This window comes from Silene latifolia, chromosome 1 (assembly GCF_048544455.1).
Source record: "Silene latifolia isolate original U9 population chromosome 1, ASM4854445v1, whole genome shotgun sequence".
In the NCBI taxonomy this organism is placed as follows: Eukaryota; Viridiplantae; Streptophyta; class Magnoliopsida; order Caryophyllales; family Caryophyllaceae; genus Silene; species Silene latifolia.
Window position 1 is genome coordinate 14,139,378 of NC_133526.1, and position 72,089 is coordinate 14,211,466.

General features: G+C 39.9%; 3 protein-coding genes across 3 annotated transcripts in view; 2 read left to right on the forward strand and 1 right to left on the reverse strand.

Moving 5' to 3' along the window:
* Positions 1 to 18,538: 18,538 nt before the first annotated feature.
* LOC141599465 (ras-related protein RAB1BV-like) lies at positions 18,539 to 25,623 on the forward strand. The gene is made up of 9 exons (XM_074419482.1): positions 18,539 to 18,668; positions 18,792 to 18,916; positions 21,631 to 21,703; positions 21,776 to 21,876; positions 22,436 to 22,501; positions 23,573 to 23,670; positions 23,755 to 23,817; positions 23,934 to 24,029; positions 25,231 to 25,623. The coding sequence occupies exons 2-9, from the start codon at positions 18,844 to 18,846 to the stop codon at positions 25,312 to 25,314; spliced, it is 654 nt and encodes a 217-aa protein (XP_074275583.1). The 5' UTR covers positions 18,539 to 18,668; positions 18,792 to 18,843; the 3' UTR covers positions 25,315 to 25,623.
* Positions 25,624 to 62,037: 36,414 nt separating this feature from the next.
* On the forward strand, positions 62,038 to 65,450 carry LOC141599442 (WAT1-related protein At2g37460). The gene is made up of 7 exons (XM_074419444.1): positions 62,038 to 62,346; positions 62,467 to 62,529; positions 62,626 to 62,742; positions 62,843 to 63,086; positions 64,052 to 64,213; positions 64,304 to 64,455; positions 65,051 to 65,450. The coding sequence occupies exons 1-7, from the start codon at positions 62,165 to 62,167 to the stop codon at positions 65,256 to 65,258; spliced, it is 1,128 nt and encodes a 375-aa protein (XP_074275545.1). The 5' UTR covers positions 62,038 to 62,164; the 3' UTR covers positions 65,259 to 65,450.
* Positions 65,451 to 66,954: 1,504 nt separating this feature from the next.
* Positions 66,955 to 72,089, reverse strand: part of LOC141599450 (NPL4-like protein 2) — a 5,756-nt gene continuing 621 nt past the window's right edge. Inside the window, exons 1-2 of the mRNA XM_074419457.1 lie at positions 71,499 to 72,089; positions 66,955 to 67,531 (exon numbers count right to left, since the gene is read on the reverse strand). The exon at positions 71,499 to 72,089 is cut by the window's right edge and continues 621 nt beyond it. Coding sequence (XP_074275558.1) covers positions 67,280 to 67,531; positions 71,499 to 72,089 — 843 coding nt within the window. The 3' untranslated portion in view covers positions 66,955 to 67,279. The remainder of the gene's footprint in view (positions 67,532 to 71,498) is intronic.

Here is a 72,089-nt window from a genome sequence, read left to right on the forward strand (position 1 = left end):
CGGGAGATGTTTTGTATCAAACTGCAAAAGTCTTTATATGGATTAAAACAGTTAGGGCGAATGTGGTATAATCGTCTGAAAGAATATCTTGTGAAAGAAGGTTACAAAAATGATCCTATTAGTCCAAGCGTTTTTATTAGGAAAACATGTAATGGATTCACAATCATTGCGGTGTATGTCGATGATTTAAATATCATTGGAACTCCAGCCGAGCTTGAAGTCACGGCAAAATATCTAATGAAAGAATTCGAGATGAAAGATCTCGGACGAACAAAATTCTGCCTTGGACTACAAATCGAGCATCTTAAGAATGGAGTTCTTATTCACCAAGAAAATTACACCCAAAGAGTCATACAAAGATTTGGAATGGCTAGATCACATCCACTTAGTTCTCCAATGGTTGTTCGCTCTCTTAGTGTTGAAAAGGATGAATTCCGGTCAAGAGAAGACAACGAAGATATCCTAGGGCCGTAAGTACCATATCTCAAAGGTGCAATAGGTGCATTAATGTATCCGCAAATAATACTCGACCAGATATAGCATTTTCGGTTAACTTACTAGCAAGGTTTAGTGCATCACCAACTAAAAGACATTGGAATGGAGTTAAACATTTGTTAAGGTACCTTCAAGGAACCCAAGATTTAGGATTATTTTATCCTTGAAAGAAAGATGCTACGTTGATTGGATATGCAGATCTTTGGATACTTGTCGACCCCACAAAAGGCAAAATCTCGCATGGATATGCATTTACATATGGCGGTACACCCATATCCTGGAAGTCAACAAAGCAAACTTTGACTGCCACATCATCAAATCATGCAGAATTAATTGCATTGTACGAAGCTTCAAGAGAATGTGCATGGTTGAGATCCATGATACGGTACATTGAAAAGGAATGCGATATCAAGACAAGTGATCATCCGACAATAATATACGAGGATAATACGGCGTGTATCGCTCAAGTAAAGGAAGGCTATATCAAACACTACAAAAAGAATTAAAACAGGCGACTGATTTTGGCGACTGAAATCAGTCGCCAAAATCAATTTGGCGATCAAATCGGCAAATATCGATCGCGACCTTAGTCGCCTTTTCTAGCTTTGGCGACTAAAGTCGGCCGCCAAATTTGGCGATCGAAAAATCGATCGCCAAATGCAAAAATGGCGACTGATAGGGTAGTCGCCAAATTGGCGACTGATTCAAGGTAGTCGCCAAATTGGCGACTGAATAGCAGTCGCCAAATGCCAATTCAGTCGCCTTTTTTGGGTGACGTAGCCAGTTTGGCTGAGCCAATTTGGCGACTGATTTGGCATTTGGCGACTGCAAGTCAGTCGCCATTTTGGCGACTACCTTGAATCAGTAGCCAAATTGGCGACTGAATTTCAGTCGCCAAATCCCAAATCAGTCGCCAAAGCCACTGTATGTTTTGGTGGTTTTTTTCGTTTTCATTGCTAGCCAAATATTCACAACCTGCATACAAACCGATGTTCCACAACACCATACATCCCAAATTTCAACACACACAACACCATACATTTCTGTTGGGAAATGTGTCCTCAACAATAGTGCGATCACATGATTTAAATATCATTATTAAATCTCATTTTAAGAATACATGTGGGATGTAATATATTACAAGTCAACTGGTCCACACATATCGGTAATGATTGGCTGACTAGAGTTTGACATTACTGTCGTGCGACGGTGGTGATCAGTTGATCCCCTTACGTCATACCTATAGGGAAATACTCTTAATTGATTATTTAATTAATCGTATACCGATACGAGTTAATTAAATTGCTTAAAATTGACGGATGATTTTGTGAGTATAATTTACGTATCAAATTGAAATGTAATTAAATGAGATACGGTCTGAGTAATCGAATTGTATCATTACTCGGATGAAATTATTGTTTAAAGAAACAATTAAATTTGAATGAATTATTATAAATACGATTTATAAATTGGTGAAATATTTTGGTACAAGTAATTACGAATTACTAGTCGATTTTGTAAATGACATATTTTATGAGTATGTTGATTTTTAATATGATAAAAATACATTGCATCGTAACATGTCATGTAACATGTTACATGTGACAAATTTGACAAATGACAAAATAAAATGGATTCTCCATTTTATACTTAAAACCGAAATATGGGTGTGTGTTTAGTAAATATTGTGTTATTTATTTTAAATAAAAAAAAAAAAAAAAAACACAATCATGACACTAGGTAGTAGGCTTGCATGCCTAGTCTCTTGTGAAGAGCAAAAACAAAAGGCATTGGGCATACTACCCAATGCCCCTTTTTCGGCCACCAACAAGAAAGAGAGGAAAGCTCTTCTCTTTCACATCATTCATTCCTCCCATCTTATTTTTCCTAGTGTAAGAAAATCCTTGAAAACTCTCTACAATTTATGATAATTCTAGAGAAATAAAATCTCACAAAAACACCACCTCTTGACCGAAATTTCAAGAGTGAAAATACAATTTATATTGTATCAATTTTATTGTAAAACCATTATTATTACTAGATCTAAATAGTATTGGTTTATTAAGGTGTATTCCTTGGGTATATGCTTTTGGGAGGGATTCTACACTTGAATCCTTGTTCTTCCATTTGGAAAGCTCAAGAACAAAAGAAAAGGGGATTTCTTTTGTGCCCATTTGAACCGAAATTTCAATGTAAGGATATGATTTCTTCTCTTTTATTATATTGTTTGCATGCATAAAATCCAACTTTAATTTTATGACAAATTAAATTTTGACATATAAGAGTATGTTAGTATGTATATGAATCTACATTTCCTTCAATCGGTATCATGAGCCACGGTTGTTTGCATGCAAATCGGTTAAAAGTTTTTCCGAGTTATAAGAATAACAAATAAAACTTGTAAAATTTGTGTTATTATGATATATCACGAAATTAATCCATGCATGTTAATATTTCTGGTCCTAAAATATTTTAGGATATTTTGGTTAATTTTACGGATTTTATTGTTCATATTTTACAATAATGGCATTTAAATATGATTTTATGAGTAAAAATGTCATTTTTGGTCTAAAATTAGCTACACTTAGAATTTTAAGTTGGTTTTTGGATATGTTGTTAAATATATTATTTTGAGATAACCTGTAAATTTTCATAATTTTTGGACTTGTTATGCTCGAAAAATGAATTTTTCATTATTAAATTCGGATTTAGGTGAAAAATAGGTTAATATGAGTTAAATTTCGAATCTGGTCATAGAAAATTAATATGTTGTCACATGCAATTTTACAAGATGTGTGTAAAATAATTGGCTATAAAGAAGTCTTTTTGCATGATTTATGGATTTTTGAAGAAAAATAGCATAAATAGTGACATTATTAGTGGAAAATTAATAAAACATAATCTATGACTTAGGAAAAACGTCTAATATTGCCTTTTATTATCTTTTTCAGATCTAAAATTGAAAAGTTAATGAAAATAATTTTTCCATGTTTTTATGATTATTTTATTAAAAATCGACAAACCGCAACATTGTTTTTCCGGTAAATTTTCGAAATTTTTAACCTAAGGTTTTTGAACATTATGAGTGTCATGGAATTTTTCCAGAATGTTCATGAGTTTAAATTTCAAATTTTGAATTTATTTGAAATTTTGTGATTTATTTGAAGTTTAATAGCTTATTTTTGTAATTTTGGTCCATTTATGAACAAATTTGTAAATAAAGGTTAATTATGGTCAAATTATTAGTGAAGACTATATTTTGAGTCCTAAGAGGTTAGGGTAATTAACTTATACATAAATATGAGTTTATGTATTTTTGTGATTATAAAATATTGAAATCACGCAAATCCGTAAAAACCGAGTAATATACGATATTGGCTAATTAAAGGCGATTTAGCATAAAATTGAGCATGTTCATACATATTATAATGCTGCATTTTCTTTATGATTGTCATAGTTTTAATTTATGTATTTTTGAATTATGTAATTTTACTTAGTATGGCCTTAGATTTTAATTGGTATTTCCCGAAATGTATGGGAATATCGATTCGGTTGTAATTTTATTGTGATCTCGTATCACCGTTTTGTAATTTAATAGATTTATTTTATTTTAGTTACAAATGTATAATAGGAAATTATGTAATTTATTATGTAATTTTATTCATTCCGGAGTTCCCAAAGACGGATTTCTTCAAGAATGGCGATACATAAAGACGGTGTTACCTCGAGATGCGTGCCACAACCGAAGTTCAAGGGACCAATGGAGTTGGTTTCCGATATGTAATAGTTAAAAAGGTTTTTCTATTTTAGGAGGGCCATACTAGGATTTATTTACTTTTATGCTTGCATTTTATTTTATGTCACATGCATCGCTAAATCGCCATAACTAAAACATGCATCTTCTTTCATCGAGTTTATCGACCGTGTCAATTAAAATTATCGTAGTTCACCGCTTTAGTTCACTTAAAACGTGATAGATAATAAATTGACATGACCTCTCGCTAAAATAAACAATTGAGACATAGCCTTACCAAATAGTAGAAACCATGAAAACCTATTTCGCGAGGGAGTGCACTCGGCTACCCCGGGGTACAAACCTTGTTACGTAGGGGAAGTGGGTGATGAATGTTAATCCACCGAGTTCATGTTAATAAGGGGTATTTCGGCACACCGTGCCCTAAGTTGACATGGGTTTGGATCACGGACACATTTATTCGAAATTTGGGTTGAACTCAACGAAAGTATTCACGACGTATTTCCGGATGTGTTTCGGGCTAGAGATAAAATATTAATGTAATTTTATCGACCAAGAGTTCTAAAAGTAGAATCGATTAAAGAGTTAATCCACCGAGTTATATTAATAAAGGGTATTTGACTGCAAGTACACCGTGCCCCAAGTTAATATGAATTTGGATCTTGGAATCATTTATCATAGTTGGGTAGAGGTCACTATATAAATGCTATACTTGTTTTTCAAGTATTAATAAAACGATAAATGTTAAGTTTTTCCACTATTCCGTTGTTATATTGTTCTATTTCTTTACCACAATTCATATACGATATCATTTCGATTCAAAACTCCATTAAAACATCGTATCTAAAGACAAAATTTGAATTTTCTTCTAAAGACCTCGAATGAACCATTGCTATGGATCTCTTGTAAAGAGTATAGATTAAAGTTATTCATTATCAAACAGGTTTTTGATTCTTGACTAACACTTCTACTTACAATGGATTATGTTTCATATACTTAATTGAATTAAGTACCTTGAAGCGATAAATTGTTTTGGTAATTAGTTTTGTCAGAATTCGTAATTGACCAAAATAACGCAACCACTTCAATGAAAGTTTTAAGACTAAAACGATTGAATTGAAGAGTAATCTTTATAAGATTCACCTTTGCTTCTCTAAGTAAAGACTCATTGAAATGAGTGGGAGCATTCTCTTAAACCGTTAAGATGAGGACGAGGTTAAAGAAGTAAAATTAGAATGGAATTGATACAAGGTTATGTTAAAGGTAAAGTTGTTGAGAATGACGATACTAAACCTATCAATCCCGACCGATAAAGTTTCCATTGTCTTAAATGTTAGACACGAGAAAGAAAACTACCCCAAATTATTGAAGAATCAACAAGTTAGTTGTGGGACATCTAATGGGACCTTCTTCGTTAAATGTTTATTTGATTAAACATAAATTTTGCTAGTATTACTTCGTCAATATTAGAAACCGGTGGTGGTTTTCATCATTATGTTTGATACATAGGATGATTAGAATATGACGACTAGCAACAATGAAGTCAAGAGATAGAGTCATTGTGTACCAAATCTAGTTTTCGGGTTTGGAGTTGTACTTAATTGTGACTATTAAGTACATAAACTCTAAATAAGAATACAATTTGTTAAAGATACAAAAGAGGTTTCACTTTTGTGACCCTATACACCATGATTTGATGTATGGCTAGCCCATCATCAAGGTGATAATATTCTAAACGGAAAATTCACGTGGTACCCTCGAATTTTGTCATTTTGCACGTGGTACCCAACTTTTTAAGTTTATGTACATGATACCCTCCATGTTTGATTTTCATGTACAACATGCCCTTTTTGTCGCTATAAAAAAACTCAATTGCGCATAACTCCTAGACCGGAATTCAGAATCGGACAATTTTTTTTTCCTAAAATGATTATCTCCTCATAATCTACGATTTGAGAAAAAAAATTGTCGACTGACATTTTATAGGGTTTTTTTTAAACGAAAATCTCAAATCAACCATATTTTCGATCTTAAATTTCTGAATGACCATTTTCGTTTGATCAATCTATAGATCGTGAAGAGATAATCAATTGAAAAAAAAATTAGTCAATTCCGATTTCTGGTCTATGAGTTATGCTCAATTGAAAATTTTAAAAACGATAAAAAGGATACGTTGTGCTTCAAAATCAAATCTCAAGGATAACATGTGCACAAACTTAAAAAGTTGGGTACCACGTGCAAAATGGCGAAGTTTGAGAGTACCGCGTGAATTTTTCGTATTCTAAACCAAACTAGAATGATATATCATGAAGATGATGCAAGACTCAAATTGGTAACCCAAGATTAAACCTTAAATTTTGGAATGATGAACGCAAAGAGTTATCGAGTACTCTTGAAACCATTAGATTGTTAATGGTATATGCGTATCTTGTATTCAAAGTAAGATGTCTCGTGCCTTTTGGTTGAAAAGGAGATCGAGGTTGTAAATCATTGATCCATAATAGGTTGATCATTTTCTTTTACCAACAATTTAAGTTGATGCTAATGTGTTCACTTAATAAGGTAAATAGAGAAATCTTTGAAGAAGTTTAAAGAGTTCAAGGAATCACGATTTAGTCGTGATGGGATTATCAAAGTCAAGACTTTGACATAAGCCAAAGGAAATGTGATATAGTATCACAAATTAATCTCTCTTAACACGCGTTATGGAATAATGTGTGGTTGGATATGAATTCAAACGCTAATTGATATGGTTTGGACTTCAATCAAGTTACTTTGAGTTACTTGATCCTTTTGGGGAATTTATCATTTTTGTCTAATTTATTTTCCACTAAATCATATGAGATATGAAATGGTAATGTGCCATATTTGTAAGTTATCACAAGAAACAAATGCTCATTTTTCCCTTTCAATTATCACGAGTACGACGGGTTTGCGGCTCATGAAGCTGTCTTTCTAAAATACAAGTTTATTTCTAGAAGACAGAGTGGGAGAAATTATTCAAAGAGCCACAAAGAATGTTATGTAGCAAGAAACTGGTCTTTCTTGGCTACATGAGACGTTTTGTGTAAGACGTTGTTTCTTCAAAACCTAGGAGGTTAAAATTCGTCACTTGTTAAAAATGATGAATTCATGCTACTTTGAAGAAAGTAAAGAGCTTATAACTTACAAAAGAAATTGTTTGATTCAAGTTGATTGCTTCTAGAAAGTAATGAACATATGACTTACATAAGAATGTTTAAGTCACAACTCAATACAAGGCTTAGAGCCATGAAAATCCGAAACAAAAGGGCTTGATTAGTGACAAAGGGTTTTGCACTAATAAAGAGAGATTTCAAAGCAAGATTGGTTGCAAAGGGTTTTGCACCAACTGAAATTCTTAAGTCTATTTGGATCTTCTTAGGGATTATGTTTCATTGTTATGAAATACGTAGCAAGTGAATCTAAAACCCACTTCTTCAAAAGAAGGAATGTATTCAATACATGTCATGAGTTTTGTAGATTCTTACAATCCTAAGATAATGTGAAACTTAAGAGAGGGTCTTAAGTAGGACATCAATGAGTTAGAATCAATATTTTTATCATGTGATAAAAACATTTCTCGATAAGTCGAGAAGTTGTGTTTATACATGAAGTATTAGTGGGAGTTACGGAAATTTTAATTAGTCCGATATGTGGATGACATATTGATCATTGAGAATGATTTAAGACTTTTGGAGTAATATAATACATCTTTAATATCTAGATTTATGAAGATAAATCCACGTGATATTAGCGTCAGTAAGAAATCTTATGTTGATAAGATTCATGACTAGTTCAATTAATTTGAACATACTTGATTGATTCCATTTGCTTCCGCTGTCGGATCAATTAAATGAATAATGATGTATAACACTTCATATACTTTGAGTATGATGAATTGTTTTCAAAATCGAATTTAAGTAATCTTTGCCACGTAAGCCATAAAGATTACCCTTAAGTGCATGCAGAAGCATTAAGGAAGTAAAGCAAAATGTTTATGATGCAATTTTGTGTAAGGGTGTTACACAAGTGACAATTGACAATTGAGATTGCGCATGGTTTCCGACAAAACCATAATCAAAACACATCAGGATGGTTAAGATACCATTGTGGCAATGTTAATTAAGAAGTAGATTTTCTAGAATCGTTCTAGGCCATAAAGAACAATAAGAAATGTTTACAACGGAAATTGAGTACACTTGCAATCATCAGATGTGCAAGAGGATGAGTCCCGCACACTGTGAAAACAGTGGGAGCTATTCTTAGGCTAAGAGGATCTATGTCTTGATTGGATCTCGACACGTACTCAGAAAGTTTTGTGATGCAAATGTATACATTACAAAGGAAAACGAGTATGTAGTAAGGTTGAGTAAGGTACAAGAAGTTGATAAAACCTACTAACCAAAGCCTTCTCAAAGGCTAAACATGATGAGTCATGTCATTTCAATTGAATTGAAATGAACAACTACGTATAAGATCAAATTAGATTATAGAATATGAAATAGTAATCAGGCATTGACTATTCATATGTGATAATCACATTTGTCGTTCGAGTTTTATTTTAAAACTCTTTTATTATACTTTGTTACATCCAAACGGGTTGTGGAGACAATTGAACCCCGTTAAAGTGAACACGGATTAACATTGTATTTGCCCATAGTTACTTGTATGAGGTGACGTCTCGAAGTGACTAGAGTGTGATGCGATTGATGGCAAGTTCAAGTGCCATAAAGTCATGTGAGATGACTAGTCGATCACATAGGCAGACTGTTAGGAACGTTTTGTCGGGCCTTATGACCGCTTATAGAGTTCTGGCAAATTTATATAGCCTGGTCGTGGCGAGAGCTGCTATAGTATTCAAATGAGTCGATTCTTTTGACTAAAGACTATTCACCTAAGATGGCACAGTTTCAGATTAACTTTGATTTGTGTTACTACGACCTTCGTAAATGGGGTCAAATGGGCATATTTTGGGTTATGATGGCTGTGGCTAGTCGAAGGGATTAAGTGCGATAGGAATTGTCCACCCCCTTGTCAGGGTTATAACAATATCTCAGGGCCACTCGAGGAGTAATGAACTGGAAATGCGTGGCCACGCTCGGAATGTATCTATGATAGATAAATCCGGTCAATCAGTTATTCTCCAGATCGAGGAAACCACTCTCGATATGATCACTTGCAAGTACGACCTGAAAGACACCTTGCATTGAGTGGGAGATAGTAATAGGACAAGAGAATTGGTGACGCACACTTGTCGAGGACAAGTGGGAGATTGTTGGGAAATGTGTCCTCAACAATAGTGCGATCACATGATTTAAATATCATTATTAAATCTCATTTTAAGAATACATGTGGGATGTAATATATTACAAGTCAACTGGTCCACACATATCGGTAATGATTGGCTGACTAGAGTTTGACATTACAGTCGTGCGACGGTGGTGATCAGTTGATCCCCTTACGTCATACCTATAGGGAAATACTCTTAATTGATTATTTAATTAATCGTATACCGATACGAGTTAATTAAATTGCTTAAAATTGACGGATGATTTTGTGAGTATAATTTACGTATCAAATTGAAATGTAATTAAATGAGATACTGATGCGAGTAATCGAATTGTATCATTACTCGGATGAAATTATTGTTTAAAGAAACAATTAAATTTGAATGAATTATTATAAATACGATTTATAAATTGGTGAAATATTTTGGTACAAGTAATTACGAATTACTAGTCGATTTTGTAAATGACATATTTTATGAGTATGTTGATTTTTAATATGATAAAAATACATTGCATCGTAACATGTCATGTAACATGTTACATGTGACAAATTTGACAAATGACAAAATAAAATGGATTCTCCATTTTATACTTAAAACCGAAATATGGGTGTGTGTTTAGTAAATATTGTGTTATTTATTTTAAATAAAAAAAAAAAAAAAAACACAATCATGACACTAGGTAGTAGGCTTGCATGCCTAGTCTCTTGTGAAGAGCAAAAACAAAAGGCATTGGGCATACTACCCAATGCCCCTTTTTCGGCCACCAACAAGAAAGAGAGGAAAGCTCTTCTCTTTCACATCATTCATTCCTCCCATCTTATTTTTCCTAGTGTAAGAAAATCCTTGAAAACTCTCTACAATTTATGATAATTCTAGAGAAATAAAATCTCACAAAAACACCACCTCTTGACCGAAATTTCAAGAGTGAAAATACAATTTATATTGTATCAATTTTATTGTAAAACCATTATTATTACTAGATCTAAATAGTATTGGTTTATTAAGGTGTATTCCTTGGGTATATGCTTTTGGGAGGGATTCTACACTTGAATCCTTGTTCTTCCATTTGGAAAGCTCAAGAACAAAAGAAAAGGAGATTTCTTTTGTGCCCATTTGAACCGAAATTTCAATGTAAGGATATGATTTCTTCTCTTTTATTATATTGTTTGCATGCATAAAATCCAACTTTAATTTTATGACAAATTAAATTTTGACATATAAGAGTATGTTAGTATGTATATGAATCTACATTTCCTTCAATTTCAACCCAACACCTACCAATTTCTCAAACTTCATTTCATATATTGAAAATGAAAGTTTTACAAGCTAAGCTATTCTAAATGTTCAAGTCTAAAGTGTTCAAGTTTTACAAGCTTACATGCTAAAATCATCTTACTTGGAAGCCAACACCGGCTCCACTCCCCCCATGTGGACCATGCGGATCATTTGGATCGTAGTTGGATCTAGGCCCGGGGTTACAACCTTGCCACCAATTCTCAAACATTTCCATTCTTTCCTTCATTTGCCGGAATTCTTCATCACGTTTGGCAAGTTCTTCATCACGTTTGGCAGCACGTTCATCACGCTCTCTTATTTGACTTTGAAGTTGACTAATAATTCCCGGTTGATACGTGTTGCTGGGAATTGTTGAAGTCGATCTTCTACGCGTTTTCTCATAGAAAGCCGGTGTTGAACTTCCGGTACCATACACGCGCCCTTTCTTGAAGCCATCCACCAACTCATACCATATGTCATTGTCCGGTCTTTCTGGATTGGCGGCTTTTTCTCGTTCAAATGATTCCTACAATATTAAACAAATGGTAGTAAGTTAATATGGTAACCACCTTATATACGACATTTTAAAAGAGAATAAATTAACAAAAATTAAGTGTTGCGGAAAACTTACATATAATTGCTTGTCTTTTGGCTTAGTCCAAGTTCTAACCCCTTTGTGGTCAACTCTGGAATGCGTGTCCGAAAACATTCGCACGTCACACAATCGGCTGTGACTTCTTCTTTCCTCTCTGAATGAAAAAAACCATATATGTTATAAAATCAACAAAAAATCTAACATAAAATAAACATGTTGCATAGAAAACAAAAAAAAAGTGTAAAATAATAGACAAAGTACTTACACCCAACATACGATTCCAGAACGATCGTGAACCCGCGTAATGAGTAGGCTCGTTCACGGCGTCTTCCTTTCCTCCTCTTTTGTTGAGGGATGCTTGCTTAGACTTCTTCTGAAAAGCTTCACTTTTGGTATGCTTTATTAAGCCTTCATACTTGTCACCTGCAATTACACATATGAAATCATAACTAATAAGTTACTGATATTATTTATAATATAAGAGAGTATAAGCTAATTAATACAAATAACAAAACAAGTTAATTAAATACCTTTCATGTGGTCTGGTTCCTTTGGGCGCCTAACTACCTTCCAAATCACGTCCCGATATCGTCGAGTACCGACGTCATTGTACCTGATACGGACATTATGTTCTTGAGACGGTGACCAATCAAATGATAACTATAAAAAAAAGCGACAAAATTTCATATTAGTATAAAATAAAAGTATAACCTTGGTTCTTAAAAAATTTATCAAAATTAATTATTTGGTTTCTAAAACAAAGAATTACGGAAAATATATACCCAAAAGTTATTGAACCACGCCTCTCTTTGTGCATGAGAAGCTTGTGTCCACGATGTAGGAATTGGACCCACGAAATTAGCCTTCGTGCTTTTCGTGACACCTCGTATCACGCAATCGTCCATAAACCTGCATTTATTTTGAACATGTAAAATTACAAAAAAAAAAAAAAAAAAAAAAATAGTAGACTAATAAAGAATAAAACTTACCATAATCCCGTCGGCTCAAGAATCATCCGATGATCCGAAGTGTACCGTATCGGCACCGTCTTTGGCTCGTCGTGCGTCGGTCTCCTCACCGTCACCGTCTCATCTCCGCATCGATCCTCCCGCACAAACTCCTCCTCCCGCTCCCGGACGCGTGATCTGTCCTCCTCCCGAGCCGCCTCCATGCTTCCTACCTCGACCTGCTCCAAATATCTCCGCATAATACAAATAAAAATTAACACAAATAATGATAAATGAAAATTATACAGACTTCTAAATTTTAATAATTTACTTTTGAGGAATACAAAATTATACCAATTTAATCATCATCCTCATCCTCTTCCTCATCCTCATCATCGTCATCATCATCATCATAATCATCTTCATCTCCAAACCCCTCGTCCTTCCTCCTTTTCTCCTCCTCCCTTCTCCTCCTCACCTCATCTTCCCCCCTCCTCTCCTCCTCTTCTTCCCTTATCTCCTCCTCCTCCTCCTCCGCTTCATCCTCCCCCGGCAGTCTCTCTTCCACATCATAATATTCTTCCTCTTCCATGTCTTCACCATCTTTATTCTCATGCTCATAGTTGATTTCATCGGGTGGAGACAAAAGCGTTTCATTTGAAACGTTTTCTTCTTGGAAAAAAGTTGTATCAACTTATGACCGTGCCTTTGTCTTAAAGATTGCACACCACACATTTTGATTTCTATCATTTGTTGTGCTTGGATAAGTAGCAAAATACACTTGATGAGCCTGATGTGCAAGTATAAATGGATCATACTTAGAGTATGTTCTAGTACGATTCACTTCTACAAGCTTGTATTGTTCATGTACTCTCATTCCAGCCACAGAATTATCCTTCCAGTCAACCTTGAATAAGACAGTTTTATAAGCTCGGTCACGTCCACTATAACTAATTTCAAAGATATCTTCAACTATACCTTTTGTGAAAGCTTTCTTGTTCTTCCTATGTGGATTTCCCTCTCGTAAGAAGCATCTATGACAATCAAACCAGCTTATTTTCTTGCTATTGGGAAGCCAAAATGCTTTACTTTCCTCCTTGCAACAAGGACATGCTTTTTGTCCTTGTGTAGACCACCCAGATAGCATACCATAGGCGGGAAAATCATTTATTGTCCACAAAAGGGAAGCTTTAAGTTGAAAATTTTGTTTTTTAGACACATCATAAGTTTCCACCCCAACTTCCCACAAATATTTCAACTCCTCCACCAATAGTTGTAAATAAACATCCAAATTACGTTTCGGGCTTTTTGGTCCGGGAACAATAAGTGACAAGAAGATAAATGGTCTTTTCATACATAACCAAGGTGGTAAATTGTATGGTGTGACCATAACGGGCCAACAAGAATACTTCCTCTCAAAATTACCGAAAGGATCAAATCCATCCGTACACAAGCCAAGTCGTACATTGCGGGGTTCCTTGGCAAAATCAGGATACATCTGATCAAATCGTTTCCATTCTTCCCCATCACTAGGATGACTCATCTTCCCCGGAGCACGTGTGTTTTCTTTGTGCCATCTCATTTGTTCGGCAATGTTTTTGGTGGCATAGATTCTTTGAAGTCTTGGTGCGAGAGGAAAGTAAAACAATTGGTTACATGCTATTGGTTTCTTACTCTTTTTGGCCCTCTTACTACCGTTGCCTTTTTTCAACACCAAAACTGTATCTCCTTCACTTGTCTCATATATATCCGCCCCACAATCTTTACATTTGTCAAGCAAAGCATCATCTTTCCAAAATAGCATACATCCTTCAGGACATGCATCAATCTTTTCATGCGGTAATCAAGACCTTTAACTACTTTTTTGGTAGTATAGAAACTTCGGGTCATGATATTATCATCGGGGAAAGATTCCTCAAGTAACGAGGCAATGCCATCAACAGCAACAAATGGCATATTGAACTCACATTTCAAGGTAATTAGCCTAGAAGCGGCTTGTAACAATGTCATTCTGCTTCCTTCATACAAGGGTTTTTCTGAGGCTTTTAACATGTCAAGAAAGGCTTTTGCTTGTGGGTGTGGCGGTTGTTCTTCTGAAATAGTTGTATGGTCATCACTATTAAAAATAGTGGAATCCATAGCATCAACAACCATCTCTCTATATGGGTTCTCATCATTTTGTATTTGTTGGGTGTGAGTTTGTTCATGAATTGGAGAATATGCTTCTCCATGTGAAATCCAATTGTAATAATTTGGCTTAAACCCGTTTATAATGAGATGTTCTTCTACTACAATGTCAAGTCGGTATTTCGGTTTTTGCATTTGGCACAAGGGCACCTACGTTTTTTGTCTACCAAGTCATATTCATCTTGTTGTTTAGCAAATTCAATAAACTCGCTAACACCCTTTATAAATCTAGCGGTAGGACGTCTTTTCTTATTGGAATGGTCTAATCTTCCTTCATACATCCATGAACGTTCCAATCTCTTCATTTTAATCTAAAGAAGACCCCAAAGTAATTTAAACATTTTTAAAAAATAACAATAATATTACATACAAAATTTAAACATTATACTCCACATTATACAATAAACATATGAAAACAATATATAAATATTGTCAATAAGTAATCCATCTTCGAATGGGGTCCTTATCACTCCAACCTAAACCCGTCAATGTACGTTTCAAGTCACTAGCAAACACACTTGTAATTTATTAATGAGGAAAAAATTCGCAAAATTCCCTTGATTCTCCAAATACACATATACATGTATTCGGAGAACATTAAAGGGATCGCCACCAAACTCATTCCTCATTAATAAATCACAAGTACGTGTTTACTACCTAAATGACTTGAACGCGTACAAAGACAATCCCAAAATGGGGACTATTCAAGAATTACTCCTAATGAGTAATTCTTGAACGAAATACTAAGTCAACATCAAATCAAACAACAACACAATCAAGTACTAAATTAATTAAGTCAATCAATAGCCCAATTCAACCACATAATAAAGGCTTCTATCCTAAAGTCCGTAACATAATTTGAACTAAAATTAGTAAATTTAAAAGGTAACTGGTAAGAGGAGGTTACCTAATCAAGTAAAAGCAAAAATGAAAAGAAAACAAGAAGCAACAATACTACACAGACGGTGGTGCCTAGCAACATGTGACAACCCTGAAAAGAGAAAAGAAAAACAAAAATAACAAGGTTATTCTACCTCAATTCATCAATAACATGAATTATCAAACTAAATTTATCAAAATCAAGTCCTAAAGAAGGTTCTACTTAGCTAATAGCTAATTTCTCTTAATCCAAAAGACGGTTCCACTTAGCTAATTCCATTAATGCAAAAGACGGTTTCACTTAGCTTAATATTAATAATAATAAGACGGTTTAATTAGTAGTAATAATAATAATAATAATAATAATAATAATAATAATAATAATAATAATAATACTAATACTACTAATAATAATAATGAGACGGTTTCACCAAGGCCCACCGCACCCACGGACCACCGCCACCCACGGACCACCGCCACCCACGACCCACCGCCACCCACGGCCGACCAAACCCCCACCCATAACCCTAAACCTAAACACAAACCCCCTTAATCATTCCCTTTTAATTCAAACACAAATTAAACTAAATCTAACTACAAATTAATCTAACATACTAACTACAAATAAATCTAACAAACTAACCACAAATTAATCAAACCAACTACAAATTAATCTAACAAATTAAACTAATTAAACTGAAATTAAACAAAAAAAACTAACCTAATTAAAGAGAGTGATGGAGGCAATGAGAACGGTGGCCACGGTGGTGGAAGTGGTGGTGTGGTTGTGTGGTTGTGTGGTTGTTGTCGTCGCCTTAATCGCCTGTCGTTGTTGCTTCCTCTCTTTTTTTTTTTTTTGTTTCGAAAGAGTAAAGCAGGAGAGAGGAGTCTCCATTTTTCTATAAAGAATTTTGGCGACCGAAAAGCCATTTGGCGACTGAAATTCAGTCGCCAATTTGGCGACTACTTTGAAATCAGTCGCCAAATCTGATTATCGGTCGCCAAATTAGATTCCCCTTTTTAAAAAAATCAGTCGCCAAATTAGCGACTGATTTCAGTCGCTAATTTGTGAATCAGTCGCCAATTTGGCGACTACCAATATCAGTCGCCAAATTTCGGTCGCCTGTTTTAGTTTTTCTTGTAGTGAAAGGAGATAGAACTAAGCATATAGCTCCAAAATTCTTCTTCACACATGATCTTCAAGAACAAGGGACAATTGACATCCAACAAGTCAGGTCAAGCGAGAACCTTGCAGACTTGTTCACAAAGTCACTACCATCAAAACAATTCCAAGAACTAGTTCGCAAGATCGGAATGAGACGACTTAAGGATATGTGTTGAATTCAGGGGGAGTACTATATGCACTACACTCTTTTTCCCTTAGTCAGGTTTTATCCCATTGGGTTTTTACTGACAAGGTTTTTAATGAGGTAGTACCCTTCAAAGCATATAGTACAATCCAAGTAATTATAAGGTGAAATTTCCAAGGAGGGGTGTTGTAAACACAAAGTCAAGGTGAAAATCTCACCTCCGGGATTTACTCCACCGTCCTCCTAGAAGTCTACATTTACTACAGTAAATATGGCAAATGTCTTTGGTGCATTTAATGTATACACACCGTATTACGTTGTATAAATACCGTACTCGATGAATGAGAAATTACACAACTTTCACTCTCAATCTTTCACTCTCAATCATAATCTTTAACAGTATAAAGTTTGTTTCTAACTTTTTTTTTTGTCTTTGATTCGTCAAATATATAATAAACAACAACATTACCCTAGTGCCTCAATGGCTCCCGCAAATTGTGGGGTAAGGGGGGTCGGATGTACGCAGCCTTACCCTTGTGTTAGCAACATAAAGAGGCTGTTTCCGAATGGCCCAAGATGGTAATTGCGTCTAGAACTGCATCGAAGAACCGCTACTTCACAAAAGAAAGAAGCGCATCCACTTTAGTGAGCCATTTTGATTTATTCCGTTAGAATCCATAACCAAAGAGTAATGAGTCTTTGGCTCCACTGGAAATATGGAAATAGTAGAGACTCTCAGTTTGATGGGCGGTCCGGGTGCTTAACACCTTCCCTGACCGTACTTTACCCCCGAATCCGCAATCTTTGGTTTAGACCAGAGTGACGGATCAGTCCCCATATCAGGGATCAAAAGGGGCCTTTTCCGTTAAAATTGTTTTGTATGTTTTTTTTTTTAAAAAAACCTACTGGCGACTCTTATTTTAAAAAGGAGATTTTTTCTGGGATCTCACAGGATTTAAGTTAATATAACAGTTTCTTCAATTAGAGTTTTGATATTTCAAGTAGGTTTGTGGAATATAAGGGTGGTGACTCTGGTGAGGAAGGGTGGTGGTGACGTGGGAAGGGGGTGGTGGTGCAACAAAGGAGTGACATCGGAATGGGGTGTTGGTGGGATAGGGGCGGCAGCAAGGGAGGGGGTGAAATAAGTTAAAGAAGGAGAATGCATGAAAAATCCTTCCGATTAAAACGGTGAAGACAAATTTATAGTCTTATTTCTCGATGGTAGAATAAATTATCGACCGATTTTTACGTGGTCGGTAAATATCATAGCCAATCTTAATTATTTCTCGTAGTGAATAACGATATGCGTGGTAGTCCTGTGGAGGGGTGCGGAGTAGTGTTAAGGAGGCGCAACATGGGCATGGTGAAGTGGTGGTTCGGTGGAAGGGCGACGACTAAGTGTATCTGGTGTCGGTCGTGGGTGGTGGGGAAGGAGTTAATGATTTTTTTTTTTTGGAAAGGAAAGGAGAGAATGAGAGTCCAGTGAAGATGGATAAAAAAATAAAAGGGATAATTGTGAAAAAACGCAGTAATTGAGCATATAATGTACGGAGTATATAAAAGTGCCATATAATTAGATCAACGGGTGAGATGTTATTCTACCTTAACCAGATAATCTCGGGTTCGAGCCCTGATAATGCAGCAATGCTAAAACTCATGAGGGAAAATTTTATTACCGAAAAGGTTCTACCCGACTTAAATCCAAACTAAATCAAATGATATACGCAACCGTACTGCAAAAATAAACCCGCCAGTTGTTATAAAACAGTCTTAAAGAAATAATACAGTACTTGGTACTCCGTAATTCCGTATGTAAACTTTTCAACCCTCTCCCACCAAATTGAGAACTAATTTAAGACCATTCCCGCATTAGTGTGTCTCTCTCCTCCTTCCCTCTTCCACGCTCTCCGATCTGGTACTTTTCTGCTCCCCATATTAATTTTCAAAATTTTCAAATCATAAATTTAATATTAGCGTTTCTATTATAATTTGTTGATTTTAATCCTGATTAATTTTTCCCCTAATTCTTGTATGTTAGGGTTTGTTCTTGCGATTTGATTTAATTTAGTTTTCGGACGAGATCAAATCCCATGGCTGCTCCACCTGCTAGGGCTAGGGCCGATTATGATTATCTCATCAAGCTTCTCTTGATCGGTGATAGCGGTAATTATCTCACTCTCTGATTTACGATCGTCGTTGTTATATAGAATCCAGATATATGAAATTAGGGTACATTTGCTGCAGATTTTGTAAGTTTGAATATCTAATGCTTGTTTTCGTGATTGTTGTGTATTATGTGTATTTTGATCACATTTTAGAGGTAATGTTAACGTTTGGGTCATTCGGAAACAGCCTCTTTTTGTTGCTAACACAAGGGTAAGGCTGCGTACATCCGACCCCCTTACCCCGCAATTTGCGGGAGCCATTGAGGCACTGGGGTAATGTTGTTGTTGTTAACGTTTGGGTGAGCGTGGATAATAAGGTGTTTTTGAGAAGTCTATGATTATGTTGGGACTCGGCTTATGAGATAAGGGTTAGCCTTGTAGAATTTGGCGAATGTCGGATGAAGATTTATTTGATGGTGTAGAATTGATGTGATGCGTAAAGCCGTAAATAACATGTGGTGTTGTTGCCAAATAACCTCCTTTTAAGAATCCGCGGTTGTCATTTGTCATGGTCATGAAACAAGGAAAACTAGAGCACCTGTCATTCGATACATCTAGTGATCCGTTGGATGTTCATGAAATAGGAAAATTAGTATTATAAGACATTGTTTTTAGGAAAAGGGGAAATGCAGATGAGGTAATTTATATCTGCTGGATGCCTTTTTGAAGTGCGCAGCCATCAATGCATGGTATTCCATGTTCCCGAACAATATATATCCTTTCTGTATCCCAAGACCATAGCTATCTTGTTTCTCCTTAAAGGTCCCACTCCCTAGTTTTCGATTTTTCAGGACTAAATTGGGGTTCATGTTTGTTTAAGTGTCATTTGCTACACTATGTTGTGAAGGAGAATTTAAAAAGTTCCTGCCATCCAAGAGATTTGAGATACGGAATAAACTTATTATGAGCCAACTAGCTTTCAATGAATATGGCCGCCTGAGCCTCTGCAGTGCATTGCTGTGGGTATGGTATTACATCTCCGTTAGTGAGTTGATCTGAAAATCTATACGACCTCTAAATGTGGTTGTACCGTCATAGTAAACTTTATGCATTATTAATTTTAAGAGAATCACATAAGTTGTAACATCAGTGTAAATGTATATATTCTGTGCAGTAAAACATTGTGTGCAAATGGTATGGCAAGCGGAGACCATAACTGACCTTCAACTTGTCCTTGATTTTGGGTTGATATCATCTGCATGTCTATTTCACAGCTATAAACAATTCTCAATCTTTGTGTCTAAATGAGCATGTAATCTTTGTACTCTCTCTATTCCACTTTTATTGTCCCCTTTTCTTCATAATTTATTCCAAATTAGTTGCCCTCTTTCTAAATTTAGTAAGTATTATCACTCATTCACTCATCATTGTCATATTGTCACCCATTCTAAATTCACCCAAAATAAAAAGAAAGAGAATGTAAATGGGACGAAGGGAGGATCAAATTTTGGTGTCAGTTGTGGTCGCAGGATTGATCTTGGTGGCTTAAATGCTGATGATACCTTCTCTGTAAAATGAGACGATCATTTTGAACTTCTAACCTTCACAAAACACGATGATATACAGTAACTTTTGTTTTATGTCATGCATATAATTAGAGGTTATGGGATGGAAATCGGAGATTCTAGGACACTATGTTCTTGACTTATTATCAAGTCAATCCCACCTTTGTTGCTTTTTGTTGTTTTCATATTTAAAGCCACAAGCCCTACTGACTTGCCACCTTGATGCCAGCTAGAGGGTAATGCGAAACCCGAACTGTTGGAAAATGTCACAGTTTAAAAATATTGCTTCAAGTCCACAAACAAGATTTCATAATACCCTGGTAAACCTCCAATTTCATTTTAGGGGGAGGGTCAGAAGTTAATTCGAACTACATGTTTATTGCATGAAGCCATGAATAGAGTTTTGCCACGATTTTTGTGATTCGGTTACATGATAGGACCTCTGGAAGCCAGGTTTTGGGGATGAACCGATGAAGTATGCTGGTCTTTACTGGATTTACGCTTCCAGTCTACTTATATGACCTCTTACGTACAAAAGCTGTTGTCTTCCAGCACACTGCCTCTTACCTGCTTTCTTGTGATATCAATATATAATCATCAGTGTGGAACTAGTAGTTTCCCAACTTACATGGTTGCAGTGATCAAAAGTTATCATCTTGCTTAATATAGTATGGCGTGCTAGTGGTACTGATGGGCTATTGTCTTGAGGAACGTCAGTTTGGTGGACTTTCTATCATATTCTATAAACTCTTACTTCAGAAATATTTTTTGATATTTTCTCAAAGGTGTGCGCTTTAGCCGGAGCGTGGAACATTTGAGTCGTGAAGGAACCATTTTAGTGTAATTGTTTACCAAATATTATCTCACGTTTTTTAAAAAAAATCTGGGAAAGGAATATGTCAAACTCGCAACGCAATCTAGAATATTTCTTTTGTTTGGATAAGAATCAATTTTATTAATGAGCAAGAGAGGATTAGGTGTAATGACTTGTGGCCTTAACTATGAGTCTCAACTCTCATCAGCCATCTCGCTTATTTTTCCTAGGGCACCAAATTGTAATATCCACATTGAAGAAATTCTGCTACTGCTCTATTGCTATTGCTTTTTTTTTTTTGTTGCTGTACTAGTTATTTGCATAAATATTATTAGAATGAAAAATTAGGCTTCACACTTGAATATGTACTTACTCCTTCACATTCTGTCATAGGTGTGGGTAAGAGTTGCCTTTTGCTGCGTTTCTCTGATGGATCATTCACCACAAGTTTTATAACAACCATTGGGTGGGTAACTTTAGTAATTTCTTATCAGGTTTGCTCAAATGACCTCTAACAACTGATGCCTGTTTTTTGTAGTATTGATTTTAAAATAAGGACCATAGAGCTTGATGGCAAACGTATCAAACTTCAAATATGGGATACAGCTGGTCAGGAGCGATTCCGCACAATTACAACTGGTAAGTATACTTCCAAAGCATTAATGAGCTTTGATTGTCAAACTCAACAAAAAGTAAGAAAAGATGAAGGTGAAAGTCAGAAGATATGTTATATAGATGGAAATAGAAACCAATTTTTCTACGGGATGGCTTTCTTTTGTTCATAAAATACGCCAGACTGTTGTTATGGCTGTTGAGAGTAAATTCTTATTGTTATTATTTGGCCGTGGATAGATTTATTTCATGTTGTGGTAAACTGGTAATCTTGTAACTCGTGTCATCTGAGGCCTTTGCAGTTGCAGACCTAAGTCACTAGTGAGGGTTTTATTACCCAGATGGCCAGATCCCACCCTAAATTTACACATTTATCATCCATATTCACTTGTTTAATTTAGTGTGGATGGATATCCACGAAGTCCATCACTCAGTCTCATTCCATGATTATGATTATGATTCATGATCTATATTTATACATAGCCTTGCAGTTGACACATGTTAATTGCGTACTTAGGTTATGCTTCTCGGACAACTTATTTCTGTTTTGTTGACTACCAAATCTCACCCACTCATGTCCATGCAGCTTACTACCGTGGAGCAATGGGCATTTTGCTGGTTTATGATGTAACGGATGAGTCTTCTTTCAATAGTAATATCTTCCATCTCATCTTTAAATTTCTTTTGTATCTTATCTTGATATGTTTCTCTAATTGGCGAGCTCTTAGTGTGGTAGGACTATTCATTTAATGCAGCCATATTTGTGTGGCATGCATCTGTCATAGTAGTATTATAGGGTTCTCTTATGAAATTCTTCTACTTGTTCTACTATAGGGAGCAGAAGATGTTCATGTTGCCATTTGGCTTCCCTTTCCCTTGAGTAGAAATGATTTTTTATAAAAAGGAAGGCGGAAAAGGGAGGAAGCCTTGCACGTAACTTCCATGTCATTTATATAACTATTCTTTTGGCTGATGTTGGTATGATGGCTTAGTAGATATAATTCCTTAACCTGCTATTTTTTAGGCAGAGTTCTTATGGAAAGATATGTTATGCTCCACAATTTTTTCTGGTTCCCTCTATTTTATTCACCAAGATGATACCTGCATAGGAGTGCCAGATCCATGGATGTTCAAGGTTTCATATGAATGAGTTTTATGAAACCTCTTCACCCATTTGAGTCATAATACATAACAAATATGCTAATAGAAAACCTTATTACAATCCATTTAAGTTATTTGTTTTTACTGGAATAGGATCTTAATGTTGAAAATGAGCATGCTATGGGAATACCCTTATCACAAAGATGCCACACTTCTCGAAGTTAGTTGCTCAAAATAGTTGAAGTCAAAGGATTTAATTTATCAAATTATGTTAAATTTCCATCTTCCTAGGGTCTTTCTTATCAATTGTCCACTTACATTAAAGTAAACAATCGGAAGGAGGAATTTTGACTATTAAACACTGGTGTTCATGTGGTTTCTACAACATTCCTTTGTTTTCCCCCTTATATGTTTAGGGATAAGACTTGCTCAGTTTCTTCTAGAATCTAACATTCTACATTTCTACCAATGGAGTGTTTTGCGAGTTGCGACGGCTGTACCGTATTTTTTTTTTAAATCACCACCTTCTTTTCCTTGAATTTACTCACATGAAGGTTTTCCCTTCTTTAAGATCATTATTTTGCTTTGTATGGTTGTTTATATACATCATCTTTATGTACAGATATAAGGAACTGGATCCGCAACATTGAACAACATGCATCAGACAATGTCAACAAAATTCTGGTTGGTAACAAGGCGGACATGGATGAGAGCAAAAGGGTACGCAATTTTCGTTTGCGGTTTTCCTCTTGCTGCTTTCTATGTATTAAACAATAAAACTGAATACTAGAGTTTCTACTACAGGCTGTTCCTACTGCGAAGGGTCAAGCTTTGGCGGATGAGTATGGAATCAAATTCTTCGAAACAGTTGAGTAACTTGTACATTCTTCTTCTTCTTCTTCTTCTTCTTCTTCTTCTTCTTCTTCTTATTTTTTTATTTTTTTTTGTTTTTGATGATTGCTTAAAATTCAATTATGTGACAGAGTGCTAAGACAAACTTGAATGTGGAGGAGGTCTTCTTTTCAATAGGAAGGGATATCAAACAGAGACTTGCTGAATCAGACTCCAAGGCTGAGGCTGTAAGACTTCTCAATGAATAATCTGATCTGACTATCATATGTGCATGAGCATAATCAGAATATGCCGTCTCTTCCGTGTTTAACCCTATATTTGTGTTTAACCTTGAGATGTGTAACTGTAAGTAATCACCCGGAAATTAAATACCATAAATTATGATATATGAAGGCAAGTTATTCTGTTATGTGAAAATACGATTGAAAAGGAAGTGTAGCTGCCTTTGGAAAGCATTTGGTGTAAGTACACCTGAGAGCATGGTTTAAGTTGCTCATCATTTTAGACATAAATATGCATTACATGAAGTTTACCCAAGAAAATTTCTTCGTTTATTGTGATCGTACGTGTGCTATGGTGGACGTTTAGCCATACAAAGATGTTCAATTGAGAACTGATGAGATAGGGAGAAAGTAGGAGTTGCGTTTATTAAATTTAATATGATGATGTGGCATAAATATAATCACCTAATGCAGTTCAGTGTACCACTATACAAGCGATACACCTGTTGAAAGAATTTTAAATCAGGAAAAATAAAATTGACCGGTAGGGGAAGAAATACAAAAATTGCTAAGGTTATTGAAGTGGCAAGGGTGACTGGAAGCATATGGTTATTTGGAAATAAAGAATAGTTGGTGTTGGAGAGGCTAGACTGGTGGAAAATTGATTTTGTGGATGTTGATGGTGGACTGTTTTTTTTTTTTTTTCTGTGTAGTTCTTCCTTTCTTTTGTTTCTTTGTAAAAAAAACATTTTTCTTTTGGTTATCTTTTTTTTTTATTATTTTCTGGACGTTAGGTCGTCTTTATTTTTCCTCCTACTTATCTTGCCCATTTAGGTTATCTCTCACTCCAAAGGCTTTCCTTATTCATTCGTCCTTTCATTGATTGTTTTTCACAAACAGCATTGTTGTACGATTTTGTTTTCTATTTTGTGCATCTTTCCATCATTTCCCGCCTTACATTGACAATTCTGTACCATGATTATGCTGGTTGACCCAAGTCATTTTGAAAGGCTTTGTTATTTTGCATTTTTGCACGCTACATTACTCGATGGAAGTTTGCAGGATGTTGAGAAAATATGTTGGCGTGATTTTGTATTATAAACATGACTCGACAGGAGTTTTGTTCAAATTCTACGCACTTTTGATGTGGTTTTATTGCTGTTCGAAAACTTGTAGTTTAATCATAAAAGTTATATTTTATATGCAGCCTGCTGGAGGAATCAAGATCGGTGTAGCAGACTCAGCTGGTCAATCTTCAGCTGCTCCGAAATCTGCTTGCTGTGGATCTTAAGCTAGCTAATCTGCAATTTTCGGCATGAAATTGTGAAATTATCCTTTCAACAATCATTCATTGGTTTCTGCTATAAGTTCCTGTGTGAAGGCTAGTTTACGTTATTGCAAAATTTGTAATGATCCTTATTCTCGCACTTTGTTTTCACCTGGTAAACCTTACTGGGAGAATTTCTGTTATTCCATGTAGAAAGTAAAACAGTCGTCGTTTATGTTTTGAAAAAAAAAATACTATATTGATGGCTCTTTTCTATGCTGTCATGTATGCAACAGTTCGTATAAATGAAATCAGTTGGTAACTTTCTTTTTCTTCGAGTTTTGTAGGAGACTCACATGTGAGATTAATATAAAATCGTATATGTTTTCTCATTTAGAGCTCGAGGTTTGGTCTTGCCTATGACCCTGTTACATGCCAAAAGAGGTTTCTGAAAAAGATTTGAAGGGTGTTGATGATGTGATGTGTGAGAATTTGAGTGTGGGTGGGACTAAAAAGATGATAACGAGAGGGTCAGTCCGGTGGAAGACGAGTGAAAAGCAGGGTCGATGGAAAAGATGAAAGAGATCGACGTCTTGTCCCCCACATGAAAAATGGCTTATAGTTGAATCCCAGCCTCTCAACAAGTTGATCTTGCTCGAGCATATTGATGCCTATAATATCTTTGACGAGTTTTAGAATTTTTGTCCCGGGTCCGTCATCTTAGGCACGCCGGCTTCTTCTAAGCTATCTAGCTTTATGATGAACAAGGTTTAGATGCATGTGGAGGTCTGATGACTAGGCGAGCTTGCCTTCATGAACCCGTGCCCTGAATCTGATGTCCGGTTGATTTAAGTTCTCTGTACGGGTTAGGTGGTCCGATAATATGAACATATCAGTTTGTTTATTAGCATGAGATCAAACCCTTGTTTTATGTATTTTAGCTTTGGTTTCTTCTATCTGAATCTTTTTTTTTTGTTAGTTTACACTTTAGAAAAATGAAGAGCATGCTTTAAGATAGATACTAACAAGAAATCGCAATGGCTTACTTTCGGTGATAGATCTTAAAACAAAAATAAGTGATTTGAGAATTCAACTCTTAACCTAAAGCTCGAAAACTTATCGATAAGACACCGAGACAAGGCAGGGGCCGCAGGGATAAGTAACATTAACCGTATTGAAATATATATATGAAGTTAAAAGGTCGGCAGGTGCTAGACCCTTTAGCGACAACTAAGGTCCACCATCACTTACACCGAGGCTTTCTAGTTTTTTTTTTTTTTTTTTTGGTGTGTTGACCAGGAGTATCCTTATTCACAAAGGAACACTCAAGTTTGGTTTTTTCATTATTAGAATCACGAATCAAATTCCGTAATATCTATTTAAAAAATAAGAGTTCATATCACTCACACCAACCAACTTTGATTTCGACGTTGTCCCGTAACAAGCGAAGAAGTATTATGATAATCCATATCCATTGAGACCTTTGCTTTATGATTTGGTGACTGAAAAGAGGTTGGGCCAGCATGGTGGGATAAATTCATAAAAGCACAACAAAACAAGGCTTGAAATAACACAATTCACAAATGAATGTAGTGGTACTTAATCTTTTGACCATGTTTTTGCTAAGTAATAAGAGTCACAACTTTAATAATCAATATATCTCTATATCTTCTTCAACTAGTCAGTAAAGCTATACTAGTAGTGCAATATATTATTGGCTTTGTAATAAAGAAACCCTATCATTTCTGTTTTATGAGATTAAAGTCGGTCGTCACCAAAATTATTTCTAATCATTTTGCACGTAACTTGCTTACCCTTCTTTTAACCTATACTAACAAGTTTCCTATGTAAGTTTCCTATGTATGCACTACAAGGGGTCTTATTTTAGTGATTAATATACTAAGGTAATTTGACAATAGATTACCGTTTAAATCCCGCTCTCTCTATATTGTATTGAGTTTGCGCTTCATTTAACACAAAAAAGGAAAAAAAAAACTCGTTCTTTCACAATTATTGCCTAATATGAGATAAAAAGTTGGGGAAAAGTCGTTAAAAACTTTTTATTGTCGAAATGTGTAAACTGTAATGGAAGTGTGAGAACTTTTCTTTTCTTGAACATGTAGATATTCGACTTATTTGTTCTCGAGGTCTCCTTCATGTGGAGCTATCTTCGGATGGTCTTCAATTGCTTTTTCATGTGACTGGTTTCGCTAAGGAGCTTCATCTTCTCAATGGCGTCTTGGAATACACTAGTATCTTGCTTCCATCTTTTCATTGTTTTTGTTGTAATTTTGTACCTAGAACTCTTAATAACTGTGCTCATAGTCTAGCTAAAAGGGTTATGAAATTGTAAATACTTGATTTTACGGCCGTAAAAAAAAAGACTTAATTTATTCTTTGCGTACTAATAATTACTAATATATTTCTTCATATCTTCTCATTTACGCCAAATCTCATCGCTTTCAAGGCCTCAATCTAAACGACTTCATGATATTTAAAAGCAACAAATCTACATCATCAAAATTCTCTTTTTCTTTTGACAAGTGGAAAAACAAACGTTTCTACAATAGTTTAGCCTTGCTTCTTGCTAATACTTACTCCATTCAACTCCACTCTATCACTTTCTTTTTCACGTTTGCCAACGCGTGTTTTACGCGTTAAATATCGTTAGCTACGTATTTGCAAAAATTATAAAAGTTAGATATTTTTAATGTACTCGTAAAGACGAATCAAACAAGATCCCACATGAATATATTTCCACTTGCGTATCGAGAGAAAATCGAAATTGAATACACGATTGTGAATAGTGTACAAAAATGAAATAGGTAGAGTGGAGTTGAATGGAGGAAGTATGTTGTACAAGATCGTAAGTTATACTTAGATACTACATTATAAAACATAAAATTACGATTTCCTTATAATCAACTACGAAAAATGAAATAGCTACATTGAGGTATCAACTAATCTTAACCATGCTGTCAAAAAAAAAAAAAAAAAAAAAAACCTAATCTTAACCTTGTATAGGACTCCTACTAGATACTGTTTAAACTTCTACAAGATTTAAATGTGTATTTTAGCATCAGATAATTAAGGATTCTCTCCATTTCTCAAAAAAAAAAAATGGAAGTGCATGTGCCAAAGACAATCTTATTCTTAGAAAAGTTGAGACAACTACTTTTAGAATATATCTTTTTAACCTATCACTAAAAAGAATTTGCCTAATCTCATGAATAATGTACGCTAAGCTTTAGCTGTCTTTTTCAAGATGAGGTTCATTGTTGTCGATTTATTATTTAAGACCGTTGTATGAAATATTATAGCGAAATAAATTTATAATCCTATCTGATTATTATTGTGAAATGGTTCTAAAGCATTCTACTCTCTCAGAACATAAATTTTCTTCCCATTTTTCTAATATATATGAGAAGTATTTTATTCAAATGTAAATAAAACAGAAAACTAGAGGAATACAAGTTTGAAGCATGGTTCTAGTAACTCATTAATTTGGAGCGATTGGGATACAAAATTAAGTATTTGAGTAGCACTATTAGAATTAATTGCGGGTTTAAACTTTTTCTCAAATAAAGCAGAGTACTACCTCATCGTATGTTTGTTTTGGATTAAAATACCTCTCACAAAAAACAAAAAAAAAAATAAACGAATAAATGACACAAACGGGATATTAAGAAACAATATTGAAAAAGATTTGGCGGATATAAGCCCTAAGCTTGGGGTCAAGCTATAGCTACCTTGCCATGTTAGAATCCTTTAAATATAATAAAGTTACAATTAACAATTAAGTTATTTCTCACATTTTTGTGTTTACTTACAAATGCAACCCTATATTGGTCTTTTACCATTTTTGATAAATGCTCTCAACTCTAGTAAAAATAAGCTCTTTTGGATCCTAACACTCTATAATAGGTGGTAACTTTCCAAATCTTTATCTATATTAATACAAAAGACAATATTCAATCCTCAGCGCGCCACGTCATTAATGCCGTCTTTTTTTTTGGAAATTCATGTTACGGTGGGACCCATGAGTGTGCAATGTATTTATTTATTCAGATATCCGTCTTTTCAAACATGCGATAAATTCCGTCTTACAACAAATTCTATGAAATCATATTATGAAAAAATTCTTTGATTTAATATTATGAAAAAAATTTATACATTCCGTATAAATAAAATTAATAACATATGCGCAGAATGAATTACAAATGTGAGTAAATGAAATTTAATTACATAATTTTTAAAACAAAATTACCCAATAATAAAATTACATAATTTCAGGAACGAATTACATTTATATACGGGAGCGAACATAAAACGCAAATGAATTACAAAAATGAATTACATGTATCTTATATCTTTATTAATTCAGAAGACAATGCTGAATAGAGAATGCGCCACGTCATTCGTACAACTTTTTTTTTTTTTTGGAAATTCAGGTTATAGTGGGCCCCGTTGGTGTGCAAAGAATTTATTTCTTCAAATCGTTTGCCAATACAAGCATACGACAATTTCCGTCTTAAAAAATAATTTATGAAATAATTACATACAATCAGAATAAATGAAATTAGTTGCATATAATCGGAATGAATTACAAATCGGAATAAATGAAATAAATTACATATAATCGAAATGAATTACATAATTAATAATAAAATTACATAATTACGAGAATAATGTACATTTAATTACGGGAATGAATTACATATAATGGGAATATATTACAGAAATTAATGAAATTAATTATCACAAACAATGCGAATAAATTAAACAACTTAAATAATTTTTAAAATTAGATAGTACGATGTTGTTGAGCGCTTAGTGAGAGATCAATGTGTCGAGTATGGTAAAACTCTTACTGATGTTAACCCGTCTGTAACTGGAAATGAACATTCACCCGGTAGCTGTGGTTTTAACGAATCCTATTTACGTAAAGAATGTCCATTTCCAGTTAGATCATTGATCTACATTAAACATGTAGATCACTGATATAGAACTTGATGGGGCATATTCTGCACCCGCTGACCGAGTCAACATATTGACCAAGGTCAAAGCCAAAAGACAACAAGTCAAAGGAAAAGCAGCCTAACCGACAAGGTCTGTCGCCCTGTCACTTGGGTCTCGGCTTGGCAACTAGCCGGCCGAGAGGCATATCTGTGTACTCACATCCAGTCCCCCGGATGGAGTCAACCAGCCTCGCCGGCTGTCATGGGTCCCTCGGCCGAGGGTAAGACAGCTTTCCACACGCTTTCGCCACTTGGCCACTACGTGACAAAAGGTGAAAGTCTATAAATACTCATCATCTCTCATTGAGAAACTAACTGGAATATCTGGTATAAACTCCCTTATCTCTCTACAATATACTTTGCCAAGTTCAACACACAACTTATCTCTCTAAGTTTACTGACTTGAGCGTCGGAGTGAGTACGCTCGGTACCAAGCCGAGCCCTCAGTTTGTTCATTTTTACAGGAGAGAGTGAAAGGAAGAGACAAGCAACGACGTCATTCTACAAGCTCAAGTGGTCACAATCCTGCTCCGTAATTACACCCGGAACAATTGGCGTCGTCTGTGAGGATAGATACTAAAAGCTAGTCACCTACATTAAAAAAAAAAAAAAAAAAAAAACCATTCAGCGAGCTAAGAAGATGTCAAAGCAACAAGAAACTGTGATTGAAGGAACTGCATTCTTCCAGGATGACACGTTCCGTAATTCTGAGATTGGGCAGTCCCCCACCGGTCGAATCACTGAGCCGGTGATGTTCGGGATGCCGAAAGAGCCAGAAACACCGTTGCCTACCGACCAAGTCACCGTCATGGGACATGTGGTCGATGCGGCCAAATTAAAGCTATTCCTGGACCTGATGGGTAGTACGCCGATTACCCCTGTCACGACGACGGTAACGGCAGCGCATCCACAGGTGACCAGGGCCCATAAAGTGACTCCAAACAACTTGTCCGGAGCAATACAAGGAGCTGGCCATGCTAGAACGCCAGCAGAGCCCGTGGTGCCAGTGGCAGACCTGAGTCTTTCCCCCACTCGCGGGAGGACAGCGTCGCCGCGGCAACAACGAGGCCACCCCCGAAGGAATGAAAGAAGTCCGACTCACAAAGTCGGACAACAAGAAGCCCTTCCCGCCAGAGGGAGAGAAGCCGGACTAAGGTTGCGAGGAGCCGATCGCCGCGTGTCATTCGACACGTGGTCAGACAGCCCCTCAGTGCCTATGTCCTCGAGATTCCTGTGCCGACTAAGCTGAAGCTGCCGCCCTTATCGTACAAAGGGGATAGCGACCCAACCGACCATGCCGAGGCTTTCGAGTCGTACATGTCGGTATGGGAGCAGCCTGATGAGGTGTGGTGCCGAGTCTTCCTCACGACCCTGCATGGGATGGCTCAGAGTTGGTACAAGGGGCTACCTAATGGCTCGGTATACTGTTATGTCGACCTGAGAGACAATTTCATAGCCCAGTATGCTTGCAACAAGAGAAGGGCCGTGGAAACATCAGATCTCCTAACTATCCGACAGGGGGAGGACGAGTCCCTCCGAAGCTACGTGAAAAGATTCGACGCTAAGGTTCAGCAGATCCGTGAGCTGAACACCGAACTGGCGGCCTTCGCACTGATGAAAGGCCTCCCGAAAGGCGAGTTCAAAAACGAGCTGATCAAGTGCGAAGACCTCAACTTAGACTCCGCCAGAAACATGGCCGACCGAGCCGTAAAGGTGGAAGACTATCACAAAACCTGGGTAGGCCACAGCGAAGCTGGGCACCCAGAGAGGAAGAGCCGTCGGGACAACATAGATGAAGGTCGCCGTGACGGGAATAGGTCACGGCCTGAGAGATCCAATAGAAAACAACACTCGGCGGGCGCCGGGGGGAGTTCGGGACCATACTACCAGAAGCGGTACAGTAGTCTCACCCCCCTGGTCGCCTCACCAGCCGAGATCTTTACCCTAAGCAAGAATGATGGACAGAAGTGGGCAAGGCTCCCCAAGGCGAGGGGGGACGGTGACACGAGCCAGTTTTGCGAGTACCACGGCCACACCGGCCATAAAACTGACAACTGCCGACATCTAAGGAACGCCATCGAAGAGCTAATCCGAAAGGGGAGCCTCAGCAAGTATGTAGCTGGAGGCCCAGGAGCAAGCGCCGACGGGGCAAATAGAAAATCAGTTTTTCAACGGATGGGAGTAATCCAAGTTGTCATCGGGGGAAACGAGAACGGTGGGTCAGCTAATGGGCACAAACGGCACCTAAATGAGTTATACCAAGCCATCAACTTTGTGCCCAAAACAGCGATCCCCGCTTCCACCATCCCCGATATAACCATTGGAAAGAAGGACTACGAGGGAGTCGTCGCCCCGCACAGCGACCCGCTTGTAGTCCACCTGGATATAGCCAACCCCTTGGTCAAAAGGTGCCTAATTGACACAGGCGCCTACACAAACATCATGTTCAGGGAGTGCTTTCTCAATCTCGGTCTGAAGATTGGAGACCTGAGCCCCTGCATTAACCCACTATACAGACTTCTCTCCGGGCCGGCTGGTACCCCCGGGTCAATCGATCACGGTGATGTTCGGCCAAGCGGATGCGGCTAAAAATGTTTTATCTGAGTTCGTGGTTATCGATGGTTCGTCTGCCTACAATGTTCTCATAGGCCGGGTCACTTTGAGCGAGGCCGATGCAGTGATGTCTATCCGGGCCCTGACATTGATGTACGTCTCGAACCGAGGGGTAGCACAAAAGCTCGTCTCAAAGGACGAGAGAGATGAAATAGTCAATGTCCAAGTGTCTGCCAGGGGGTGCAACATGCAATCCCTCAAAGTGGCGAAAAAATCGGAGAAGGGGAAGATCCCATCCTTGCAGCAGGAGGGCGATCCGATGAATACTAATGTCGGCATGGTCGAAGGAGCCGAGACCGAGGAAGTGGAAATTGACCCAGGACGCACCGTAATTGTCGGTGTTAGCCTGGAGCCAAAATTCAGAGCTGATCTCCTAGACCTACTGAGGAAGAACAAAGATGTCTTCGCGTACTCAGCTGCCGAGATGCCAGGCGTGAGCCGGGAGGTGATCATTCACAAGCTGAACGTACTCTCCACCGCTCGGCCTGTCAAGCAGAAGATGAGGAACTCCTCGGCCGAGAAGGATGAGGCCATCAAAATTGAAGTAGACAAATTATTAGCGGCGGGCTTTATCATGCCTTGTACTTACCCTGAGTGGCTAGCAAATGTTGTAATGGTGAGGAAATCGTCAGGGGCGTGGAGGATGTGTGTTGATTTTACCAATCTTAATAACGCGTGCCCTAAAGATTGTTATCCCTTGCCTCGAATAGATAGTTTAATTGACGCCACGGCAGGCTACACTATGCTAAGCCTGCTAGACGCCTTCTCAGGGTATCATCAGGTATTTATGGCCGAGGAAGATATGCCTAAGTGCGCATTCATGATATAGGGATTTGCCGTCACTTCCCAATCAAAAACAATTTATAAAACCAAATAAAAGTAGTATTTATTCGAGTGTCGAACACGAAGATGGCGGGGGTTAGATACTTGGTTTGTTTAAGTCTTTAGTTTAGTCAAACAAAATAAGATGTTGATTTATCTAAAACTAAGATGCAAACAAGTTAAATTAAACTAAATGGGATTGTATTCAATTGATGGAAGGCTAAGGTCTTTGGGTTCACAAAGGGCAATTAGGGGTAGAAACAAGGTCTAACAAGAAAATGGTAATAATGGTGGTCAAGGGTTTAAGACTAATTTCTTAGTCACCTTAAGCTCCTCAATAAGTTGTCACTTGATCGAGATGAACTAAATACAAATTAAGCATAGAGACTACCCAATAGCATGAGCACCAAGACGGATCGAATGCATCAAAGAGATGTTCTAACTTTCATTAAAACTCATCTATAAGCACTTCTAAAACTATCTAATAGCACAATGCACCAAGGTAAGCCAAACATGTTAATGAAATGTCCAATTTTCATTGAGGCATTTCCACAAACACTTCAAATGCATTAAGAGTAGAAACCACATAATCACCCAATTCAAAAGGTTAACAACCCAAATTCATCCCCTTAATTACCCAAATTCCCCCTATGACCTTAGATAAGACTACTCACTCATGTTCATGGGTGAGAAATTACCAACAATTTCCAACAATAAACAAGTAAACATTGTAAACATGATAAAGACTAATATTTTTGATGAATAACAATTAAACAACATAAGAAATGTAAACAAATGAAAATAATGTAAACAAAAGATGAGAATTGTACCAACAAAGAGGAAAGTAACAATCTTGGATAATAATGGAAGAATGAATTTCTTCTAATCTTCAAATACAACCCAAAATACTAATTGTATACTAATGAGAGATGAAGAACTTGCATAAACAAAGGAAGAATTAAATTAATAATTAAAGAAAGATTGCAAATTTTATTGAATGAAAATGAGAGAGTAAATATTAGGGTTCTACAATATTGCGAGAGAAGGATGGACTAATCTAATTTCTATTCTAATTTCTAAGGGTAGTGTAAACTAATATGAGGTGGTCTATTTATACTACTAATCTAATAATAATAATAATATTAATAATAATAATATTAATAATAATAAACCTATAATAATCCTAATACTCAAAACCAAATTACACGGCTTCAGCAAAACAATTCAAAAAAGGGGAAAGGGGAAAACGATTAAAAGCAAAACGCAGCAAGGGGGCGTCCTGCCGGCCGGCCGGCGGTCGGAGCGAGGTGCCGGCAGCGCGTACTTGAAGAAAAGGCGAATATTCACAAGGTGTGTGTGTTGCGGTGGGGGCGGCTGCGGGCACCGGCATAGGAACACAAATTGATGCGAGAATGTTGTCTCGGTGTTGTATGCTGGTTGCCCGGCTGCCGTGGCTATGACCGTGAGCGAGTACTTCACAAAAAAGAGAGAAATTGATGTTGTTGTCTGCGCGGTGTGGGTAGTCGATCACGCCGGTTGACCGGCATAGGACTCAAAGCTCCAAATAAACTCGGTTTCGATTCGAGTCTTCAAAATTTAAGCGGGTCATCTTGAACTCGATTGCTCTGATCTTCTCTTCTTCATTCCTTTTGATTGGGGATTCGATGGAGTCAAACCTGAGATCGGTTTTGATACCGAAATTGAAGAGCAGGTGGGTCATGATAATGGTGGTGAAGAATGTCTGCTTGCTCGTTGTTCTTTGTTGTTTGGGCGCTGCAATTGTCGTTTGTTGTTGATGCAGGTGAGCGAAACAGAGAGGTGAATGGAGGTGAATGAGGGATGGTGATAATGGAGTTGTAAATTGCTCACTGGTAAGAGTTGTTGGCGGTGTCGGATGATGAAGGTCATCATAGTTGTGGGTCTGATGGTGGGATTAACGTGGTGAAGATGGTATGAATGAGTGTGAATAGATGATGATAATGAATGATTAATGGTAGTGAATGGTGATGGAAGAGGACGGAGTTGCAAATGGTTTTGGTGATACGGACTGATGATGGTGAAGAGGGGGTATGATGGTAAATGAAGGTATGATTAGTGATGTCGTTGTGGCTGGTACTTGTGTGAGCGTTGGTGACGGAATGCGAGCAGGGTGGTTGTTCGAAAATGGAGGTGATGGTGGAGGTAAGTTGATGGTGGTAATGGCGAAGTGATGGTTGAGGAGGTGAACTGGGTTGTCATTTACGTGAATGGCGAGGGTGTGAGATGCAGGGAAGGTGTCGAGTTTGCGGCTGCTGCTGTTTAACGGAGGGAGTGATTAATGATGGTGACGGAGGTGATGCAAGGTTGTATTTTGTTATGGAATTGGAAATGCAGGGGATATGGTTGAAGTTCATTGACAGGGACGAGTTGTTTCACTCGTGAATTTGTGATTTTTGTAAAGTCAACTGCCAAGCTTGACTTTGCCCAATACAAGTTATTTCATTTTCTTCAATTAACTCGTCCTTCATCCGTCTTATTTCCGTCTTGATTCAATTCGCTCCTCAATCTCCGTGTCAATTTGCCTCCTTCCCTACATATTATTGTAATAAAGTAATAGTAATATTAATATTGAGTAAACATCCGAACAATTAATAAATATAACTACGACGACTAATTATTATAAATTAGTAAATAAAATGAGCCTTTTAGACATTTAAGCACACAAAATCAAGTCGGAATAAGGTATAAATGCGGGGTAAAACACGACTAAAATGCTACTTATCAAATCTTCCCACACTTAAACCTTACTCGTCCTCGAGTAAGCTCATTAAATTAAACTAAGACCCGTAATATAAAAGGACTAGATAAACTAATAATATCCGATGAAAGGCAATTAACGGGCCTTCTCCGTCCCTTCAACTCACATCGAGACACAATGAGGTATGCATTCCGATGCAAGGCAAGTGGGGGCTTGCGGAAAACTTTTGACACATCCAACATTTCAGCACGAATCAAGATATAAGATGCATCACAAAAAGTCAAACCACTTTCCTCATCTAAGCGGCCGTTTTGTTTTGAAAGATTAAAGGTTTTGGTCGGGAGATACCGTCTCATAGTCTCAACGAGGTGCCAACTCCCTAAACGTGGTACAAGCAACCCAAATATGTTCACAAAAGCCAAAGAAACACATTCTAAGGCGGGAAAAGGGGAAGCAAGGCTAGTCCTCCAAGAATGACACGACACGCGCAAGATTCAACCAAAAGAGACCCATGGCTAAGGGGACTTAGACCATCGACAACCTCACGGATTTCACTCGTCACTCATTTAAAGACCGGGTGTTTTTGTACAAAAAGTAGCCAAACACTCTCCTACTACGACTCGTGAGAACGTGTCCGCAATCTAATGTGTAAAACAGTCCTATGTCCAAATGAGATGCAAAATGTAACAATGCGCAAGCCATGAAATAAGGGTTGTAATGGGGCTAAGGAGTAGGACGGAATGGGATTGGTGCAAGCACCGTTTGGACATGTGGAGTTCAAATCAAGAATTGTCGACACATCACATTTATTTCCTTATTGCAACACATGAGACACGTCTATGCCCTAACATAGCATGGATCACCAAAACTATGCAAAAATTGCATAAACCCAACTCAAATTGGAAAAACTTTGAAAGTACTCCTCTTATTTCAACAAATGGTAACGTCTACACCCTAACAAAGACTCGGTTTCTCAAGTCTTGCAAAAATTGTGTAAACCCGACTCATTTTGGAAAAACATCAGATTGCCCCTTTATTTAGCAACGGCTCTTTCTACCCCGTTTAATGATGAGGAGGGGTGTTGCTTGCCTTTTTCTTCTTTTGACACAAATATATACAAAACAACCAACTCTTTTTTTGAATTTTTCACAACTTTTTCACTTTTCTATTTTGTTTTTCATTTCTTTTTTCAAAACCTCTTAATTATATACAATGCCAAATGCGTACCAAGTTCCGACCCAAGTGGATATGTATACTATCCACCACTATGACCCAAATCACCTCCTACAACACTACTACAAAACCGACCAATTCTTGATCAAGGAAGGGTGGTTATGGGATGTAGCTATTTTAGTGAGTTTGCCAAATGAATAGGTTGAGGCTCAAAGGGGGTGAATAAAAAAGGGAGATAATGGAAGGGACAAAACAAGGCAATTTGGCTATGTGAGGTTCATATGCATGTGGAAACGAATTTTATTTCATAACTTGTGCACAAAAAATGGAATGCAAATCATGGCCTAAGGACGGAATGACACACTTATGCGTCTAGACATAACACGTCTCGCGAGGAGACCTACTCACAATCCTAAGCGGGGGTCGGGTATGAATGCACCGACCCTAGAAGGCTCTAATCCTCACATTTGAGTAGTTAGGTCGAGGTCTAGGTCTAGCCTACGGTCCTCTCGGTCTCACAAGGCGGCCAAAACTTGGTGGACATGCCCTTTTTCCCATATGCTAACCATGTGACACGGGTGCGAGCCATGGGGAGGGGGAAGGCACGGTCAAGACATAAATCATCATTGGGGTATCACAATCCCTCCCTAGACCACATTTTGTTCAAAACTTTATATACAAACTCAATGCAACAAAAAGGAAACACAACACATAAATACATGTGAGACAAATGCATGCAAGAAATTGAAATGAACATAAGGTAAACATGTAACAATTATCTAAACCTAGCAGCACGTAAGCACACACACCAAGTTCCAAAATGGAACATCCTCATCAACATAGCCCATCCTCCTCCATATATCCAACAATATAAAGGAAAAGAATAGTAAAGGAGAAAGAGATAGGAAAGATTCAACCGAGCGGTCTTCTAGTCTCCTAATGCCTCAAATGTCCCGTATGTGCCTGCGCCACTTGTTAGACCAACATATATATACAATGCAATATTTTTGTAATTTTTTGAAATTTTTCAATTTTTAGGCATTTTTTTGTTTTTTCTTAAATTTACAAGTATATAATGATATGAACAAATATAGACAATATTCACAAAGTGGATATTCCCCTCCCCACACTTGAAATTTACATTGTCCTCAATGGAACAAAGTATAGGGAGAGAATAGGAAAAATAAATAACATATTTTTGGTGGTTTTTGAATTTTTTCGAAATTAAAGAACATGTTTTTGGATTTTTGAATATTCGAAAATAAATAACATGTTTTTTTTTTGTATTTTTAAAATGATGGAATTTCCTCCCCACACTTATTTATTTACATATTTCCAATGGAAATAAATGTGTGGAGGAAATTCGGAAATGAAATACATGTTTTTGGTGATTTTTGATTTTTCAAATTTTTAGTGATTTTCAAATAAATATGCAATGCATGATCTAATCTATATGCAAAATTGAAATATGATGCAACTATACTATATGAATGCAAAGAGAGCTAATTTGGATTAGCTCCTTTTCGAATCATGTTACTAAATGCAAAATGCGGTAAAAATTTAATTAAAGAGGAGAAGAATATATACATTGCGGTGGTTCTTAAGTAACTCCACCAAACCTCTTCATTCAAAAGTTTTCATTCAACCGGGATCACTATCCCGAGATCCCACCAACTTTCCAACTTCAACACAAGAATCAACAACACATGAACCCTTGTTCTTCATCATCAAAGCATGCAACTTACTCATGGCATCTTGAACTTCTTGCCATTTTCGGTTCATTTCTTCTTCAAGCTTTTCCTTAGTCTCTTTGTCAACATTAGGGTCACATACCCTTTTTCCTTTCGATCTCTTCCTCCATCTTTTTGGCTTCTTCTTTTCAATTCCCGGTTTTGATTTTGGAGGGGCATTGGTGCTAGAATTGAACTTGGTTTCCCAAGTCTTGCCCATTTTCCCACACTTATCTTTAACATTCACTTCTTCTTCAAGGAACTTATCCGGTGGCTCATCATGAACTTTTGGCTCACAAGAAATTAAGAGCTCCGTGTTCTCATCTTCATTCTCATGGAGTTCTAATGTTTCCACGGCAAACATGTTTTGAACCACGATTTTCTTTGAAGCATGTGGTAGCTTGAATTCAACTTTTTCCTTCCCAATTTTGAATGACAATTGTCCCTCTTTGACATCTATGACGGCTCCTCCCGTGGCCAAGAATGGCCTACCAAGAATGACACGAGAGCGTCTTCCCATAGGGATGTCCAACACTACAAAATCAATAGGAATTGAAAGCTTACCAATTTGAACCATGATATCCTTGAGAATCCCATTTGGAGATTTGATTGTTCCATCGGCAAGTTTGATTGTAATGGAAGTGCGGGCTAAACTTGAAATATTCAACCTCTTCACAAGGGCAAGTGGTATGACACTCACACTTGCCCCTAAGTCACACAAAGCACTATCCACCTTTTGGTCACCAACGGTACATGGAATTGAGAAACTCCCGGGGTCATCAAGTTTGATGGGGATTTCTTTAGATTTGACCACATTGCACTTCTCACTTAAGACATCAAGCTCATGGCTACTAATATCCACTCTTCTAGAAATGACTTCTTCTTGCTTGGCCAAAAAGTGTTCTTCTACCATGACCATCTCTTCCTTTTCCGGGTTCTTCTCAATTTCTACCATCACATTTGGTGCTTTCACAATTTCTTCAAGCACAAATTCTTCACTCATAGTGGTTGGTGAAGTCATAATCATCTCTCCCTTACCCGGGTCAACCTCAACATCCAAGCTTGTACCATGAATTGTCATTATTTGCTCAAGCACATAGTCTTCTATGCTCTCTTTTTCGTGCACATGGTCAACTTCTTGGAATGTTTCCATAGCCATGGAAAAGGGAGTAGTGTAAGATAACTCCTCTTGACTTGGCAAATCAAATGACTCTTCTTTTTCCTCTTCAACTCCAACCATGATAGCATTAACTTCCTTAGACTTCATAGGGTCCCTTGGATTTTGCCCTTGTCTTAGAAATACACCCGGTGGTTTTTGAGAACTCATGAGAGCTTGGGAAGCCACTTTAGCTTCAAGACTCTTAATTTGTTGTTGGGTATTACTTGCCAAATCCCCTATCAACTTCACTAAGTTGTCATATTGAGCATCTCCCAAGAAATTGCTTGCTTGAGGGGGTGGCTCTTGATTGGAATATTGGTTGGCAAGTGAGAAAGGAGAGTCATGGTTGTACCGGTTTTGAAAATTTGAACCTTGGCCTTGGTGAAAGCCTTGGTTAAATCCTTGATAGTTTTGATTGAAATTTTGGTCTTGATAACCTTGATTGTATCCTTGCTCTTGGTACCCTTGGTTGTACCCTTGGTTAAAACTTTGATAGTTTTCATTGCAATTGTGATCTTGGTACCCTTGATTGAAACCTTGGTTGGCTTGGTTCCCTTGATTTCCATGGTAGAAGTCTTGGTAACCTTGGTAACCTTGGTTGAAACTTTGGTGATTCATGTTTGACTTTGTGGTGGGTATTTTTGGGTAGTTAAAAATTGTGGAAAGGATTTTGTAAGAAGGGATAAATTGTGTTGTTTGGTTGTTCTTTGGTAAAGGTTTCTTGGTGCGATTGGGTGGATGTGCTAACTTGGTTTAAAGTTGCCAAGTCGGAATTCTCAATCCTTGCTAAGGTCCTTCTTCTTAAAGCTCTAAAGAGCCTTTCCGATTCCGAGTCACTAAGCAAAAGATTACCGTTTCCTCTAGGCATATACTTCAACAAACCGTTAGTCTCCTAGTGCTTGGAGGCACTAGGGGTAAGCAATAACACACTCACTCTACAAGAAACAAGTAACTACTCAAACAAGCAAACAACAACACTAAGACTAAGCCTAAGACTCTAACTAACTAAGCATAACCTAACGTCATCCCCGGCAACGGCGCCATTTTGATATAGGGATTTGCCGTCACTTCCCAATCAAAAACAATTTATAAAACCAAATAAAAGTAGTATTTGTTCGAGTGTCGAACACGAAGATGGCGGGGGTTAGATACTTGGTTTGTTTAAGTCTTTAGTTTAGTCAAACAAAATAAGATGTTGATTTATCTAAAACTAAGATGCAAACAAGTTAAATTAAACTAAATAGGATTGTATTCAATTGATGGAAGGCTAAGGTCTTTGGGTTCACAAAGGGCAATTAGGGGGAGAAACAAGGTCTAACAAGAAAATGGTAATGTTCCGGGCGTAATTCCGGAGCAGTTATTCGTTACCACCCTTAGCTTGTAGAATAACGTCTTTGGTTTGATTCTTCTTGTCTTTATCGTTCCTCTCGGCCTCTCCTGCAACAATGGACAAACTGAGGGCTTGGCTTTGTGCCAAGCGTACTCACTCCGACGCTCAAGTCAGTAAACTTAAAGGATTAAGTTGTATGTTATTTAGAGCGATATATTGTAGAGAGATGAGGAAGATAATACCAGTTTATGTGTGATATTAGGTCAAGTTGTGGATTAGTTGGATCCTTTCCTCAATGAAGGTTGAGGAGTATTTATAGACTTTCACCTTTTGTCACGTAGTGGCCAAGTGGCCAAGTGGCTATCAGGTGGAAAGACCGTTGTACCCTCGGCCGATGGACCTATGGCAGGCCGGCCGAGGGTCTTGGATATGAGTACGCGGATATGTGTCCCGGCTGGCTGGTTGCCTTGCCGAGACCCAAGTGACAGGCCGTTGGGTTGCGTCGGCTAGACTGTCTAAGTCGTTGACTTTGCTGTGGATATCTTTGACCTTGCTCAATGTGTTGACTTGGTCAGCGGTGCAGAATATGCCCCATCAATTTGCCCCCAGCGTAGTCTATGCCGTGGTATGGGCTCCGATGTATGTTGAGCGTATATTCTGCGCAAGTATTTTGTAAAATTTTTCTGTGTCGGCTTCTTCTGATGCATCGGCTATTTCTACGTCGGCCTGATCATTCGTAGGCCGTACCATATCCCCCCTCCACATGGATGCGTAAAAGGGCATCCGATGTGGAAAAGAAAGTGACGCTGGCCGAGACCAGGGTTGAGAGTGCCGGTTGTTTTTGATTGCCCCCAGGCCGGTGCTTCCTAGCTTGGTTGATCATGTGGCCGGCGGAGAGCAGGTACCTAGGAATTTGTTGAGGAAGATGAACAGGCGAGGAGATGTGAAAGGGCGTGTTGAAGACGCTTGGTCACTGTTGTATTGATTGACACTCAACTGTTGCAACGATTGACATTCCGCGGTTGCATGTCTGACACGTGTATGCTCGCTGATTGGTTGACGCTTCATGGGCTGTGCCCTGATTGGTCCTTCTTTATGGGCTTTTCTCTATAAATAGGGCAGTTATTCCGTGATTTTGGCCTCCATTTCATTTTCGAAAATTTTCTCCAAAATCTCCATCTCTCCAAACTTTCAAGGGCTGCCTTTGTCTTCTTAATTTTTGGAGGATTTGATCCGGCGAGTGTTTTTTCTTTAAGGTAAACGAGTAAACTTTTTATTTTTCTTGCTATTAATTTGTTGTGAATCATGTCTTCTGCTGATGCTGGACCTAGTAAACCTGCGTCGGGGGGCCCTAGGTCTCCTTCTCCTGAAGTTGATCCTCAAGTTTTGGAGGAATGGGAAGATGATGATTCCTTTGGTGATCTTGGTGATGATTTTGGTGATGATGTGGAAAGGCCTTGCCCTAAGGAGGGGAGGCAGTACGTTATGGACCATGGTGATGCTTGTAAGGTCCGTCTTGACCGTACTTGGACTCATAAGCTCGCCAGTTGTTCCGGCGAGACGTTCTTCGAGGGCCATTTTTTCTTTGGTGAGGGATACAAGATTGTTATCCCTGGGGAGGGTCATGCTGTCTGTTGCCCTCCAACGGGCTACACCGGCGTATATATGCGGCATTTGGAGTACGGGCTCCGATTTCCGCTAAATGGATACGTTGTGGCCATCATTAAAGCCATGAACGTTGCTGTTGCCCAACTGCACCCGTTGGATATGAGGACCATAATTGGCTTCGTCTGGCTTTGTCTCTTCAAGGGAGAGGCTCCAACGGTGAATTTATTCCGCCGGCTTCACCATCTCAAACCATTCTCTGGCCGCGTCGGATGGTACAGTGTGCAAATGGAGCAGGGTTATGTCTCTGTTGACAAACTTTCTTCTTGCAAGGACTGGCAGGGTCGGTGGGTGTATGTTAAGGTGCCGGGTGACTATCCGCTGCCCTGCTCCTTTCAGCACCAAGTTAATTTGCGGTGCGAGACTAAGGCGGAGCATGACAGATGGGTCAGCCGGAAGAAGCTTAAGATGGATGCCAGCAAGGTCCCTCTTACGGAGGATGAGAAGCTGGCGATGAGGCTTTTTGAGGTGGACAAGAGTGGGGTGCCGAGAAGATGGATTCCCCCAACGCAGATCATTCTTCAGGATGAGCCGCTCTGCCATGTCGGCCTCATACCGGCCTTAGCACAGGGTGAGTGGGGTCGGTATGAGGCCCATGACCGCTGTCAATGTTCCCGTTCTTCGAAGTTCGATTTAACTTCTCTATTTAATTTTTGCTTTGTTCCCTTCGCAGGCTACTTTGGGCCGGATTTGTCTGAGGATTTCCTCCGGAGAATGGGGCTGCACAAAGACAAAACCGTTGCTAACTTGCATCCCAAGGCTTTGATTCATGACCGCAGGACGTCGCCGAATGATCTCATGGATCAGCAGCTGAAAAGCTTGAATGCGGTGGAGGCCCAGGCGAAGGTTGTTAGTAACATGCCGCGTCATACGCGAAAGACAAAGCCTTCGGTGGTGACGGCGTCGACATCGGCTACGCCTTCCATCCCTACTGTTCAGAGGGAGGCGGTGGAGATCGTCTATGTCTCCAATGGGGATGACTCCGATGAGGGCGAGGGGTCGCCCCTGGTCCGTAAAAGAAAACAGACAGCCTTTGCCGCCGCCGTTGATTCTGCTGCTGACGAGGAAATGCGTCATTCGGCCAAGAAGGCCAAGCATGGTATTGATCCATCCTGTGGCTCAGATTTAGCCGGTTCATTAGGCGTTGCCGGTGATTGGCTCTCCGGCATATTTGTGTATGTTGATACTGATGATTACTTTTAATTTTCAGATCACCGCGATCGGCCGCCGCTCTGTTGAGCGGCGGTGGGAGGAGAACCTGCGCGCAGCCGGGTGACGACATCGTCGCTACTGATTCTTCATCCCAGAAGGTTTCCCTTTCCCATCCGCAGGCTGGTGATCATAACGTCGCCACCGGCTCTTCATCCCAGAAGGCTTCCCCCTCTCAGCTTATATCGGAAGGCGCGAGGTTGATCAAGAGACTGGCGAGGTGGAACGAGCTGACCGGTGCTCGTATCACGGAGCAGGAGAGGGTCGCGGCTCAATCTGCTTTTGAGCTTGATGCCATTAAGAAGGTGGCCACGAAGGCGAGACTGGATCTTCTCAATGAGCAGAGGCTCCGGGGGGAGGCCGAGAAGGCGCTCTTGGCTGAGAGGAAACTCAGGGAGGACGCTGAAAAGGAGGTCCTTGCTGAGAGAGCCAAGGCCGAGGCTTCTGCGGCCGAAGTTGAAAAGCTGGTGGCGAAGTGTGACCTCGTTCAGAGGCATGCCGACCTTTATCTCCAGCAGAGGAACGAATTTAGGAACAAATTTCAGATCCAGGGGAAGGTGATTCGGAGCAAGGAGGCTATCATCAGGCAAAAGGAGGACGACATTGAGATGCTCCAAACCAAAATGCTCCCTGACCTGTGTTCCGAATTCGGATCCGCCGAAGCAAAATGCCAGGGAAGTAATTGAGGAGCTTTTTCCTCTTGAAGGTTCCTTCCCGTGGGGCAGATATGACGAGCTGTTTGACGACAAGCTCGAAGCTAAGGAGAAAGCCGTGGAGGAGAGGGTCAAAGAGGCGGCGAGAGTGAAGATAGAGCAAAAAGCGGCCGAGGAGGCGGCAGCTATCGCTGAGAAGGCTAAAGCGGCCAAGGAGGAAGCCGATTGGGCAAGGGCAGTTGAGGCTGCCGAGGCTAAGGCCGTGGCTGCTGAAGCTGAGGCTGCTAAGGGAGCCACTGGGTTGTCCCTCGAAGAGGGTGCTGCTATCGCTGCTGATGGCGAGCAACAGCAAACATAGGGAGATGATATCTGTAGCCTTGTTTTTTGGTTTGTCCTTGTAATTTCTTGTAATTCGTTGGACATTTTTAATAAGAGCTCGTTTCTTCTGCCTCCGGCCTGGCCGAGGTTTTTACCTTACTTCCTTTTCTTGCGCTAGTATTCGAGCCTCAACTGTACTTTTAGCGTCTTTGTCGTCGTCTGGGTTGTCTCCTTACGTTATTAATTGAGGGTCTCTTTTGTTCCCGCCTCGGCTTGGCCGAGGCAGTCCAGAGCGCGTATCTCAATTGTGTTAACGCTTCTAAGGCCTTTTGATTGCTTTGCAAGTATCATCTGCGCTGGTCGTGATTGCCGCTCTTGTCGATGTGACAGTGTGAGCTAGCATCTGCTTCTTGTTACTGACTGCCGTGACGTCTACCACTTGGAGTGACTGCGACGGCGTCTAACCTCTTGGGGTGACTGCCGTGGCGTCTACTACTTGGGGTGACTGCGACGGCGCCTACTTCTCTATGGGACTACCGTGGCGTCTACCACTTGGAGTGACTGCGACGGCGTCTAACCTCTTGGGGTGACTGCCGTGGCGTCTACTACTTGGGGTGACTGCGACGGTGCCTACTTCTTCATGGGACTGCCGCTCTTGTCGGTATGACAGTGTGAGCCGACATCTGCTTGTTGATAAAGACTGCCGCTCGTGTCGGTGTGACAGTGTGAGTCGGCGTCTGCTGCTTCTTAGCGATTATGGGAAGAATGAACACTTTGATGGAAGACTTGATGGTTTTTCATTTAGGTAAAAGGATGCGTCGGGGTGCCCACAGTTGTTTTGGACACCTCCGCCGTTACATAGATTATTCCCGAGATTACCATCGTCCTAATGGCCTATCAAAGGCGCAATGCCCTAGTCAGCCGTTAGTTAAGTCCATGAGGTCGCCCTCCTGTTGTAAGGATAGACCTTTCCCTTTCTCTGATTTCTTTGCTACTTTGAGGGATTGCATGTTGCATCCTCTGGCGGCTATCTGGACGTTGACCACCTCGTCGTTCTCGTCTTTAGAGACGAGCTTATGCGCTTCCCCCCGGTCCGAGACATACATCGGTGTTAGGGCCCGGATGGACATCACTGCGTCGGCCTCGCTCAGGGTGACTCGGCCTATGAGAACGTTGTAGGCGGACGAGCCGTCGATGACCAGGAACTCAGCTAGGAAGTTTTTGGCCGCACTCTTTTCGCCGAAGGTCACCGGAGTCCGATTGATCCCGGTGGTACCGGCCGCCCCGGAGAAGTCGTATAGTGGGTTGGTGCGGGGACTCAAGTCCTTGACTTTCAGGCCGAGGCTGAGGAAGCACTCCCTGAACATGATGTTTGTGTACGCGCCCGTGTCAATCAGGCACCTCTTGACCAGGTGGTTGGATATGTCCAAATTGACTACAAGTGGGTCGCTGTGAGGAGCGATGACTCCTTCGTAGTCCTTTTTTCCAATGGTTATGTCGGGGATGTTGGAAACAGGGGTCGCTGTGTTGGGCACAAAGTTGATGGCCTGATATAGCTCGTTCAGGTGCCGTTTATGCCCATGAGCGGACCCTCCGTTCTCGTTGCCCCCGATGACAACATGGATCACTCCTATCCGTTCGAAGACGGACTTCGTACCTGAACCGCGGCATCGCCTTTTTGGCTTTTGGCAACGTACTTGCCGAGGCTCCCCTTCCGGATCAGCTCTTCAATGGCATTCTTCAGATGCCGGCAGTCGTTGGTTAGATGGCCGGTGTGGCCGTGGTACTCACAGTACTGGCTCGTATCACCGTCGCTTTTTGGCTTGGGGGGTCTCTCCCATTTCTGGCCCTCGTCTTTGCTCAGGGCGAAGACCTCGGCGGCTGACACGACGAGAGGGGTTTTTTCACTATACCGCCTCTGGTGGTACGTTCCTGAACTCCACCCGGCGCCCACCGAGTCCTGTTTCCTGGAAGATTTGTCCGACCGTGACCTATTGTTCTCACGGCGTCTTTCATCGGACCGTGACCCGTTGTTATCACGGCGTCTTTCATCCGGGTTGTCTTCCCGGTGACTCTTCTTGTCTGAGTGCTCGGCCTCGCCGGGGCCTACCCGGTTTTGTGATAGTCTTCTACCTTGATGGCTTGATCGACCAACTTTCGCGGCGTCCGCACCCAGCCTCCGCACTTGATGAGCTCATTTTTTAATTCTCCCCTTGGGAGGCCTTTCATCAGCGCGAAAGCCGCCAATTCGGGATTAATTTCTCGAATCTGCTGGACCTTTCCGTCGAACCTCTTTACATAGCTTCGTAGGGTCTCTCCCCCCTCCTGTTTGATTTTTAGGAGGTCTGACGTCTCCACGGCCCTCCTCTTATTGCAAGAGTACTGGGCTAGGAAGGCGTCCCTTAGGTCGGCGTAATAGTATACCGAGCCGTCGGGGGGTCCCTTGTACCAACTTTGAGCCATCCCATGCGAGTTGTTGGGAAAACTCGGCACTGCACCTCATCGGGTTGCTCCCATACCGACATGTAAGACTCGAAAGCCTCGGCGTGGTCGGGCCGGATCACTATCTCCTTTGTATGATAGAGGTGGTAGCTTGAGCTTGGTTGGCACCGGATCTCTAGGACGTAGGCGCTGAGGGGCTGTCTGACCACGTGTCGAACTATACGCGGCGACCGGCTCCTCGCATTCCTAATCCGGCTCCTCCCCTCGTTGCGGGAAGGACTCCTTCTTCGACTTGGACTTCTCCTCCAACTCGCCGAGTCGGACTCCTCCGCTCCTTTGGGGTAAGCCTCGTTCGTGCGGCGGGGACGCTGTCCTCCCATGAGTACGGGAAGGACTTAGGTCTACCGCGCCCACTTTGGGCTCCCCCGGCGACTTGGCTGGATCAGCCTCTCCTAGCGCTCCGTTCAAATTTCTCGGAGTCACATTTTGGGCCCTGGTCTCCTGGACAGTTTCCGCCGCTCTTGTCGGCGTGACAGTGTGAGCAGGCGTACTACTAATTAGGTCTAGGAGCATTTTCAGCTTTGCTACGTCAACCACGTGTCCCATGATGGTGACCTGGTTGGCTAGCAGCGGCGTGTCGGGTATTGATGGCATCCCGAACTCCGGTTGGATTACACCGCCGGTGGAGGGCTGTATGACTCCAGAGTTGTTGAAAGTATCATCTTGGTAAAATGCGGTTTCGTCGGTTACGACTGCGTCTTGTTGTTTTGACATTTTCTTAGCTCTTTGGGTGGGTTTTTGTTGTTTTTTTTTTGTTTGGGAATGAATGTGACTAGCTTCTAGTGTCTTTCCCCACAGACGGCGCCAATTGTTCCGGGCGTAATACCGGAGCAGTTATTCGTTACCACCCTTGGCTTGTAGAATAACGTCTTTGGTTTGATTCTTCTTGTCTTTATCATTCCTCTCGGCCTCTCCTGCAACAATGGACAAACTGAGGGCTTGGCTTTGCGCCAAGCGTACTCACTCCGACGCTCAAGTCAGTAAACTTAAAGGATTAAGTTGTATGTTATTTAGAGCGATATATTGTAGAGAGATGAGGAAGATAATACCAGTTTATGTGTGATATTAGGTCAAGTTGTGGATTAGTTGGATCCTTTCCTCAATGAAGGTTGAGGAGTATTTATAGACTTTCACCTTTTGTCACGTAGTGGCCAAGTGGCCAAGTGGCTATCAGGTGGAAAGACCGTTGTACCCTCGGCCGATGGACCTATGGCAGGCCGGCCGAGGGTCTTGGATATGAGTACGCGGATATGTGTCCCGGCTGGCTGGTTGCCTTGCCGAGACCCAAGTGACAGGCCGTTGGGTTGCGTCGGCTAGACTGTCTAAGTCGTTGACTTTGCTGTGGATATCTTTGACCTTGCTCAATGTGTTGACTTGGTCAGCGGTGCAGAATATGCCCCATCAGGTAATAATGGTGGTCAAGGGTTTAAGACTAATTTCTTAGTCACCTTAAGCTCCTCAATAAGTTGTCACTTGATCGAGATGAACTAAATACAAATTAAGCATAGAGACTACCCAATAGCATGAGCATCAAGACGGATCGAATGCATCAAAGAGATGTTCTAACTTTCATTAAAACTCATCTATAAGCACTTCTAAAACTATCTAATAGCACAATGCACCAAGGTAAGCCAAACATGTTAATGAAATGTCCAATTTTCATTGAGGCATTTCCACAAACACTTCAAATGCATTAAGAGTAGAAACCACATAATCACCCAATTCAAAAGGTTAACAACCCAAATTCATCCCCTTAATTACCCAAATTCCCCCTATGACCGTAGATAAGACTACTCACTCATGTTCATGGGTGAGAAATTACCAACAATTTCCAACAATAAACAAGTAAACATTGTAAACATGATAAAGACTAATATTTTTGATGAATAACAATTAAACAACATAAGAAATGTAAACAAATGAAAATAATGTAAACAAAAGATGAGAATTGTACCAACAAAGAGGAAAGTAACAATCTTGGATAATAATGGAAGAATGAATTTCTTCTAATCTTCAAATACAACCCAAAATACTAATTGTATACTAATGAGGGATGAAGAACTTGCATAAACAAAGGAAGAATTAAACTAATAATTAAAGAAAGATTGCAAATTTTATTGAATGAAAATGAGAGAGTAAATATTAGGGTTCTACAATATTGAGAGAGAAGGATGGACTAATCTAATTTCTATTCTAATTTCTAAGGGTAGTGTAAACTAATATGAGGTGGTATATTTATACTACTAATCTAATAATAATAATAATATTAATAATAATAAACCTATAATAATCCTAATACTCAAAACCAAATTACACGGCTTCAGCAAAACAATTCAAAAAAGGGGAAAGGGGAAAACGATTAAAAGCAAAACGCAGCAAGGGGGCGTCTTGCCGGCCGGCCGGCGGTCGGTGCGAGGTGCCGGCAACGCGTACTTGAAGAAAAGGCGAATATTCACAAGGTGTGTGTGGTTGCCGGTGGGGCGGCTGCCGGGGCACCGGCATAGGAACACAAATTGATGCGAGAATGTTGTCTGCGGTGTTGTATGCGGTTGCCTTGCTGCCGGGCTATGACCGTGCGAGTACTTCACAAAAAGAGAGAAATTGATGTTGTTGTCTGCGGTGTGGGTAGTCGATCGCCGGTTGACCGGCATAGGACTCAAAGCTCCAAATAAACTCGGTTTCGATTCGAGTCTTCAGCAATTTAAGCGGGTCATCTTGAACTCGATTGCTCTGATCTTCTCTTCTTCATTCCTTTTGATTGGGGATTCGATGGAGTCAAACCTGAGATCGGTTTTGATACCGAAATTGAAGAGCAGGTGGGTCATGATAATGGTGGTGAAGAATGTCTTCTTTGCTCGTTGTTCTTCTTTGTTTGGGCGCCGCAATTGTCGTTTGTTGTTGATGCAGGTGAGCGAAACAGAGAGGTGAATGGAGGTGAATGAGGGATGGTGATAATGGAGTTGTAAATTGCTGCTGGTAAGAGTTGTTGGCGGTGTCGGGTGATGAAGGTCATCATAGTTGTGGGTCTGATGGTGGGATTAACGTGGTGAAGATGGTATGAATGAGTGTGAATAGATGATGATAATGAATGATTAATGGTGGTGAATGGTGATGGAAGAGGACGGAGTTGCAGCTGGTTTTGGTGATACGGACTGATGATGGTGAAGAGGGGGTATGATGGTAAATGAAGGTATGATTAGTGATGTCGTTGTGGCTGGTACTTGTGTGAGCGTTGGTGACGGAATGCGAGCAGGGTGGTTGTTCGAAAATGGAGGTGATGGTGGAGGTAAGTTGATGGTGGTAATGGCGAAGTGATGGTTGAGGAGGTGAACTGGGTTCTTTGTTACGTGAATGGCGAGGGTATGAGATGCGGGGAAGGTGTCGAGTTTGCGGGCTGCTTCTTTGTTTAACGGAGGGAGTGATTAATGATGGTGACGGAGGTGATGCAAGGTTGTATTTTGTTATGGAATTGGAAATGCAGGGGATATGGTTGAAGTTCATTGACAGGGACGAGTTGTTTCACTCGTGAATTTGTGATTTTTGTAAAGTCAACTGCCAAGCTTGACTTTGCCCAATACAAGTTATTTCATTTTCTTCAATTAACTCGTCCTTCATCCGTCTTATTTCCGTCTTGATTCAATTCGCTCCTCAATCTCCGTGTCAATTTGCCTCCTTCCCTACATATTATTGTAATAAAGTAATAGTAATATTAATATTGAGTAAACATCCGAACAATTAATAAATATAACTACGACGACTAATTATTATAAATTAGTAAATAAAATGAGCCTTTTAGACATTTAAGCACACAAAATCAAGTCGGAATAAGGTATAAATGCGGGGTAAAACACGACTAAAATGCTACTTATCAATTCATCACCGGTCACGGCACATTCATGTATAAAATGATGTCGTTTGGTTTGAAGAACGCTGGCGCAACCTACACTAGGTTGGTGGACAAAGTGTTCCAAAATCAAAAAGGGCGAAACATCGAGGCTTACGTCGACGATGCTATTGTAAAAAGCAAGTCTGACAGCGAGCACTTAGCCGATTTGGGCGAGACATTTTGTTCACTAAGGAAATATAAAATGAAGCTTAACCTAAAGAAATGCAACTTCGGTGTCCGGGCCGGCAAGTTCCTCGGCGTGCTTGTCAGCGCCAGGGGAATTGATGCCAATCCGGAGAAAGTCCAAGCAATACTAGACCTACCGGAGCCGAGAAATCGAAAAGAGGTTATGACGCTGACCGGAAGGATGGCGGCTCTCGCCCGCTTCATCTCTCGGTCGGCCGACAAGAGCACTCCGTTCTTTAAAGTGCTGAAGGGGAATAAAGACTTTAGCTGGGGGGAGGAACAGAGCACGGCTTTCAGGCAACTGAAAGCCAGCCTTCTGACACTACCGACCCTGTCCAAGCCGACGCTGGGGGAGACGCTATATCTATACTTAGCAGTTACCTCGGCCACTGTCAGTGCCGTAATCGTCAGGGAAGAAAATAAGCAGCAATATCCAATTTACTTTATCAGCCATACACTGCTGGCCGCCGAAAGAAATTACCCACTAATCGAAAAAGCAGCCCTCGCCGTAGTCGTTGCCGCAAGGAAGCTGAAACCCTACTTCGACGCGCATCCCGTGACGGTCTTAACCGACCAGCCATTGGAGAAAGCATTAGAAAAATTCGAAAAATCCAGCAGACTTATCAAATGGGCAGTGGAGCTCTCCGGCTTTGGCATTCAGTACAAGCCGAGGCCTTCGATAAAGGGGCAAGCGCTTGCAGACTTCCTGGCCGAGTGCACATATCAAGAAGAATCACATCCCGGTGTGTGGGAAGTGTATACCGATGGGTCCTCCACGGCGAACAGTTCAGGAGCCGGCATCCTTATCATCAGCCCTAACGGAGACGATTTTGAGTACGCCTTGAAGTTTACCTTCTCGGCCTCAAATAACGAATCCGAATATGAGGCGGTGATAACTGGAGTCGAGTTAGCTAGAGCTGCCGGGGCGGAGCATATTGTGTTAAAAACAGACTCGCTCTTAGTGACTAATCAAATCAGAGGAGAGTATGAGACTCGAGACGATGGGATGGTAAGGTACCTAAAGAGGGTAAAAGCTGACACCTCAAAATTGAAATCTTTCCAAATACAAAGCATCCCTGTGTCCGAGAACAACCGAGCCGACGCTCTCTCAAAACTTGCCAGTTCAAGCATCAAAAATGTCAGTCGAACCGTGCTGGTGGATATCAGAAATGCTAAAAGCATCACTGAGACCGTCGGCATGGTGGGCGACATCGAAGCCGAGACGACGTGGATGACTCCGATAATGAAATACAAGCTGACAAAAGAGTTGCCGGAGGACCGCAGTCTGTCTCAGAAGATAAGAAGGATCGTTGCAAGGTACTTAGTGTTCGAAGGAGAATTGTACGGAAAGGTCCGTAATAAGACCACTCTTGAAATGTGTCGGCCCGGCCGACGCGAAGCTTATACTTGAGAGATTCACGAAGGCATCTACGGACATCACATGGGGGCGAGAACGCTAGCCCACAAAGCTCTCCGAGCCGGCTACTTCTGGCCTACCATGCTAAAAGATTCCAGGGCAAAAACCAAGAAGTGCAAGAATTGTTAGATGCATGCTCCGGTAATAAATGCACATTCCCGAGACCTGCAACCAGTACTTAGTCCCCTACCATTTTCACAGTGGGGGATGGATTTATTAGGACCATTTCCGACGGCCTCCGGAGGAAGGAAGTACCTGATCGTCGTCGTTGACTACTTCACCAAATGGGTCGAGGCTGTCGCGGTACCTGCCAAGACCACGGCGGCCGTAAGAAAGGTGATTTGGGAGAACATCATAACTCGTTTTGGGTTACCCCAAGTCATTGTATTTGACCACGGCCGAGAGTTTTGGAGCGACATGATGATGAATTGGTTGGAAGAGCTCGGTATCAAATTTGCATACTCCTCCGTCTGCCACCCTCAGAGCAACGGGCAAAGGAGGAGCGCTAATAAAACAATACTGAACGGGTTGAAGAAGAAGGTTGAAGATCTAAAGGGAAGATGGGCTGATGAACTACCCGGCGTCCTGTGGTCCCTTCGAACCACGGAGAAAGAAGCAACAGGGTACAGTCCATTCCACCTAGTCTATGGGTCTGAGGTCGTCCTGCCAATTGAAGCAGCGGTGCCGACATTCAGAACGCAAACCTTTAACCCAGCCGAAAATGAAGAAGGCCTGAGAGCCTCTCTAGACCTGGTCGAAGAAAGTCGAGATACGGCACGGCTCAACTTGGCAGTATATCAAAACCGAATAAGAAGAGCATACAACCGTAGGGTCCACAAAAGGGACTTAAGAGTAGGAGATCTAGTCCTGAGAAAGTCGGCCGCAACCAATAAAGGAAACATCCATGGTAAGATGACGGCCAACTGGGAAGGACCCTACAAGGTGGTTGAAGAAATGAGGCCGGGGACATACCGACTGACAGACATGGAGGGTGTGCCTCTGATGAGCCATTGGAACACAGACAACCTTAGGAAATATTTCGTTTAGCGGCGGAAGAGTCCGAGACCATTGTGGGCACTCCAACGCGTGACTATATCTTATGAAGAGTGATCCAAGTTTTCCATCGAAGTGCTTGTCCCCTCCGTAGTCGTGCCAAAGTAGACGCCACGGCCAAAGCCGGGCAGTCACTACCAAAGTAGACGCCACGGCCAAAGCCGGGCAGTCACTACCTATGCAGTTGATACTCGCGAAAGCGACCAACATGCTTAAGAACGTATAAGTACAGTTGAGAACGCAAATCTGACTGCCTCGACCAATCCGGGAGTGGCAGAGGAAGCGATCAATATGTCTATAGATACGAATGCAGTCGAGCCGTAACCTCGATTGCCTCGGCCAAGGCCGGGAGTGACGGGGAAACGATTGATATGCTAACATGTTTACAACAGCAGTTGGGAAGCGCAAATCTGACCGCCTCGGCCAAAGCCGGGAGTGGAAGAGGAAGCGACCGACATGCCAACATGTTGCTGAGCAAATTGGGAAACGTGAATCTTGCTACCTCGACCTGTTCAGGTGCAGCAAAGGACATGACCAATATGCTAAAAACGTTTAAGTACAGTTGAGATACGCAATCTAATTGCCTCGGCCAAGCCGAAGGTAAAAACGAAAAAGCGCTCAATATGTTTAAAAAACGTAAGAAGACAACTAAATGGAGGATGAGATCAAAGCCTCGGCCAAGCCGAAGGCAGATAAACAAACTTCATTAAAAATGTTTACAGGTAAGACAAAATAAAGTCAACGGCCGTCCCCATAGGGTAGCCTAAGCTCAACCTACCAAAGTTTAACAAAAAAAAAGAGAAGGAACAAAAAAAATTACAACATTCAGACTTGAAGCGCCAAAAGGATGGCAGGGAGGAAAGACTCAAAAGTTGGCCCCCGAACAGCTGAAGCTGTCCGAAAGGCCAGGTGAGTCTGGTAACGACCGCCCGTCTCCCTATGCTTGTTGCTGCTTGCCACCGGCAGCAGCAGCAGCAGCATCACCATCGGTGGGCGGCCCAAAAGACGACTTGGCAGCTTCACGTGCCCTTGCCCTCTCAGCCTCCTCTCTAGCCTCCTTCACCTTGGCATCAGGGGCCGCCTTGGCCGCTGCTTCCTGAGCAGCCTTTGCCGCCTTCGCCTCTGCCGCGGCCTTGGCCTCCTCCGCAGCCGCCTTCTCATCCAAAAGTCTGTCAAAATCTTACCACGGAAAAGTGCCCTCAGGAAGGAGCTCCTTAATCGCATCCCTTGTAGCATCTTCAGTTTGGTCCCGGTACCGGGCACACATTTCAGGGATGATAACGGTTTTCAGCATCTCAATATCCTTCTCCCTCTGAGCAAGGATAGCCTTTGTGCCCTTATGCTCCTTCGCCTCGGCCAAATGTAGGGCCTTCCATCTTTCCCTCTGCTCAACCATGGCCTTGTAACCACCCTCAAGCTTGTTCCTCTCCTCCTGCAGCTTAGCGGCATCAGCCAACGCAGACTCAACCTTGGCTCTCTCGGCCAGGACCACCTTCTCAGCGTCCTCCTTAAGCTTTCGCTCAGCGAGGAAGTCCTTCATGGTGGCCAGGAAGTCCCGCTTCGTCTTCTCGGCCTCCTCCCTAGAAGCGGCAAGCTCAAGCCTAAGCCGTTCGAGCGTAGAGACAGTTTGAGCCACGAGCTTTTCTTTCTCGAGAAGATGAGTGCCGGCAACTTCAGCCCACTTCACCAGCCTTTTTGCCAACCTTATGCCGTCCGCCCTGAGCTGAACGAAGCAAACCTTCTCGCATGAGGAGTCGGCGGCGACAACAGCTGGCGACGGCTGATCTATAAAAACCCAGACAAAGCGTCCATGTCAACATTCATCGACATATCAGAAAGCCTGTCATCAGGAATGCATAAGGAACCTGCTAAATTCGAGCCATGGGTTAGATCCGTACCAGTCCTAGCCTTCTTGGATTGAGGGCCGGCTGACCCCTTCTCTTTCCCTGCCTCGGTAACAGCAGCAGCAGGCGTTGTTTCTTTCCTCTTGTTTGAAGGAGGAGGACCCTCCAGAACGGTGACGTCCTCGTCAACATTGACGACCACCTTATCCTTTTGGACTACGGGGATTGGAGATCGAGTTGGAGTTGACGTCGTAGCCGCCGTAGACGTTGTTTTTGGTCTCCAGAGCGGCACGTTACCGCCAATCTCTGCTTGAGTCGCCTCCACATCCATTGCCTTCAACGCCTGCTCCATGAGTTCGTGCGGGGCCTGTCTGCGATCACGCGGCGCGGCCTTAGGGTGCAGCTCAACAACTCTCCCGTCCTGGTCAAGTCCCAACTTATTTAGGATGGAGACAGAGAGATCCCGGCCAAATCGATCTGCAAGAAACAAAGTCAACAGTTAAGCGAAAGAAGTAAACCGAGGCTCAAATATCGAAACATAAAAGAAAAGGAGGGCCTCATACCGACCCCACTCACCCTGGCTGAGGGCCGGTATGAGGCCGACGTGGCAAAGTGGCTCGTCTTGAAGGACGATCTGCGTCGGAGGCATCCATCCCTTCGGCGTGCCATCCCTCTCAGCCTCGAACATGCTCATTGCCCGCACTTAGTCGTCCTTAAGATAGACCTTCTTGGCGTCCATCTTAATCTTATTACGGGAGACATATCTTTCATGCTCCCCCTAACTCTCACACCGCAAATTGACGCGGCGCTGGAAGGACCGGGGCAGTGGATAGTCCTCCGGAACCTCGACATATACCCACCGCCCCTACAGTGTTTGCAGGATGTCAGCTTGGAGACGGTTACGTAACCCGGCTCGGTCTGCACGCTGTACCACCCCGTGCCGCCTTGGGTAGACAGCCGAAGATGGTGGAGCCGGCGAAAAAGGTTCACCGTTGGGGCCTCCCCCTTAAAGAGACAAAACCATACGAAGCCAATAATCGTCCTAATGGCCAACGGATGCAGTTGTGCCACGGCGACATTCATGGCTTTGATTATGGCCGCGACGTGTTCATTAAGAGGAAAACGGAGCCCATACTCCAGATGCCTAATATACACGCCTATACAACCTTCGGGAGGGCAACAGACTGCTTGATCACCCTCAGGGACAATAATTCTATACCCCCTGCCGAAGGAGTAATGGTCTTCAAAAAGTTCAGGCCCGAAGACACTAGCGAACTTGTTCGTCCAAACACGATCGGGTTTAATCGAGCAGGCTTCATCGTGCCACAAGTAATGCGGCCTCTCTGAATCAGATTGGGTCTTTTCCTCCTCGTCATCATCAAAATCCTCGAGAAATTTCTCGTCGATCTCAGGAGAAGACGACTTGCGACCCCCGAACCCTACCGGGGTGACAACCAGTGGCTCCTGTTCATCAGGATGCGGCGGTTCGCCCCCGGGGTTGAGGTACTAGCCGGAGCGTCAGCAGCAGACATGGTGGCAACAAATACTTAACAAATAAAAGTTGGGGAAGAATTTGTTTGTTTACCTTGAAAGAAAGTGTTACGCCGAGTAAACGTTTCGAAAATTAGAGAGAGAAAACGCTTCGAAAATTAGAGAGAGGAAATTTTTTTAAGAAAAAGAAGTTTGCAGGTCAAAATGAGGGGCATACTGCTCTATTTATAGAGCAAAGCCCATTCAGTGGACCAATCAGAGCAAAGCCCATGAAGCGTCCACCAATCAACACCAGGCCACGTGTCAAGCATGCAGCCACGTAATGTCAATCGACATACAGTGACCCATCTTCTTCGACACGCTTCTTGGTATCTACTTGCCAACGCGGTGATCAACCAAGCTTGGCGACGGCCGGGGGCAATCACAAGCACACTACACTCCCAACCTTGGTCTCGGCCAGCGCCATTTCCTTTTCCACATTCGATGTCCATTACACAACAATGTGGAGGGGGATATGGTACGGCCTGAACAGGACCAAGCCGAGGAAGAAGTTCGACATGCGCAGAATACGCTCAACACGCATCGAAGGTCCATACCACGGCATAGACTACGCAGGGGGCAAATTGATGGGGCATATTCTGCACCCGCTGACCGAGTCAACATATTGACCAAGGTCAAAGCCAAAAGACAACAAGTCAAAGGAAAAGCAGCCTAACCGACAAGGTCTGTCGGCCTGTCACTTGGGTCTCGGCTTGTCAACTAGCCGGCCGAGAGGCATATCTGTGTACTCACATCCAGTCCCCTCGGCATGGAGTCAACCAGGCCTGCCGGCCTGTCATGGGTCCCTCGGTCGAGGGTAAGACAGTCTTTCCACCTGCTACGCCACTTGGCCACTTGGCCACTACGTGACAAAAGGTGAAAGTCTATAAATACTCATCATCTCTCATTGAGAAACTAACTGGAATATCTGGTATAAACTCTCTTATCTCTCTACAATATACTTTGCCAAGTTCAACACACAGCTTATCTCTCTAAGTTTACTGACTTGAGCGTCGGAGTGAGTACGCTCGGTACCAAGCCGAGCTCTCAGTTTGTTCATTTTTACAGGAGAGAGTGAAAGAAAGAGACAAGCAACGACGTCATTCTACAAGCTCAAGTGGTCACAATCCTGCTCTGTAATTACACCCAGAACAGAACTATTAGATAATTACAAATCAAAAAACATTCATACCATCCTAAATATAAACCCGTGCAATTTTACACGGGTTTAAAACTAGTACATAAAATATTTGCAATCATCACTTTCTAAAACTATATAACAATATAACAAAAACATTTAACCACCATAGAAAACAATTACTCCCTCCGTCCCGGTCAATTATTGTCCTTTGATTTTGGCACAAAAACCAAAGAAAGAGAATGAGCCAATTACTATATGACAAGTGGATCAAATTGAGTGTGAATGATCAAATTAATCTTCAAATTCATTCTTAAAATAGAAAAGACAACAAATGACTGAGATACCTGAAAATAGAAAAGGACAACAAATGACCGGAACAGATGGAGTATTTCTTTGCTTAAAAGGACTTTTTATTTCTTACTCTTGTGAACTAGTAGTACTTTACTGCAATTCTCAACATAATTTTCATCCGTTATTTGAAAATAACCTTTTTGCATTAATCACACGAGAATAAAGCTGAGTTCATCAAATTCAATTTTTTTGTTACGCAAAACCTCTTACACAGTTACACCTCTAGGCTAATGATGTTGTTCACTGTTGTAGTTTATCCAAATGAAAACATTAGATTCCATGATTCTAATATATGGAAATCCACCTGAGTCGGCATTAACATTGATTAACCGTTTCAGAAAGCTATTCTTATAGTGCCATGAATTTTTATAGCTTGTAAAATGCGATTGTTGCTGAGTGGGGTCCAAGGAGTGGAGCATCCAATAACAAACTAAAGCAATGCAAAAGCTCAATAATAATGCAAAAAGGTGTTTTCAAAAAAATAATGATAAGGTGTCATTAGGCGGCTTTCAATTTCGTTGTTATCCTCTCACATTCACCCCTTATTATTGGGATGCATTAGTCTCCACTTATTATATGTGATACACTCATTATTATTAGGGTCCTCACTTATTACATATGAGAAAGCGACGTCGAGATTGGATGCTGCCCGGTGACAATAACTCAAGAAAATATGTGGTGGGGGTGCAAACCCATCTCTAGATCCGTAGTTTAAACGTAAAAGGTAGTTTTTTGTAAGTGTTCACAAAATATAATATTATGGAGCCTTTTGAAAAAGCGGTCAAGAGTAGACCTGACAAAACTAACCCAATCAGAAAATAATGACCTGAGACTCGAAAGATCCAAACTACAGCATCCGAATGTGACCCAAAACGGCAAAACCCGAAACAACCCGACCCGACCCGAACTAACCTGAAAATGTGACAAACCCGAAATTATCCGACCCAAACTTGCCCGACCCTCGACCAAAATGACCTGTTTGCCAGGTCTTCTCAAAGTAAATCCATGATGGTTTGACCCAAAGCAAATAATATCAAACTATTATGGACCATGGACACTGACGCAGTAGAGGCTCAACGAGAAGCTATCAATGCTTCCGGAGAACAAGTGATTATTGTTGTAATGGAGGCGGCCCGCTACCCAATAGTTAATCAAATTTGATTATAGTGGAGAAAATAGAACAACAATAGACCGGTACACACGCACTCAATATGAGCCGGACAAACGGTCTTGAGGCCAACCAAGATCCAAACAAACTCTTTCAATCTTCAAAGAATAAAACCCCAATAATAAAAACGCGGAACAAACAGAGTTTTCTTCTTTAAAAAAAAACTCACCCAAATAAACCCTCTTTATTACGCTCTCAAATCCATCTTTTCATTTACCTAGAATAAAACTTAAATCTTCATATTATTTATTTCATCCAAAATAAAACATCCAGACCAAATAAGAAATAATACACAATTAGATCACACCAAAACTCACGCATGAAACGAATGATATACAAAGTCCCTAAAAGGGATAGGAAAGTGGAGGGACCAAGTCCACTTCTTGGAGCAAAACAAACGTTGGCCTCAGTACGTACGCATAACTCACGCGTACCATACTACTACTAACCTGACTTCTTCATGCATTAGCTTAATCTGTCTCCGATACAAAATTTAAGGCACAAAATCCTAACAACATAAGCAAAGTGTTCTATTATACTCCAAAACAAACAGTCAATCTCCTAAGACCGTTGTATAGCATATTGATATATAACAATCTTAAGTGATTTTACAATAGCAATAAAGGAAACACATAAATTAAAAGGCTGGTTTTTCCGTATAAGGAAAAAAGGATTACAACCGGTTGTACAAGGACATTGTACAACCATATTAAATCTAATTGAGCTTGTATATACGGAGTATATTTTTGGAGAACTAAATTCTAATTAATCTTTTATATATTGTTTTTTAGTTGTATAAAAAATTTTTAAACTTAATATTTTTGTAAAGGAGCTCATAAACTTACAATAAAGCTTATAAACGGAGTACTATACGCTTAAGCTATACCACCGGTTTTACACAACCACTGGTATAATCTACCTAGTCCACGTATTATGGCTTTGTTTGAGAATATGTAGTATCGAAAACGAATTAGGATCCTCTCCATTACCTCAAAAGTAATGGATGACCCATTACCTTTAATAGATTCATTTTTAATATATTATTAGTTCTCCTACACATCACAACCCGTTACTTAAAGTTAGAACGGTTACCTCGTTTCAGAATAATATTTAGACCGTTAAGAGGAAGGGAGAGATCCAAATTGATAAAAAACATATACGAGTACTCATTAGTCCGTACTTCATACTCCATAATATCAATTCTACTACTATAAATACAAACTTGTTCCATGCTCTTTCGTTACACAATAATTGATCACTCTTATTTAAGCAAAGAACATATATATTTTTCTTTGTTCTATATATATGTTGTAATTAATTAATTAGAGGTAAATTAATTAGAAAAATAATAAAAGATAATATATATAAAATGGCATTTTTTTATAAAGCAAAACCATTTCTAGCAATTATATTCCTTCAATTTGGTCTAGCAGGCATGGATATCCTCTCTAAGGTTGCACTCAACCATGGGATGAGCAATTACGTTCTCGTTGTTTACCGCCATGCAGTCGCTACTATCGTCGTTGCTCCTTTTGCTGTTGTTTTGGACAAGTATATACCCTTCTTATTTTTTTTGACAAGTAAACTTATTTTTTTCACGTTAAATTAATCAAGAGAATTAAGTAGTTACGTTAATAATAAAAGTACTGTGTATGTTTTGATTGTTTACAGGAAAGTGAGACCAAAGATGACGTGCTCGTTGTTTATCAAGATATTGCTACTCAGTGTACTCGAGTAACGATTTCTCTCAAACACATAATTTATTTAATTCGAGTACAATTACGTAGTACTTATTTTCGAATTTTTTTGAATTGGATTTTGTTGCATTAGGCCTGTTATCGATCAAAACTTATATTACATAGGAATGAAGTACACGAGTGCAACATTTGCGGCGACAATGGTTAACATTCTTCCAGCTATAACATTTGTCATGGCTTGGATCCTTAGGTATGAGTATTACAACACAATTAGTTGATATTTATTAATTTATGAGACCGTCTATACAACAATTTGCGAAACGAGATTTAATATAATAAAATGAATGCAGGTTAGAAAAGGTAAAGTGTAGGAGCATAAGGAGTCAAGCGAAGATAGTAGGAACAGTAGCAACGGTTGGTGGAGCAATGATGATGACGCTTGTTAAAGGACCTGCCCTTGCGTTTTTATCACCAGCAACTAATAATGCTACAAATGGTGTCAAACCAATTGATATTAGCGTGCATGATGCTATTAAGGGTTCCATTATGATCACTATTGGTTGCTTTAGTTGGGCTGCTTTTGTCATTCTTCAGGTTTTTCTTGTTTCTTTCTTTCCTTATTAATGGTATCACTTTACATAATGGGGTAGGGGTAGATACCATGCATTAGGATACTAAAAATTAGAGTAAATTAGATTTTAGTCTATTTTAAAATTATTACTTTTAAAATTACTCTCTTTTAATTTTTTTTTCTAAAATTACTTCCTTAAATTACAATTTTTTGCTAAAATTACTATGTAGACAAATGTAGGAGTTCAAAAACAGAGGAAATAAGTCACTTAAATTGTGAGTTTTGAAACAATTTTAAGAAAAAATACAACTTAACAGAGTAATTTTAGCAAAAAATGCAACTTTAGGAGTAATTTTAGCAAAAAAATACAACTTAAGGGAGTAATTTAAAAAAAAAAAATTCAAAAGGGAGTAATTTTAAAAAAGTTGATTTTAAAAGAGAGTAAAATCTAATTTACTCTAAAAATTAATTAAGTTGATGGCTGAACCCCATATGCTCTATTTAGTAAACGGTATATTAGGTGATATTAGTAGATGTCAAACTAAATACTAAATTGACAAATCAATCTACCATTTTTATCATTTTGGTAAATGACATATTACTGGTTGGAATTTACTTTTTTTTTAAAATATGTTGCTAATAACAACATATTGTAATACCAGGTTCAATTTATACATGAAAATAATCTAATGTCATGTAATCTGCTGATTACCAAACGCCAATTTATAATTCAGCTAGTTTAATTTGATAGTCAAACTTGCTACTAAAATCTGCGCGCTAACCGTCATCTTCTAACGTTATCCGCTGTTACAGATCTGCTTCCGCCATTTGCCAAATGCCAAACAAAGCCTTAATCTTACACTCATGAGTAGTATTTAGTACTTATTAGTACAAGCAAAGTTAAATATTGATTAGATAATAATTAGATGTCGAATTTGTGAAATTGATGATTAGCATACTAATTAGTTTAATTATTTAATTTGTATAGGCAATTACGTTGAAGACATACCCAGCAGAGCTATCTCTAACAGCATGGATTTGTTTATTGGGAACACTTGAAGGAACAGCAGTTGCCCTTGTAATGGAAAAGGGTAAATCTGCTATTTGGGCAATTGGATGGGATGCTAATTTATTGGCAGCCGTTTACAGCGTATGTTCTTCAACAATCTTATTTATTAAACTGTTTTACAGTGTGAGATCGTTTTATCGCAAAATTTGCTTACGTGGAAATATTTTGCAGGGCATATTTTGCTCCGGACTAGCATATTACATTCAAGGAATAGTGATGAGAGAAAGAGGTCCTGTTTTTGTTACTGCTTTTAATCCCCTCTGCATGGTTATTGTTGCCATTTTAAGCACTTTCATCATGGCGGAAAAAATGTACCTAGGGAGGTACGGATTCCATTTATCTCTTACCTACGTCTTATTTTTCTTTTTCAATTAGAAAAAAATAAAAATAATTTAATTTATGTAACACGGAAAAAAATTCGGAATATACTCTGTGGTAGAGTAGTACTCCGTTAGAAATGAAAATCATAAGACGGTTTTTCATTTATCAAATGATATTAGAAACACAGGCAAGTATCAATAAATTCATTGTTTTCAGTTAATGTATTATGCAACTGGTTGTATATACAACTTATTTAATGTAGTTGAGCTTCATTATAAAGTTCTCGAGTTCTATTAACAAAATTATCGAGTTATGGTACAAAGTTATTGAGCTTAACTAAGCTCAATAACTTAGTAAAATAGCTCAATAACTTGTAAAATAACTGGTTGTACAATGATACTATACAACTGATTGTACGATAGTATTTGTGCATTGTTTTTGGGTAGAATAAGCAAAATAACACGTTTATTTAGCTAAAAAAAGTAGGACGGTTACATACAAAGCAACAATATCATTTAATCGACCATGATTTATGTCAACATTATTATTGTTTCCCACTAACAACTAACCAATTGATAAAAACATTACTTTTGACAGGATAATTGGTGCATTGGTAATTGTTGGAGGATTGTATATGGTGATATGGGGAAAAGGCAAAGATTACGATAATGGGAATGCAATTGAAGATGATAATGATATAGCCGTCAAAGAAATGCCATCTCTTCCTTTAAGTGTACAACCAAATGGCAACAAGCTTAAGGGGACGGAACAAACTAAAACATATGATGAAAAAATAAATGTATAGTTTATACGGAGTACGTAGTTGTTATTGTTAACTTCTAATTAATTCATTAGTCATTAGTAAACCCGAATTGCTGGCCGTGCCACTAGTTCATTCCATGGTATAAACAGCAGCTAAAGTTGTTCTCTCTCTCGGAAATTGTATAATGTATCGTTGACAAAGGACCAAATAATTTACTCCCGGAGTTCCTCTATTCAACAACTTTTTATTTCGTATTTTGAGCTCATCTTAGTATTTGGTTGTGCCATTTTGAAATGAAGTTAGAAATTTAACGAATTTTAATTTTACCTCAATATCTTGGAATCTCATACAGTATCTACCTTGTCCTAAAGTTTCACGCTCTATTCCGCCTCCATACTATTTGGATAGGTTTGAATCCTCTAGCGTTGTAAAATAACTCAATATACTCTATAGTAATAAGTTTATATATACATATGTACTTTAGTCATGTCCTATCTTGAACGGAGTATTATATAGAAGTGTACTCTATATGGATCCTCTCCATTATCTCATACGACTTACTGAGTACAATTTATATACATATGTAGTCCCGGTCAATTGTTTATCTATTTTATTTTGGGGTGTTTCAGTCAATCGTTTACCATTTTATTTTAGGAATGCCTTTAATGGGTAACTTGATCCTCTACACTCAATTTGATCAATTTGTCATCAAATAATTTATTCACTCATCTTTCCTTTGTCTTTGTGTCGAAAATCAAATGATCGGAATGGAGGGAATAATATTGTGCATATATTTTAAAAAGTAACAGTGAAAGTGGTTTTAATAATGATGCATCTATACCCATTTCTAACACAAGAATCATAGGAACTCTCATGCGCAAATGAGATCAAATATTTGATTCGAAACCACAAAAGGAACCTATGGACTAGGGCAGTAGGCCATAGGCATCTAAGGCCCTGTATAGCCACGAGCGGGGGATCCTATCCTAGCCTCCTATTTTAATCACCGAATTTATAAGCTTTATTAATGGAATTTAATACACAAACATTAAAGTATAGACTTGTGCATTTGGACCTCATTTTATGTGGTCACGTAATGTACATAATCTCCATTTATTTGAAGACACCCAGGCAGTAGGCTGAATGTTGAAGTAGATGAGATCCCTTATAAAAAAAAGAAGAGGGTGCATGGAATATTATTATATGGAAAAAAAAGTACGTAATACTGTAATAGAAATTGGCAGGGATATAAGTTTGGAGGTGGAATTTGTGTAGGCTTCAACTATAACCAACAAGGCAACAATATATATATATATATGCTCAATTCGTTTAAAGGAGATGACTAATCTTCCACCATGTTAGTATGTCACCCTAGAAGTCTATAAAAATTCCTTAGATGGACATGTCTGGTACTAATAATATAATATACGAATACCCTTTTCATGATTCATACGGAGCAATAGAATAACAAAGTTTCGTTAGATTTCCATTACAAGAGTTTTTATTCTTTCTTTATGCTTACGGGATTAACCAAATGTTATCGAATAAAGGTTGAGGACGATAATGATCCGACTATAACAGAGACTATCCAAAAGATGAGACTTACCCAACAATTCAAATTCAATTTTATCTCAACAATTAACCCAACCCAATTTCATTAGAAACTAAACTTACGGCCTCTAACTTTACCCTTTGTTCTAAGGAATAGAGGCAATATTCAGAAAGAAAGCAAGGAGAGTTTCAATGCAGAAACAAAGTCATCGACAAACACAGTCAAGAGACAGACATTCGGCATTTTTCCAATTCTCCGACAACAATCAGTTGTCTTATGTGTCTACCCAGCAGTATGATAGCTAATATAGTAGCACTGCCAATATATAAACAAAGCGAAATGTACAGAACAAAACAGTCCCCCCATTCCAGCCAAAACTACCGTAATTCCGGCCAAAATGAGGATGAACTTGCAGAATAAACCCAGCTTCAAGTTTGGTTCTGTAAACATGCCTTCAACACAACTGTGAAAATATATGATAAACAGACAATTTTGTGCCGTAATAAAAACATCAAGCACTAGCCATAGACTCGATCAAGAGCTGATATCCTTCAGGAACTGGCCTTTGTGAGAGTACACACTCGGTTAACGCTGGGACATCAGCATTCAGGTCCAAATACCTGGCTACTGCAAGCAGCAGATGGAAATCAGATATTCGCTTCACAAAAGGAAGTGACTTTGTACGGTCCAAATGAGCCCTGAGAGCCTTCGTCGTTACAGCCACATTCCTGTTCTCTATTGGAAATGATGATTGAAGAGGGCCCTGCACAAGTACAAATATGCCAATGACTATAAGCCGATGCGCCAATCATCAACCGATAATTGTGTACTATAAATCTACAATTCTTTGACAAACAAATTACAAAAATCATGTTTCAAAACCTTGACAGCAAATTATTAGCAATATTATTCATCTTCTAGCTGCTGTTGGAAATCAACAGATTAACCCTCGGCAACATCATAGGTTTATGGATGAAGTCTATTTAATTTATTTGCAAGGATTATATGTAGTATACTTATGCCAGAAACCCGGTTCACGAGCTTCAGATTCGTGCTTCCATCCTCAAAACTTCTTTAAGGGGTCGTTTGGTTCACTACTTAGGAATTGAATGGATTGGAATGAGAAACCATAGGAGTATGGGGTTCCAATTCCATACTTTCCAAAACATGTTTGGTTCATTAGAAAAATAAACATGAAGGAATGGAGTTTGAATCCATATGAAGGAGGTGGGTATGGGATTCCAAGGGGTTGGGGTGGAATGAGAATCCATCCGGATTCTAACTCCATTCCAAAATACCCCAACCAAACACTAGAATGACTAGAATCCATTCCATTCCATTCCAAACCTCCCAACCAAACACCCCCTAAGTTACTTCATAGGTATTATATTATCCGCAGTCATGGAAGTATATTACTTCTAGTCTAAAACTCTAAATACAGTCGAATTTATGAAACAATGTAGCACATGAAAATTAGAAATTCCGACAACCTTCCACAATTATCCAAAAGCATACTCCTTCGAATGTAAGATACACAAATGCAATCACACTCCTTGTGATCAAGTCCAATTTCATAAAATAACATGGCACCACTGTGCTCTCTAAAAAGGTGGGAACATCAATGAGCTAAGGCGATGGAGTTGTGTAAATGAAGCTTATTTCGGGAAGAAGAACAAGAAAAAAAAAACTACATTTCAGAAGTCTCAATGAGATCAGGATGTCTCAACAACGATGGACACACAAATCTGAAAGTGATACTGGAAGTATTTGCACTATTGCAAACTTACTTGCTTTGAATACCAACATTCCTTATTAATAAAACAATCTCTCAATTTCAGTTGTAGAAATTTTTACAACTTCCTCTATATTTTTCCATAGGTTTTAGTGTTTCCTCAGCTTCTTTGAAGTTTTCCTTAAGTACATAAACTTCAAAGATAGGTCAAGAGTCAACAAGGTCAAGTACCAATATAAACTAACCAATAGCAAAGTAATATATTGGTTAGTAACACAAGGTCTGTTGAGACAATCATTACCAATATATATACACTACACGGCTACACCATGCATAGCACAACTGCACAAGTCATTGAAGTTAAAAAACTTATTTGCAAATATAAATTGATGAACTATGCACTAATTGTTTGTCAAAAATTTAAGGTGGAAAGGAACGACTAAACCAAACCTGAGTCCAAAATAAGAAAGGAAGGACCAAACCAAAATAAATAAGCAACAAGGGAAGAGCAAAGAAAAAAAAAAGGAAGCGGTAAAATCGGGAGGAAAGGGGTGCGGCTTTCTCCTTTAAGTTAAGAAAGATTTGATTTGCAAATGCCTGAAGAGAAATGGATTAACTCTATTTTTAATCATTTCCTACCATCCTATAGCTACTCCAAGAAGGGAGGGAAGCAGATATCCTTCCTTTAAGTTGGGGAGAGGAACAAGATATCCTAACTTGAGTCCAAAATAGGAAAGGAAGGACTAGACAAAAAGAAATACCCATAAGCTACAAGGGAAGAGCAAAGGAAAAAAGGGAGGAGGTAAAATCGGGAGAAGAGGGGTGAGGCTTTCTCCTTAAGTTAAGAAAGATTTGATTTGCAAATACCTGAAGAGAAATGTATACCTCTATTTTTAATCCTTTCCTACCATCCTATAGCTACCCAGAGAAACGGTTTTCCAATCCCGCCCTTTCTCTTCCATCCTCACCCCTTCCATTCCTCTATTCAAACAAGCCCTCATTCCCTTTCTCTTCCATCCTCACCCCTTCCATTCCTCTATTCAAACAAGCCCTCATTAGCTGTGGCCGGCTTCACGCTGCCCTCAGCCACTTCCATTCTATTATGTTCCTTCAATGTGTTCTATACAAGACATTAAATCTTAAGCACACAAAAAAAGGGAAGGAAAGCAAGTAGCTACAGATAGAAGAAGCAGCAAGTAGCTGAAAACCCTGCCCTAATCGTTTTGATTGCAGCTTGCGTCCTTCAACAAAGAAAGAACTGTCCCCAAGTCCAGTGGAGGATCTTAAAAGGCTGCACAGGGGCTCCCCCCTTAATTTACACAAGTATTTTGTACAAATTGTACCATATAAGACTTAAAATGTAGTCCCCCAAGATTCAAGTTCGGCCATCCCTAATCTTTCTGCTAAGATCCGCCACTGCTGACCCAAGTCAATTCTTTCTCATCAGAAGTACAGCAACCATAGCATAAAACGTAGTGTAGTGTGGTCTAGATTTCGCCTCCATATACGATTGTGGTAACTTTCAAACATTTTACAAACCCGGTGCAAGGTGACCCACATTTAATACTCATCGTTCTTATAATTGCTCAAGCCTCCAAAAAAAGGAAAAACTGATGGAGATTTCTCTTACAAAAGGAAGTAACTTCATGGGGAGCAAGATAGACGTTGCGTACTCTTTACTTTATCTCTTCCTTTTCGGTTTTCTTAGTTTTATGTCTTCCCGTTATTGTCATATTCTTTTTGTCCCTAAAGTTCTAATGGTAGAGCTATGGGAGAACATTTGATGTCTGCTGGCGTAGTCCGTATCAAATCTAAGAGGGCGTTTGGTTCTCGCAGAGGTAAGGGAAAGCAAACAAGAAAGGGATACAAGGGGAAAGGATAACCTATCATTGCCAGACGGCATCCTGTTTGGTTTTGCATATGAAAGGGAATAACAAGTCACCGTCCAAATATAACAACCACCTCCATCCCCACCTCAAAACCAACTTCCACCACGAAACAACGCTCTTACACCCTGAACCACCACGTCGCCAGCAATACACACCCAATTGCCAGCGACCCCATCCAACCCCACCCCACACTACCAGATTACCGACTTCATAGAAGCATTTGGTGGGATTGTCCAAATAACGCTGAATATGGTAGAAAAAAAAATCCAGACCATCTTCGTTCGCTAAATAGGTCTTTGTTTTATACAAGGAGAATTATTTTCTTGTTCGTTTTTTAGAATTGTACTCCCTCCGTCCCGGTCAATTGTTGTCATTTGGTTTTGGCACAAAGACCAAGGAAAGAGGAGGGGGCCAATTATTAGATAACAAGCGGATCAAATTGAGTGTGAAAGATCAAATTACTCATCAAAATGCATTCTTAAAATAGAAAGGACGACAATTGACTGAGACACCCCAAAATGGAATAGGACAACAAATGACCGGGACGGGATGAGTATGTTATTACGCTATTAAAGGATAATTCATGTCCGTGCCCAACACATTTTGCAAGTAAGACTCTTCTTATTATTATTCTTCTTCTTATTGTTGTTGTTAGAATTGTTTGCTTAAGACAAATATACATTAATCTCATTACCAATAAGGGCTCACTTGAATCCAGGATAACTGAAATCGGACTATGAGTCTATGAGAGTACTGTAACTCAAAACAAGGTGATAGGAGATAAATGACGGTGGCAAAAGGAAGATAAAGGGTAACGAGGAGCTATTACTCCTTACAAGGATAATGTATTACCCCTATTAGCAATCTATTCATCTCTTTCCCCTATTCACTACTACCATTGCCTCCTTTTCTTTGTTATTTCCTACTACGCGCAACCCAAACGAGCCGTAATCATACTAAGGTGTCATAGATTCTACTAGCTAGCAAGAAACAAACACAGTAATAAATTTATAGAAATCTAGCGCCCACAACAACTAAAATGCATATGGAAAAGGCGAAAAAGAAGCAAGAAACTCAAGACAATTATCGAACTGCAAGTATGAACACACCTGGTGATCTGCAATTTTGACTACTACCAAGAAAAAGTCATTATCAACCTCCTTAACATCCTTTCCACCAACAACAACTTCCTTCTTCATCTTCGACACCTTCGGATCGATTTCCTCCCCTTCCTTCGGCTCACCACCCTCCAAATCAAACCAATCTTCCTTAAACAACCTAACACACATATCACTCATTTGAAACGCCTCAAAATGAACATCAGGCCCACCATCTTCATTCACCTCCAACTTAACTAAAGCAGTCACCCATTCCTTCAATCCACTCTCAGCGTGCAATTCCACAGCCTGTGCAACCTCGAAACCCGACATCGTATAATTATCCTTCTCCTGTCCAACACTCTGAGTGAAAATAAACCCAACTCTCTTCATCCCTAACCCTGAAGCAATTGCATCAACTATCTTCTCCTCCTCACTGTCTCTCAACAAAAACAACCTATCCTCCTTCCCCAATTGCGGCGGCTCGTAAATGAAATCGACTTCCACCTTCCCATCATCGTCGACTCTCCCATACATAAACCCGCCTCGTTTAACCCCAAAAGCAAGCGTTTCATTCACATAAAGCTGGAAATTATTCGCAGC

Coding starts and splice junctions, on each gene's coding strand:
- LOC141599465 (XM_074419482.1), top strand. CDS start 18,844: ATGGCTGCTCCACCTGCTAGGGCTAGGGCCGATTATGATTATCTCATC. Junction 21,877..22,435: donor ATTCCGCACAATTACAACTG/GTAAGTATACTT, acceptor ATGTCCATGCAG/CTTACTACCGTGGAGCAATG. Junction 24,030..25,230: donor CAGACTCCAAGGCTGAGGCT/GTAAGACTTCTC, acceptor TTTTATATGCAG/CCTGCTGGAGGAATCAAGAT.
- LOC141599442 (XM_074419444.1), top strand. CDS start 62,165: ATGGCATTTTTTTATAAAGCAAAACCATTTCTAGCAATTATATTCCTT. Junction 63,087..64,051: donor CTGCTTTTGTCATTCTTCAG/GTTTTTCTTGTT, acceptor TAATTTGTATAG/GCAATTACGTTGAAGACATA. Junction 64,456..65,050: donor GAAAAAATGTACCTAGGGAG/GTACGGATTCCA, acceptor TACTTTTGACAG/GATAATTGGTGCATTGGTAA.